At 40.1% G+C, this 71292-nt stretch overlaps 4 protein-coding genes across 5 annotated transcripts in view; 3 read left to right on the top strand and 1 right to left on the bottom strand.

The window, feature by feature from the left end:
• The window catches only part of igf2r (insulin like growth factor 2 receptor), a 46397-nt gene extending 36498 nt beyond the window's left edge, over positions 1–9899 (top strand). The window contains exons 34-50 of the mRNA XM_022764933.1: positions 186–345; positions 801–909; positions 1832–1913; positions 2055–2188; positions 2485–2634; positions 2727–2882; positions 3047–3257; positions 4068–4302; positions 4670–4806; positions 5101–5218; positions 6016–6162; positions 6298–6482; positions 6591–6777; positions 6896–7045; positions 7174–7243; positions 7345–7629; positions 8502–9899. Coding sequence (XP_022620654.1) covers positions 186–345; positions 801–909; positions 1832–1913; positions 2055–2188; positions 2485–2634; positions 2727–2882; positions 3047–3257; positions 4068–4302; positions 4670–4806; positions 5101–5218; positions 6016–6162; positions 6298–6482; positions 6591–6777; positions 6896–7045; positions 7174–7243; positions 7345–7629; positions 8502–8660 — 2675 coding nt within the window. The 3' untranslated portion in view covers positions 8661–9899. The remainder of the gene's footprint in view (positions 1–185; positions 346–800; positions 910–1831; positions 1914–2054; positions 2189–2484; positions 2635–2726; positions 2883–3046; positions 3258–4067; positions 4303–4669; positions 4807–5100; positions 5219–6015; positions 6163–6297; positions 6483–6590; positions 6778–6895; positions 7046–7173; positions 7244–7344; positions 7630–8501) is intronic.
• A 4005-nt stretch (positions 9900–13904) lies between these two features.
• LOC111239501 (solute carrier family 22 member 2-like) lies at positions 13905–20672 on the top strand. The gene is made up of 11 exons (XM_022769395.1): positions 13905–14474; positions 15424–15527; positions 15719–15873; positions 15982–16150; positions 17087–17201; positions 17664–17764; positions 17868–18082; positions 18191–18299; positions 18538–18650; positions 19469–19568; positions 20359–20672. Exons 1-11 carry the CDS (start codon positions 14073–14075, stop codon positions 20450–20452), a joined length of 1677 nt encoding a protein of 558 aa, XP_022625116.1. The 5' UTR covers positions 13905–14072; the 3' UTR covers positions 20453–20672.
• Positions 20673–25327: 4655 nt separating this feature from the next.
• On the top strand, positions 25328–32577 carry LOC111237015 (solute carrier family 22 member 2-like). Its single transcript, XM_022765958.1, has 12 exons — positions 25328–25828; positions 26397–26444; positions 26656–26759; positions 27506–27660; positions 28764–28932; positions 30050–30164; positions 30285–30385; positions 30469–30683; positions 31168–31276; positions 31378–31490; positions 31610–31709; positions 32394–32577. The coding sequence occupies exons 1-12, from the start codon at positions 25475–25477 to the stop codon at positions 32479–32481; spliced, it is 1671 nt and encodes a 556-aa protein (XP_022621679.1). The 5' UTR covers positions 25328–25474; the 3' UTR covers positions 32482–32577.
• Positions 32577–48290, bottom strand: plg (plasminogen). Of its 2 annotated transcripts, XM_022765936.1 has the most exons (19): positions 48179–48290; positions 44968–45103; positions 44744–44850; positions 44188–44302; positions 43949–44088; positions 43238–43358; positions 42990–43108; positions 41914–42076; positions 41607–41731; positions 40887–41046; positions 37636–37823; positions 37383–37531; positions 37147–37240; positions 36436–36550; positions 35486–35560; positions 35244–35384; positions 34149–34255; positions 33241–33386; positions 32577–32999 (listed from the first exon to the last, which is right to left on the bottom strand). In XM_022765936.1, the coding sequence occupies exons 1-19, from the start codon at positions 48225–48227 to the stop codon at positions 32838–32840; spliced, it is 2412 nt and encodes an 803-aa protein (XP_022621657.1). In that variant the 5' UTR covers positions 48228–48290; the 3' UTR covers positions 32577–32837. The 2 variants fall into 2 exon arrangements, with proteins under 2 accessions (XP_022621657.1, XP_022621664.1); XM_022765943.1 differs by lacking the exons at positions 44968–45103; positions 48179–48290 and having other exon boundaries at positions 44188–44304; positions 44745–44837.
• Between the last annotated feature and the right edge of the window lie 23002 nt (positions 48291–71292).

A 71292-nucleotide genomic window follows, 5' to 3' on the forward strand; every position in this document is an offset into this window, starting at 1 on the left:
GAGATATGTCATACAGACAAACGAACAGGTCCAGGGAGGTGAATATAATCACTTGTATGTGTTTGTTTTTTATTTAATTCGAGCGAGCAGTAAGTGGACGTACAGCTGTTGACCATGAATGTAGATCATAAATGTGCTGTAAACCTTTTGCATTCTCCAACATCCATATGCATATTGTGTTATAGCTGTGTGCATTGAGGATGCCACCACAGCGGTGAGCGGTGGTCAGGTGAGCAGGAAACTCTCATACAAGGATCATGTTGTGGAGCTGATGTATGAAGGAGGAAATCCCTGCCCGGCGAACCCCAGCCTCAAACACAGCACCATCATCCAGTTTATCTGCAGGTACCTCTCCTCCTCCTTATCTTAAAAGATGCAGATTACTTAATTCAAATCGATGTTTTGACAACAGTGAAAATCCTCATTAGGTTTTTCAGATTTATGAGTTTCTTGTGTGAAGGCAACAAAATCTTGACGTTAGCTCTGTGTGCTTAGCTTTGGATATATGCATCCTGCAAATTTCATATACTATACACTCAGTTGGCAGTTTATTAGGTACACCCAGCTAAAACTAATGGAGTTTTGATGTATTGATGCACACTGAAGGACTTGGCACCATTTGGGAGAAATCAGCCAAATACTTTTCTTTGAACTTTTTTCCAGTAATCTTTTGACATTTGTTTCATCTTTCAGCTATTTGAAACGTACAGTATGCTGATATTTTGCAGAAACACCAGTAATATAATTGTCTTGTTAACACTGCACTGTCAATAACTAATAGTTACAATATGTTCCTGTAGGCCATCTAACATGGGCTCAGCCCCCGCAGAGCCAGTCCTCATCGACTCCGAAACTGAAACCTGCACACACTTCTTCTCCTTCCACACACACCTGGTCTGTGAACAGCCTGTAAGTATCTTTGTGTATTTGTCAGTGCATTACGTCAGATTACACTCACTCTAAAAAGTAAATTTTTTTTATCAAGGCTTACCCATCCAACACAGTTCAGAAATAACTGAAAAGGAATATGTTGTCATCAGTGAATTAATGTGCAGAATGACACTAAACCTGATTTCAGCCTGTGTTTGCATGTGTGTGCAGGGATAGGTTCTGTAACCATCAGCTGAACACATACAAATGTTTTAGTCACTCACAGTCATACAGATGTTACTATCACTCAGTCATACAGATGTTACTATCACTCAGTCATACAGATATTACTATCACTCAGTCGGACAGATGTTACTATCACTCAGTCATACAGATATTACTATCACTCAGTCGGACAGATGTTATAATCACTCACAGGCATACAGATGTTCTTGTTAACACACACAGGATGCTGTGACTTGGTGCAGCTTTTATCTTAAGAAGTTATTTCCACATCTTCAAGTGTAGAATAGATGGACAGAGGCTTTATTGATCTTAAAGGAATTTAAAGGTGCATTCTTTTTCAAATTAGCACTGAATTGACCATTTCACAGAGCAAATTGAATTTCAGCTGCGTCTAGCCTGCAGGTCGACTATAATCAGCTTCTATAGACTTGTCAAGGATAATCAGAGGAGGCAGGAATGCAGAATTACATTTCTTTGGTGCAGTAGAAGCGTGGGTTTGTCTCTGACTCACTTGTTCCAAAATACTTCTTAAAAGTCAGGAGCATTTAGAAGAGCAAATATTAGGAGAAAACGATGCACAGTCATTGTGTAGTCGATAAAAGAGTAATAACATTACAGTAGAAAATGTCTGAATTCCTTTACTTTGGGTTTGGCTTTCTGAAGCCTGAAAACTCTTATTGTTCAGGGTTCAGTTCCTTTTTCCTTTTTCCCTCAGGTAAAATGCTCAGTGGAAAACGGCTCCTCTCTTATAGACCTGACTCCTCTGATTCATGTCAATGGGTACTACACAGCAACAGGTCAGTGAGCCAAGGTCTCACATCTAACCACTTAAATACAGATATCACATGCCTTTCATGCAGTAATGGAGCTCTAAATGTGAAACAATATGCATCATGTCAGTGTGCTTCCCTTTCTCTCCTCCACTGTTGTCCCTTCAGACGAAGCAGTAGACCAAAGTGATGGATCTTCAGACTTCTACATCAACATCTGTCTGCCCCTGAACCCCATCCCTGGGGTCAACTGCCCCCCTGGAGCTGCTGTCTGTATGGATCCTGATAGTGGACCACCAGTGGTGAGACACACTGACTAATGTTGTCCTTTATACTGTTTTCAGACCAGGTAGATGTGGTTTGATGTCAAAGTTGTAAGTTCAGACATCTCTAGATTTTGTGAGTGACTGTTTGTTATCCAGTCAGCAACACGTGACCCATTCAGAGAAAATTGGAGGCAAATCATGGTGAAAGAAGACGTGGGAAAATGTGTTTCTGTTTCCTTTTTTTTTTTGATGATGATCCTTCTTTCCCTTTTGTCTGAAAATCTTTTTTCCTCTAATCTCTTTCTCCTTCTCTCTCCTTCTGTCTCTTCAAGGATATTGGACGGACGACCAGCGGCCCTGAGATCGACAGCGCAACAGGAGAGGTGTCCATCACTTATTACAGCTCCACCAAGTGTGCAGAGGACCCTGCACAGAACTACTCCTCCACCATTATCTTCACCTGCCAGAGAGGCCTGGAGCTGGTCAGTCAGCACTTTCTATGTCCCTCACATGCACCGGCACTGTTGTTTTTATTTGTGAACAAATTAGTGACTAATTACATGTCTGTATCCAGGGCTCTCCACGAATGGTGAGGCTGGAATGTATCTATTTGTTTGAGTGGGCGACTCCTGTAGTCTGTTCAGATGACACCCACATCAGCGGCTGCCAGCTCACTGACACCCAGCTCCAGTTCACCTTTGACCTTTCACCACTTAAAAGTGAAGTCCAGGTGAGATTACGTCCCAGTAACTCGTGACTCTAGGTGAACCTGGATATTCCCTTCATCTTGTTAAATACATTCTGTCAAGGTGTAGGTTAGAAAATATGGTGAATCCAGTTATTTGGGTATTTTTCGTCTGGTGGTCTAGACTGTGTGTGTTTCTATGTTATCAGGTACCAGGACCGTCCAGCATGTACCACATCAGCGTGTGCGGCTCAGTGTCGGAGCCGGCCTGTAAGAAGAGTGCAGTTTGCCGGGTGTCTGGTTCCGGTGCAGACAAGTCGGCTTCGTCATTTGGCATCTCCAAGTTCATGACTATGAACTACAGACATGAAGAGCAGGCCGTACTGATGCAGTATGGTGAGGGAGATCCCTGCCCACCAGGTGAGTCTGCTGCGCTCGCCTCGTTTACAAAAAGGCTCACGATGAAACGCTCATTTCCAACGTGGTCACAGGATGTTATAAGTCAAAACACAAGACATGCTATGTAAAACTACCTAATGATATCCTGAAATCCAACATTACATTGCCACAATTTAAATAAGAAATGCCCACTTCAGAACACCTTAGTACAACAAGGACTATTTAATAGTCAAGAGTAAGAGGAAGAGTCAAAAGTAAAAATGAGGAGGAACAGGGCCGTGTCCTTGAATAACTGAAGTTAGCTTTGATTTATGATGAAATGACAAAAACATAGATTTTTAAGTTCTTTAAAGCTTAAAAATGATCTTGAGCTGTCGGAGCAAAACCTGCAGAAGCTAGTGCATTAACCAAGATTGTTTTGGGTGAACCCCTTTAAACTCCTTATTGAACCTCATTAAGTTTAGTTTTCATCGTCTGCAGGTTATTAAAGTTATTATTAACTGAACTCAAAGATTCAGTTTGGATCAATAACATTGATTAAACGAAAATAATGAATTTTCACAACCTGCTGCTCCAAAATGAAAATGAGCTGAGCAGCACAAGATCTGAAATGTTGATACAATGAAACATCTGATATTTCACAAACTACTTGATCCGAACAACGGAGGTATAAATGAGCTGCTAACGTTACCTGCCTATTTTTAACATTGGGTCTTTCCTAATAAACAAAAACATGTAGAGATAAAAGGTTTGGTAAGAGAGTCATGTATGATCACCAGTTCCTTTTCTCTCTACTGAAAACCCCCCCTGCCTTTGCTCTCTCTCCTCCAGCCTCTGGTAAACGTCAGTCCTCCATATTGTTCACCTGCGACCAGTCTGCGGGCAGCGGCTCTCCACAGCTGCTCTCAGAGACGGCAGGTTGTTCGGCCACTTTCCAGTGGAAGACCAGTGCCGTTTGCCCCCCAAGGAAGATGGAGTGTAAGCTGGTCAGCCAGCATCAGACTTTCGACCTTCGAGCGCTGTCCTCCCTCACCGAGCCATGGAAGTTTAGCCACAGCGGAGATTCGTAAGTTTAGCTAAGTTTCCATTGTAACTCTTTCTTTTAATCATAGGTTTAGTCTTAAATATATTAATGCATGCTCTTCTTTTATCTTCATTCCAGAAAGAATTGAGTTAGAAACGAAGTAAATGAAGCTGTTTATGCATCAAAATCTAAAATACAGTATAAAATGAAATAAATACAGAGGATATTTCAGCAATAATAACTTTCCCTGCTTCACAACAGAATAGATACCAGACAAAGAATAAAAGGTCATATTGGAGAAAACATTGTGAATTAGAAATATTCTGTACCTAAAGCTTGATCTTGATGCTTCATTTCTAGTCCTGAGTTTATTTCAATATGACACCCTGTCCTGTTTTTACATCCTCAGGTATTTCATCAACCTGTGTCAGGGTATCCACGGCGGACTGCCAGGTTGTCCAGAGGGAGCAACTGTGTGTCAACACTCAGCAGCAGGACAGACTCACACCCTGGGCCGAGTTTACACCCAGAAAATGAGCTTGACTGGTGGGTGATCAAGTCGAACACACCCCAGGAAGCTTAATGTTCAATAGGATTTTTAAAAGGGCCAATAATGATATAAATGTTTGGTGCTGAAATTCATATCAATTTTAACCTTTTTCTCAAAGGAATTTAACAAATGTTATTGATGAGGCATTTTTTCTCAATGGGATATTTCACAACTCAGACTTAAACTGACAGCAGTGCAGCCATTGAGGTAAACAGTCAAATATAAATCGATAATTAGATGAATATATTGAATGGTATTTTTTCCTTCTTTCTTCTTTCCCCTCTCTACAGATGGAAAGATCTCCGTCAGTTATTCAGCCGGAGATGACGTCTGCGGTAACGGAGTGAAGGCGAAGACTGTGATCCAGCTGAGCTGTGGCTCCACTGTTGGACACCCAGCGCTCATCAGGTAACACGCACACACAGTTTTGTATTTTCAGCCTGACTAGCCAGAGATCGAATTTGTTAGGATAAAAGCTTTGAGATATTATTTACAGCCAATTTGAATAATAAAGTAAATATCAAATAAGGACGCGAAAGAAATTGAATGAAGCACAACAGGATTTTTTTTTCTCTGGGTCAAAATCTGCATCATTACCTACAGATCTGGTATCTTGACAACTACATGTGATGCTCAGACAGACAGACAAAGCACATTCCACAGTAACATTCATTGACTCTGTGGTTCAGCTTCTCTAACTGCCAGTTAACAGCAGAACTGTTTCGTCTTTAAAAGTTAAACCTCTTCTGGTTAAAGTTTCATTTGAGCTGCTTTGCCAAACATTTGTTATTTCTCAGCAGACGTCATGTCGTTCACAGCCATGAGTCTGTTAGATTGAATACAAGTGATTCACACTGACAAAGTGTTAAAATTGTCGTTTTTCCAGCTCCGTTGTTTGTTAATGTTTTTCTTTGTATCTCCTCGTTTACATTGATCAAAAGTAGTTTCAATAAAAATTATACATTAAAAAGTTTATGTACTTTACTGCCACAATAAACTCCCTCATGTTTTATTTGTTTAGTTTTTTTTCATCCACTGCCACAGTTAGTCGTGCTCTTTGGTTATGGTTTTAAATTCACTCCAGCAGTTAGATTGGACCTAGAAATATCAAATCTAGAAATCTAGTTTTCTAAAGTGTGCAGTCTGCAGCGGCGCTAAGAGTATGTCATCTGTGTGTGTGCATGTGTCTGTGTGTCTGTGAACAGTGTTGATAAGGCATCGTGCGAGTTTGTGATTGGGTGGGAGACTCGGTCGGCGTGCGCGGTGAAGCAGCGTGAGGTGGAGATGGTGAATGGGACGATACAGGTTCCTGACACTGGGGCCAGACTCAGCCTGGGAGCGCTCTACTTCAGGTACCGTGAGCACACACTCCACCTGTCCAGCTCTGTCTCACTCTCCAGGTCAAATGAACATGTCATTTTTAGTTTAGTAAAGGGAAGGGGAAATACTTATCTGTGAACTCTTTTTTACCCTCCTTCTCCTCTCAGCCACCATCAGGCATCTGGAGACATCCGTCCCAACGGCGACCGCTATATCTACCACATCCAGTTGTCTGGCATCACCAACAACTCCTTGTCCAGCTGTATTGGTGCCAACATCTGCCAGGTGAAGCTCAACGGTCCGTACAGACGCAGGATCGGCTCCTCCAGCAAAGCCAAGTACTACATTAAAGGTCAGTTACTGCACAGTATAGCATCACGTTTCCCCAACTGGCCCCTGTCTCTCCATCTGTACTTATTAATGACGTGGTATTTCATCGACCCCTCTGCTTCTCCATCAGGAGGAAACCTGGATGTGATGGTGCCCTCTGAGTCTGAGTGTGGCCGGGAGAAAACCAAAATGGTGTCATCCACCATCATGTTCCACTGCAACCCCTTGGCAGGCGTCGGCATCCCTGAGTTCATGCTGGAGACGGATGAATGCCAGTATCTGTTTGTGTGGCACACGAACGCCGTGTGTGGTCTGACGTGAGTGAACACTCACCTGTACCGGACATAAAACATCTGGAATATAAATTTTACTCCATACAACACAATTTAAGATGGAAGAAATGGCAAATATATATGATATGTTTCTGTCCTGCAGAGCTGTTGATGCGCGGTCATACGACGACGACGGCAGCGACACTCCAGCTCTTTCCAGGCGGAGCCAGGCGATGGGGGTGGTGCTGAGCCTCCTGATGGTGGGTCTGTCTGTCTGTCTGCTGGGGCTTTTGCTCCACAAGAGAGAGAGAAGGTGAGGCCACAAGTCTCCATTGGCTGGATTGTGTTTATTTATTAATTTATTTTGATTGAAATTAGTAGAATTTAGAATTAGAATTTAGTTTTGCTGAATGTTTTTATACATTTCTTGTGTCTTTCCAGGGAGCTCGTGATCCAGAAGGTCGCTGGCTGCTGCAGGAGAGGAAACCAAGTCTCCTATAAATATGCCAAGGCAGGTTGATCAAATGAATGAATGAATGAATGAATGAATGAATCTGCCTCTGAGTCAGCCCTATATTTTGCTTCATGCACTAACTTGCCTTTAAATCTCAGGTCAACATGGATGACGAAGGGGGCGAGGAGGAGATGGAGTGGCTGATGGAAGAGCTCGAAGCCCCTCCCACGTCCTCCTCCTCATCGTCTCACCGGGGCAGGAGTAACCATGGCAACGGTCACATCAGGACCAAGCCGGTGAACACAGACGGTCTGCGCTCGTTCACGCTGGACGACCAGGACGACGACAGCGAGGATGAGGTGCTGAGCGTCCCGGGGGTGCAGGTGGTCAAGTCGTCCGGACTGTCGAGGCACTCCGTTGCTCATCGCAGCGCCTTCCTACAGGTGAGCGTCATCTCCGCATCAGTCCAGGTGTTACTGTGTCTCAGCTCGATGCTCAAAACCAGAGATGTCCTGTTCAAGTCCTTTAATGTCGTGCATCCAATCCGATACTTATATTTACCTAAATGTTGAATGAATATGTGTCATACCTGAGAACAACCAAGTTCACCCGTGGCTACTCACAGAATTAATGTTAATTACCAACAGCTTATGTGACCTTTTCCAGAGAATTGAGTTGTCTGAACAGCTGATAGCATTGGTCAGCGCAAGCTTAAAACAAGAAGCTGCTACTTGAATGTTTGTATATCAATCTTTGCTGATTAGAAAGCAAGAAAATGCATGTACTTGCATGGACACAAATGCAGAGTAGTGGTCTTTGAGGGGTCCAAAATTTCAACCCAATCTGAAATGGACCTGTAGAAAAAAAACCCAGACCCAACATGCACAAATTCATTTTCATAAAAGTGAGACCTGATCCGAGGTGGGCCTGAGAAAAGCCAGACCCAGTTCATTTGACCAATTGACAAGGAGCTGTGGTAGAAAAGAGCAGCAATATAATAATTCATCAGAACAAAGCTCCAGCGAGCTGTGAGGATCAAGGTTCTCGTTCAGGCCTCGAAACACACCTGAAACCACGTACCTTTTGGATCCACTCATGTACTGGACTTGTTGAGACACAGACCTGAGACCCTGCCCGAGCCGATCAGACTGAGTGCTATCTGGTTCCACTCATGAAGACCTCCACTGCAGAGCGCTGCTGTCTTGAACCAGCAGCAGAGATAATAAAGGATCAGATTCTGATCAGGTGTATTTTAGCTGATACTGATCTTTAGGATCAGCTCTACTGAAAACCTCACGGAAGTCTTTCTTTTCAGGAGGAGAGTGACGAGGACCTGGTCGGCCTCCTGGACGACTCGGACCGGAAGCGGAAGAGCAGCAAACCTCGCTCCTCAGCCTTTAACCTCGGTAACAACACGGCAGCCAACAGGAAACGGGACGAGGATGACAGTGACGAGGACCTCCTTAGGGTGTGATGTCACTTCCTCCCTCTCACTACCCACCTCCCATCCTATCTGAACTCTTTTTCTCTCAGTGAATGTCTCCATAATAGCAACAACAACAACAGTGAAATACCAACAACACAATGAAAGCAGAAACCTTTCCTCTTTTTTTGGGATTTTTTTTGTTTTTTTGTTTTGGGACTGCACCTTTACTCGGCCTACTCAGACTCTATCCAGTCCACTGTCTACAGACTGTCGATGTTAGCACATGGTGGTATCTTATTTATTGATAGCTGATTATTTAAAGTGTTCTTCAGGCCATTTTTTGACCTGCACCCTATTTTTCTCATATTTTCTTCTTTAATTCTGAACTGAAATAATTTGCTTCACTATAGCTACTTCAGTTACGCCACATTTATCTAATCAACATCCGACAGGCCAGTTGAGACTTTAGGAATGAACCCTGACGTATTGACTCTGCAACGAGACGTGTCAGTGAAAAAGATGTAAATGAAAATGATATCCATCTTTTCCTCTAGTGTTTGGAAATGAAGCTGTGCCATTGCTTTAGCACTTTATTGTAGCACTGATTAGCTGAAAATGACACGTTTCATTGCAGAAGGCGACAGCTACTTTTGGGGTCGTTCTTTTTATTATTATGTCCATCGGCCTGGACGTTAAAGGACAGTATTAGAAAACTGTGGTGAAGTGTACAGTTGAATAGTGGAACAATGAAGCAGGTTTTGGGAGAAAAACAATAGCTATCAAAGGAAGCTCTCAGCTCCCAGGACGTAGGCAGAGAAGGTGTCGGCTTGTGTTGTTTCTAAAGGGAATGAAGACACCCGTTTGTCTTTTCTTGCTGTTTACAGTTGCTATAATAGCAGATCTTTTCTCTTTCTTTCCCCTCGAAAAGAAAAGAAAGCACGATGCCTTCCTGATGATGAATTTACTTTGCATTTTCATCAATGAATCATGTCCGGCGACAGATTGATTTTTTTTTTTTGTCTTGTGTTGATCAGAGACATTGTACATAGATGATAATGTTCTATAATATGGATGTTTTTGTTTGTTTGTTTGTTGTCTTCACTGGTGAACTGCTCACACGTTTGTTTTCAAGATTATTTAAATGGTTGTCTGAGCTGATTATCTGTATGTCTCTGTGTTTTGTGTGGAAATAGAGATGGCCTTATGTGTGAATGGACGGTGGACGGAGGCGAAGAGTGAAGCTTGAGATGTTAGTTTAGGTTGTGTTGGTTTTGAAGCACCCCACCCCCCACCTCCTCCCTCCCGCTAAAGCCATATTTCCTCAGCCACCACTGGCACTAATGACTGGGAAGTTGGGAATTTTTTTCTCTGCTTGCACGCTCTTGTACATTACAGGCTGGTTTGTTTTGGTCTGTGACGGCGGATGTTGCTGTGTCAAAAGTGAGATTTTAACTCGGTAAAGCCAAGTTTTTGTAGTGCCGAAATCAGCCCCTTTTTAGCCAAATGCATGTGACGATAAGACAGAAGAAAGACATGAAGCATTGATATATGAAAAATGCAGGCGATTGACTTACATTTAACACATTTTCTGCTTAATAATCAAACTAGCGCTGCCACAAAGGATGTCAGGAACGATGGAAGACCCATGGCTCAGCTGTGTGGGTAGAGTTTGTGATTTTATTGCTTTCTAAAAATGGAATCAAACTGACTGCGGTGTTCTCACATCAGAGTGGTGAGGAAGCCTACACAGTATAAGCACACACAGTATTTGGGCGCCGTCTCACTTGGTGGGTGGTTTTCATTTATTCCCACCCCAAACGATTGTTTTAAAGGTCATTAAAAATTAGGTTACAGACAAACACAAACTCGACTTTTACCCCAGTGCAGCTTTTGTAGAAATGTTTAGAAGTGTAGCGGAGCAGCTTCAAAACGAATCAAACTCAAGCTCCTGTCATTTTGAGTCTGTGCTGTGCGCAGTGTTTGATCTCCTCTGGTGCGCATACCAGTGAAGAACATATTAAGAAATAGTGTTTTCCAAGGTTGTAACTAGCAACTATTTTCATTATTGATTAAACAGTTGATTATTTTTTCAATTAATAGACTATAAAATGTAGTAATAGCGAAAAACGCTCTGTTTACTCTGACGGTTTCAAATGTTTTTTTCCCCCAAGCATCAGTCCTATAAATGAAGAAAACAACCTTGGGAGAGCAGCCATTGATCCGTAGACACCAAAAGTAGGGCACTTACAACAGACTCTGTATGTTTATTATTACATGATGATTACATGAGGGTGAATTCGCTTCTCTCAGTATTCAGTCCACATAAACTAGAGTTAGTAACAGACGTGATGTCATTGCTAAAAATCTCTTAACCAATCAACAAGGAAAGTTCACCATTCAGGGTATTTCTAAAGCTTTTTACACAAATTTGCTAATCAAGTTTTTTGTAAGATGCCACTTGTCCAATACACAGACAAAATGACAAAAAAAAAAATCTAAAACTGGCATTTGCATTGGAAACATCAGTGTTTTATATGGAGGAGATGGGTTGTGCCATTAAAGTGAAATTAAACACCAACGAATACAAAACATCATCATTATTCTGGTCCCTCTGCTAAAGGTTTCAGTCACTGAGATCACAAACTAAACTGGATCTTTTTGACTCCACAAAGATCATGAAAAACTGAAGCTTTGTTTACATCTTGCTCTAAAATCTAACTTCTCATGTTATAAGTTAATGATTCGAGCTCTTCATAGAATAACCATGTCATTAAGCTGCTGATCTGAAATTATGACGTGCTTTACCCAAAGTAAAATCACCGATGGGTTTCCAAAGAAAGGTAAAATAACTGCAACGAAATGTCAACAATCCATAACTGAAATATGATTAAAAGTTCAAATTGAGCCTGCTGACGTGACGGACATTTTTGTTTTAAAATTTTAAACATTTTCATTTATTCAAGCATGTGGAGTTTCCGATAAAATAAAACCTCAGCAGTCTTTCTGAAATCACTTCACAATCTCGACCTGATCAGGAGGAGGTTTGAACTAGGATGAAAAGCGTCTACCTGTGTTTGACACTTTGTGACTCATCTCTCCTGAGGAGACGTCGTAGCACTCCTCATTACAGAGAAGCAGATGGTACCGTGAAGTCGTTTTTTTTTTCCATCGTTGCATAACGTCTGTTTTCTTCTGTATTTAGCACCAAAGTTTGTGTGGCTCATCTGCATGGTACTGTACTGAACCACCTCTTTCCCATGAAGATATGAATGGACATTCTTGTGCTTTTTTCTGTCATCACTCGAGCAGAGAACTGTTTTGGGTTAGGTGAAACTAATTCCATTTCTGAGAGCGAGGTTGAGAGCTACATTCTCAAGCCGACAAACAAGCTGCCAGAATACAGTGACTTGAAAAAAAAAAAAAAAAAAAAAGCACAAGAAATTTTCTGTGATGATTCGGTACTATGGGAGATCATTATGTTTTAGTTGGTGTAAGTTATGTTGTCTGATATGTTTTTCAGCTCTTTGCCTGTTTTCCTATTTAAAAAAACATTGATGTAAAAAATATTACATTATTTGAATAAATAAGAGATCCGCTGTTTATCACTGGTGTGGTTTCATTACATTCTGTCACTAATAAGAAAGAAAGGAAGCAAAGAAAATAGACATGTCCTGTTCCCAGATAGCAAAAGGAAACTTCTGGCCCAACATGTGTCTGCGTCCCGGCCCAAGTCTGGCCCATATACTTCCACATCTGGGCAGATCTCCAGCTGTTACCCTTCTGTATTGTCTGACAGCCAAAAGATTTTCTGTGTGTGTGCGCCAGAATTGGTCCAGATGTGGAAGTATCATCTGACAATCAGTCTGTGTATGGGCCAGATTCGGGCCGTGGAACCGGGAGTGAACTGGCCCAAGTATGGGCCGGATTTATTTTGCTACCTGGACTTGACTTATCTGGAATGGCTTCAGGTTTAACTTGGACTTGTCTCAGTGGATCTGAGATTTGACTTGGACCTGACTCAGAGGACTTAGATTTGTCTTGAATTACTTGTGACTTAACTTAAACGTATCCGGATGGACTTGACTTGCACTTGTCTCAAAGATCATTCTCAGCGCTTAAATCTGCTGCTTTTCTCGTTAGAAGCTGTCTCTGTGTCTGCAAAATGACAGGTTTCACTTTAAGTGTGATTTCTTCAGAGGACAATTAAGGATAAGTTTTCCTGTCTATTCTAGTGCCATCCATGAAGAATATGATGTATTTCATGCTTACATGTCCTAAAGTTATCAGTTACACCTGAGCATGCAGTTATGTTATGGTGAGTCTTAAAACATTGATTTGTCATGAAGGACTCGATACTTGACTTGGATTTGTCTCAAATAACGCAACATTTGATTTAGTCCAGTCTCAAGACACTTTAGATTTTACTCTAACTTGTCTTGAATAACTTGACACTTGACATGCACTTTCTTAAACGCTTTACACTCGACTTAAACTTACCGTGAAGCACTAGAGATGTGACTTGGACTTGTCTTGAATGACTTCACCTCAACGTTTCTCAAAGAAGTTGAGACTTGACTCGCACTTGTTTGGAATTACTTAAGACTTGACCTGGTCTTGTTGTGAAGATTAGACTCAACTTGTCTGTAATGCCTTGAAGCTTGACTTGGACTTGCCCCAAAGACATAAAGACAGCTCTGTCAGCTATTGCTGAATAAGTTAAATCAAAGAAATCATTTTATAAAAACTGTACTGTTTCATTCTTCTCAGACTGGACAGACCAGTTCACCCTCTACTTGTAAATATTGTCTCTTCATCTGGGGCTGCTTCTTCCAACAAAACTGCAGGGACTTTGAAAGAGAAGGTGTAACACAAGCACCATACCCTTCAAAACCATTGCACCAGCTAAATTGATATAGCAGCAACTTGTGATGGTGATGGTGTCTCTCCCTCCACTCAAGAGCAACTTTTTGAGGCCTTTCCTGAGCTCCAGAAGAAGCAGCTTTGCAAAAAAAAAAGAGATTTGGCAGTTGCATCATATTTCAGTCAGATTAATGCTTAACAGATTCCCACAAACCACATTTAAATGTTGACTGATTGACAGCATCACTGACTGTGTGCACATGTGCATGGGATGCAAGAGACAAGCTGCACAAGCCATGTTGTGTGCGTTTATGTTAATGAATCCCTGGGCATGCGGTGGTGGAGGCTTTTCTTCCACGCAGTCTGACGTCTGAAAAAAGTGATAGGAAACTTGTTTTTAATGCCCCACTGCTCTGCAGGTTCAGTGACAACGTCTGTCAGTGGACCTTTGCTCCTGCTGGTCCTGTTTAAAACTGTAGAGGGATGCTCAACATGCTGTCCACTCTGGCAAGGCTGTAGACACTTTGACACTGTGATAGAAACTGGTCAGAGTTGTTTCTTGCAGTTGTTTAGAGAGAACAAACCAACATTTCTGCAACCATGACCACTTTTGACGACATATTGGAGGAAGCTGGGAAGTTCGGCCGCTGTCAGAAGCGGATCTTCGCCCTGCTGTGTATGGTGTCCATGCCTTGGGCCGGTGTGTACGTCGGCATCGTCTTCCAGGGTTTCACCCCGGATCACTGGTGTCGGGACTCTGCGGTGGTGGAGAGGAGGCAGGCGTGCGGCTGGAGCCTGGAAGACAGTCGCAGGCTGACGGTGCCTCTGGTCAACAGCTCTGGGGTGCTGCAGCAGAGCAGCTGTGAGCAGTACAAGGTGGACTGGAACAGCACAGGACTCACCTGTGACACCCAGGAACTGGACCTCAGCAAAACTCCCACAACAGCCTGCAAAGAGGGCTGGGAGTACGACTACGAGGGCAGACAGTCCTTTGTTACTGAGGTAAGTAAGATGTGACAGAATAAAAGTGAAGCAAATAAAACCAAACTATTTTAGGATAAGTCCCTTTCAGTCTCTGATTAAAACGTACTTTTATCATTGAGCTTCTCCTGGTTTCACCTTCCCCTGAAGAGTTTTATTTCTCTTAAAATCACTCTGCTGTTTTTTATGCTCTTGGTTGTTTTAATTGTTCTATCTGTTCATTGCTTTGAAATATATTGATTTGATCGATTCTGTTTTATTTCTACCGTTGCTGAGCACTTTGTAGTTACGTTTTGAAGGTGCTCTATAAAAAAAGAACATAATGTTATTATGATTAGGATAATAGAAACCTATGAAGTCAACAATACAGTGCATATTATGCAGCTAGGAATATAGCATGATTCCCACTAAAGGATCATTTAACATTTAAAGCTAATATGTACATAATTTGTACAATGGTAGCATTTTTTTTAAATCATATTGATGACAAACGTTTTGAATGAACATGTATCTCATTCATTGAATCCAGAATTATCAAAACAACAGTTCATGGTTTCAGGGGAAGCTGGGAGTTGGTCCTGACAGGCGTTTAAACTTTGGATAGAGGCAGGCTAGTTGTTTGCCTGCGCTCGCAGTGTTAAGTGTTAAGCTAAGATCATCACTGCTATAGCTTTGTATTTAATGTACAGGCAGGGAATTTCCTAAAATGTAAGCCCATTCATCTCATTGTGACTGGGTTGGCAAGGTTACAGGCAAAGATTACGGAAATCTTAAAGACAGTGCTGATTTTCATTAGTGAGGAGGAAGCCAGTGAAGTGAATATAAGATCCTCAAACAAGAATGAAAAACAAGAAATAAAAGTCACGAACACAAAAACAATTTTCCAGCTTCTGACCCTCAAAGACTTTGAGGCAAAATCAAAGCAGTGAGGTCACTGACCTGTGTGTGTGTATGTGTGTGTGTGTCCCAGTTTGACTTGGTGTGTTCAGATGGATGGTTGGTGGACATGTACCAGGCCACTCTCAATGTGGGATTCCTGGTCGGAAGCATTGCTATTGGTTACCTGGCCGACAGGTAAGTCTGTGATTGGTTTGTCTGTTTTTAATGTTGCAGTGATGAGTACAGAACAGTTTCACTCAAAAGCACTGAATCTTCTTGAGTTTAACTTCATTATTATTTTCTTAAGGACGTATATTATTTCATTAAACTGATGACTGATGGTGTCGTGCCGTCACTGTCTGCCTTGTTTGTGTCTTTGCCTCCAGGTTTGGCAGGAAAATGAGCTTCCTGATGTCCAACCTGTTGAATGGGATCGCAGGGATCCTGGTTGCCGTGGCTCCGGACTACGTGTCTTTACTGATTTTCAGAACGCTTTACGGGTTTGGAGTGAAAGGAGGCTGGGTGGCTGGATACGTACTGAGTAAGAGCAACGTTTAACCATATAGCGTTTATCTCACCATGACAGTGTCAAATGTTATTTGATATGTGAAACCTTTCTTCTTCTTCTTCTTCTCCTTTTCTCTCACAGTCACAGAGATTGTGGGAGTGGAGTTCAGACGTACGGTGGGAGTCCTTTACCAGATGTTCTTCAGCGTCGGCATCCTCCTCCTCCCTCTGCTCGCCTACTTCATCACCGACTGGCGCTGGCTGCAGGTCGTCATCACCGTCCCCTACATCCTCTTCCTGTCCTACTACTGGTGAGACACACACCCTTCTGATTTCTTTGTTTTGTTCTTCACGCAGTCTGAAGTCTTTAAATTACTCCATGTTTAGTTTTTTTGAGAAGATTTTAAAAAACATACAATAATATGTACACTATGTAATAATGATAATAATAATAATAATAATAATATCGCCAATTATAATTTTATTCATAGAGCACCTTTCAAAAGACTGTTACAAAGTGCTTCACTGTAAAAATAAAAGTAGTAAATCAAAAACAAATATCAAAACAATTACAACAAACACCACCAGTGAGGAAAAAGCCATAAGATGAAGGTGAGTTTTAAAGAGAACACAAAGGCCTGCTCACCTTGACAAGTTGAGATTTGGGAACCGTTAGTCAAGCATTGACAGAGGATCTTAAGCAGAGACCAGGCTCATAGGGAGGTAATAAATCACAGATAAAGAGGCCACCTGATAGGTGAATGGTTAGAGAGCACAAGGGCCCAAATGCCCTGAGCAGTGAGTCCCCTGTTTGAGACCCTTTGCTGAGTGGGATTCCCCTACTCTCTCTCTCCTCACATTTCCTGTCTGTCTCCACTGCTGCTCTCCAATAAAGGCATAATTTCCCCCCAAAAAATTTAAAAAAGCAGTAAAATCTTAAATTTGACTCTAAAATGAACAAGTAACCAGTGAAGGGCAGCGAGGACTGTGATGTGTGATGCGGAACATGTTAACAGCAGCATTATGTATCAGCTGTCGTGTTTGGACGTTTCGGATTCTGCTGAATAAAGGGCGTCGCAGTGGGTCAGTCTGGAGGAGATAAAAACATGGATGATCTTCTCTAGGTCTGCAGATGAGAGGGCCTGAGCTGGGCCTGAGCTGGGCCTGAGCTGGGCCTGAACTGGGCTGAATATCTCCGTCGGACAAAGCAGAATTACACACGCTTCATGAAAGTTTTGTGTTTGCAGGTTCATCCCTGAATCTCCAAGATGGCTTCTCTCTCAGAACAAAAAGGCCCAAGCTGTGAAGATCACAGAGGACATGGCCAAAGAAAACAAGATGACTCTCTCCAAAAACATCGAGGTAGCTGACACCAGATCAGTCCAGACCAGAGTCCAGTTCATCAAGTCAGTTGTAGAGAGGCGAGATCTGTGCGTCTGGGGCCCCAAATACAGTTTAGAATAAGACACATACTTCGTTATCGCAGCTGCGAGTGCAAAGACTGTGTTTCATGCTGTTAACACGGCTCATTCCATTCAGTTTTTGTGCTTTATTATTAACTACAACTTACTATTCTCTCTTCTTTTTTTTTTCCTCAAGACTCTTGTTATTTAGGATCATTTTATAGTGTTCTAGTTTTAGTTTAGTTGTAGTTAGTTGCTTGAATTTCCCTGTGTGTGTGATCAGGAAAGTTTGTTTTTATCTCATCTTGAAAACTGAAGTGATTTACTCTTTGCTTATATAATGACTTGTCAGATCATCAGGGTGCAGTAGGGGTTGAAGCAGCTCTCTGTAAAATCGTCATGTATTTTCTTGATGCCACAGACTCTGAAAGATGATAACGCTGACTCCTCTACCGCCTCCTTCATGGACCTTATCAGGACTCCGAAAATGAGAAAACACACTTTCATCCTCAGCTACAACTGGTGGGTTTTTAGTTAGATAATGTTTTTTTTTTTTGTTTTGGTACAGAAACAATTTCCAAGCTGTAAATAATAAAAAAAAACACACCACCACTGCCTCTTCCAGGTTCACCAGTGCTGTGGTCTACCAGGGCCTCATCATGAGGCTGGGTATCCTGGGAGGAGACGTCTACATCGACTTCCTCATCTCTGGCCTGGTGGAGTTCCCCGCCGCCTTCCTCATCCTCTTCACCATTGAACGTATCGGCCGGCGTCTCCCCTTCGCCTCCGCCAACATCGTCGCCGGAGCCTCCTGCTTCATCACTGCCTTCATCCCTGACAGTGAGTATGAGGGGAGGTTGGGACTTCACACACTCATGGGATTATAACGTCTCAGTTCAGTAAAAGTTGTTTAATTCAAAAAAAATTTGTCTATTTCTTTTCATGCAGGTATGTTCTGGTTTAAGACGGTGGTGGCCTGCATCGGTCGGCTGGGTATCACCATGGCCTTCGAGATGGTGGTGTTTGTTAACACTGAGCTCTACCCGACGTTTGTCAGGTAAAGTCTTACCTGAGCACCGTCAGTGCAGGTGCTAACGTTAGTTTGTCAAAGCCCACAATGAATAGCAAAGGTTCCATAATGTTGAAAGCAATAATCAGGTAAATGGATATTACATCTTCATTGGGCCACTAATGAAAATTACATACAGTATACTGTATGAGCAAATGTGCATATTGTCACTTTGAGATGAAGTATATAAAACTATACAACTGACCTGTTGTGCTTGTGTCTGCAGGAACCTGGGAGTGTCAGTTTGTTCCACTCTGTGTGACGTTGGAGGCATCGTCGCTCCGTTCCTGCTCTACAGACTGGCTGTCATCTGGCTGGAGCTGCCACTCATCATCTTTGGTGTGTTTTCTATTATTATGGAGTGAGAACATTTGCTGCAGTCTGTCTAAAATAATACACGTTCATTCTGGGAGAAAAAAAGATGTTCGTCCCTAATATGTAAGACAGACGGATACTTTAATTCTCTTTACGCTGGCACTTTGTAATTAATGTACTTGAGTAGCTCCCAACCTCCGAACAAATTTCTGATAAAAGGCTGCATTATTCTGCCACAACAGAGGCTCCACCCTCCAGCCTGCCAAACACACACTGTCTGTTTCTTTTTGATTTCAGAGTTCAGCATGTTGATGAAACTAAACTGCAAGAGGAACTTTTTTCTCTTTTCCTAATTACTAATTTAAAGGTTCTATATGTAACGTGTAAGAAAACCCTTGTTATCAATGACACCGGCGGCCGTTAGGTGAACTACAGTCAGCATCCTGTTGCCTGGTGACATGGGGCTTGGGTAGAGTCAATTTAAGGATTAACGGGAGAAGAGGAAGGAGCAGTCTACCCTTCTGGAGAGTTTTGAATGGGATTAATTAGGACTGCAGACAATAGACCGGCGGCCAAGTGAAGTAACTTCTTCAAGAATAGCCTTGGGCACCCAACACCCTGTCCCCAGTTCTTGGTCTCTCCCTCCTCAAACGTTCGACTCTGTGCTCACCATTGCTTAGTGTGTTTATCCACTTTTACCTCATTTTACATAATATTAAGAAACCAGTTCGGCTGCTATGGGAGTGAAGGGAGTGAAGGGAAAGGAAACAGAGGTAATTAAACAGCTGTTAAAAAGCTGATGTGTTATTAAAGCTAGGAATACGTTGCACTGTGTTGTGCAGGGTCTCTGGCTTTCCTGGCTGGTGGTTTGGTGCTGCTGCTCCCTGAGACCAGAGGCGTGCCGCTGCCCGACACCATCGATGACATCGAATTCCCCGACAGGTGAGTATCCACGAGATAAAAAAGCTGTCTATCACCCAAGTGCTTTTTTTTTTTTTTTTTTTTACAAATGAATATATGTCTGTGTATTTGTGGGAACTGTATGTACAATCGCTGCTCACTTCATTATGTACATCTGTGCTATCTAACGCAGTGCAGTTCAATGCAAAAGCTCTGCCATGAATTGTATTTTTACAAAGGCACAGAGAGGCGAAAATACACACAAAAAACTAAAGTACTGTTTGATTTGAAATACAAAGGATATTTAAGTGGAATCTATTGGTATCTATAAAGATTAAAAGTCAATGGAAAAATGCCAATGTAACAATCTATATAACAATAATACATACGTAATATCACATTAAGCACAGTCACACACAGGATGGCAAAACTGCATGTTTTTATTTTGGATTTCTGAGAAGAACAAAACATTGACAGGTTTATTCCATTTAATAGAGTTGACAAAATAGCCGTACACACCTATCAATATAATGTGGTGTTCCAGTGTAACATTACCAGCCAATACCCTCTCATTAATAAACATAAAGAGGAAGAATTATGTTTTTGACAGTGTTAACAAAAACTGAAAATGTATAACCTTCATAAATGCAGAATTCATGACTTAGCTGTTATATTGGATTGCATTAGATTGTATAGATGTACCTCTATGTACATGTACACACTCTGGACGCAGTTATATTGAAGCTGTTGTCATATTCCTTTCAAGGATATACACTGTATTAGATACAAGTTTGTACTTGTTGCACAGAATGTGGTTGTTCTTTGTGTGCAGGGTGAAGGAGAAAGTTGAGCTGAAGAACCAGCAGATGACCAACTTGTTGCCCAACAACAACGTAACGACCAACAAAGATCCAGCAACTGTCTAACCTCTTCCTGAGACCAAAGTATTTATTTATGTTGTTTAACAGTGAATAAATCTGCTCATATGTTTCTTTGTTAAGCCTTGGGGTCGAGTGATGTTGGGTGTTATATTAATATGTGAGTATTTTTATTAAGAGTCAATGGACTAGGGTCAGAATTATTATATTGTAAGAATTATTACAGAACTGCATTATTAAATTATTAAAGAATTTTCTTTTAACACAACTCAAGACTCAGTGTTTTCATAAAGAAAGAGGCCATGCAAAAGACATTTGTCCTGACTTAAATCCTGGAGAGTTCAGTTGTGTGTTTTACATAGTGCAACTAAACCAACTCATATTGTTTTAATTAGAAAAAGTCAGTCAATAACACTCGCAAACACAGTCTGGTTGCATGCTGCACTCAACAGTTGGAGGTGTGGAGCCTGTTGTGTGCAACTCCTCATCTAACAGTTCACTGTGGCTGCTCCTTTTCGTCCTGTTTGTGTTTTGTGTGACTGCATCACAATAAAATCCACCACGTTTCGTCAGATGAGTGCTTTTAATGTGAAGCAGCAGGCTCCCTGGGAATCCTACGTAGGCAATCTGAATCCCATGCCATATTGAATGGCAATTGAAATTGAAAGCTTGGGGTGAGAGAGAGAGAGGGCCATATGGATTCGAAGTCCTAATGGTACACAGTCTACCAGGTGAGCCACTGAAGCGCCCGCAGATTCCTTCATCTATATGTATTATTTATCTATTAATATTTTCCAATATGTACTTGTATATGTTATAGATACAGAACAAGTAGGAACATTTTCCAGATCATTTCAGGTCTTATTTTGAAACAGATTCCCTCATACAGGTCTCAGCCTTCAACCTTCATCTTCCAAAGCAGTTCTACAGAGCATATTTAAAATCTGTTTTATTATCTTTTTCTCATGGCATATTATATTTATTTTAACATTGGGTCATTTGGGCTTTTCTCTCTTCTCCCAGCACAATATTTCAATATTTTTGTATGCCATTTATTTGCTCTCTTAATTTTTTTAAATCTCTTTTTATTCAGAATGATATTCACATGTCACATCATTACAGCATCTCTTATTACATTTTCCTGCATACCTATTAAACATTAAACTGAAACCCACACCTGTGGCCAATTAAACAAAGAAAAGAAAGGGGAAAAAAAGAACAACTACCCACTTCACTCATATATATTCATCTGTATACCACTCTCCATTTTCCCCCCTGTATACATGTAGACAAATACTTGTTTACCTTCCATACCTTTTCAGTCTCTTTGTTAATCAAAATATTAAAAATTCATAACAATCATAATACTAATAATATATAAACTAATAATAAAGAATATTACAATAACATTAATTAAATAAACAAATAAGCAATTTAGTAAAGAGGGAAATAATAGTTACAAAATTAAGTATTTATAATAATAATTATAATAACAACAACAATAGTAATAAAATGATGAAAAAAAATAATTAATTAAAAAATAATTAATATCAAATAAAATAAAAAGGGGGAAAGAAAATTTTATTCATCTTATACATGAATAAACCATAATCACAGGAAATAACATCCTTTGTGACTGTTACTATAGCTGAGTAAATTGTGATAAACCAAAGGAAAAACAAGTTTTTGTCCTCCCATAGAATTTATTTTAAATTAGACAGTGGATAACACCATGATAACAATGGTTCCATGCACTTTCATTCAGCAACTTCATGACTACAACTTTAACAATGTAGGCAGAGATACCACAAAGCACACAAATTCTACAAAGGTTTTAGTAGAGATGGAGCCAGGTGGACTCTCCACACTTGGATAGCCAAGGTACCCAAAGTGTGCCAAAGGGGTTTTTTCCTTTTGAAAGGGAATTTGGCAACTAAATACTAATGATTTCCACTACAGGAGGCTATGTGCACACAATACAACCCTTAGCCACTTCATTTACACTGTGCATCATCAGATTCTACCATTGTTCACAACCATTGTGTGTAAAAAAAAACCAACTATAATTCTGTCTCCATTTTGCCTCTGAATCTCTTCCAGGTCATCTAAATTGCTATATTATGTTGATTCTACATCGTAGACAAAATAAACATAAAACTTACTATATACAAAGTTCAAACTACAGTAAAAGTTGAATCGGCCGTGCGTCATGCGTAAAATCTCAACTGTAGTGAAACTCTCTTGTACTTACGCACGGGGGTAGTATCGCGAGGAAGCAAGTTTCATAGGAGTGTGACATACCGTTCGAAACCTCGCGAGATGTAGAAAACGATAGCGCTGTGTTTTTACACAGCAGTACCACAAAACGCACGCTAGATGGCAACAAAAGACCGTATGAGATTCAGGCTTGGGGCTCAGTCTCTGCTATCCAGGCCCCCATCTCGGCCAACTTGTCTGGAAAATCGTATGGATAGACTTAAAATGACCATGAAAGGCTAAGAAAACAATATTCGTTGCTTTTGATTAGAACTGCTTTGAGATATGATGGAATATTTAGTCATAAATGCAAAATGTGACATGTGGACTGTAAAATGAGACGTTTGGCCCCTTGTTTGCTTTTGGGCTGACAAGGGCTGGTCAGCTCAGGCTACACTGTGCTTGCTATCAATGGAAAGAGTAAAGGGTAGCTTCCTTTCATTTCGACTGTCCGTTTACATTGATAGGGGTCTTATTTTGAAACAGAGATAGTGAAATATTCTTTGGACTAGATACACTTGGACTGTAGTTTTGAAATTATGAGTTATAAAAAACATAAGAACAAATATGTATATATGTGTATATATTCATAAAATGCTGCCTTTATAACTCGGCTTGACCTGAGCCTTTCCACCGCATTATTGCTTCTTAATAAAAGTATCCATATCAGCGCATATCAGAGAATATATGAGCCAATACCGATATATCTGTGATAGGCCAATATCGCCCAATAAAATCAGCCGACCGATAACTCGGGTAGGGCTCTACTTAATACCTCCAGTGCATAATCGTGGCCCAGAAATACTCTCCTCCCCTTGTACATGAAGCCTTTAGCTCTGAAACTTAAGAGTTTCATGACTATAGATCTCGGTGATGAATCTCTCAGGGGACATGAAACCAGAACGCAATGCACTCTTTCAGTCCTAAATTCAAATGACGAAGGCAGTTCCAGTTTCTCCCTGTTGAGATTCTCAACAAAAATAATCACTGACTCCGTGTTTTCCTCCGTTCCTTCTTTCACCCTGTGAATCCTGTTGTTCTCCCTTCTTGAGCATCCTTCCTGGTCCGTCATTCTGGTTTCAAACTGCTTTTGAACCAACAAAAGCTCCAAAGTTGCGTCCACCACGTTTTGGTTACATTCCTCGGCTTCCTCAATCCATTTCTCAGCTTCATCTATTATACTGTTTGCCTTACTGATATCATCCTAAAGTTCCTTGAGGGCTTCTGAATTTTTGTGGCAAAAGTCCCATAGCTCCAATGGATTGTTTCCAAGTCTGCCATGATTTCGGCAGTCTGTTCACCTTCCTTACTTGGGTCACTCTGGCTCGTCCCTCCCACTGACTCAGCTGTCTCCTTGTTTAGCTTAGTCGGTATGCCAGTTTGCGTAGATGGCTCTCCCGCTAATTCAGCTAGCTTTGTTGCTATCTTAGTTTGAGCTGAGTCTTCCTCGGTATCTAACTTCACTTTTCCCGACAGTTTCCTTTCTCTTCCTCTAGTCATAATCAAACATCCTTTTAGATAAAATTTAACATTGTCTCTCACGTTATAAACTCTCTGTTATACAGGGCTTTTTAATCTCGACGTCTGGGATCTCACTTTTTACACTGTTGCCATGTTACCATGCTAGTTTTGTTATTGCTACATAGCCAACGTTAGCATTAGCAACTGTTTTCGTACCCGTGTAGACAAAGCAATGTGAGTTCAGTGTCAAACTTTATTCCTTTTCTTGCCAAGAGGAGTATCCAGCGTTGGAAAGCACTACCAGTGTTGATTCTTGTTTTGCTTGTGTTGTGTGTCTATCACTTCTTTTCTTCTACTGAAGTTAGCATGCTAACTAGCTAGCTCCAGCTCAGTCAGCCCTTCTTGTCACTTTCCTGTTGCACCATAGTAGCATCCAGTCTGCGAAGTCTACAGCTGCGCAGGTGGCGTAATATGACCTCTTGTCTTGTAAATGCAAAATGGCTGAAGCTCTTACCAAACTGGTAGCTAAACAGCCGTTAATACTAACGTTGGCTATGTAGCAATAGCATAACTTAGCAAAATCTGTGCAAATAAATAAGACACAGACATACAGCATGGGGGATTTTGCGAAAGTCACAGACGAGGACAGATAACATATAGAGAAGATAAGCTCGATAACGAAAAAAATGGCGCTCAAAATCATAACAATTCTGACAAAATGGCCAAAGTTTACTGAGCTGTCGAATAACTATGTAACTCACTATTTAATGTACAATTACTTAAATTCACCATTTTAAATTTGCTTAATCCTCCTGCGTAAATATAATATTTATTGCATATGATTCTGATTTAATACATTTATATTTGTAATAAATAAAAATAAAAATTAGACCATCCTTGTACTATGCTGTTTACCATACAGGGCCATTTTTGATGCAGCCTCTAGGAGTCATAAAAGGCCGACATTTTCAAGTGTTATCCACTTTTGACTTTTCAGCATTCAAAAACATCTTTGTCCTGTGACACCATCATGATGCGTAACTTAAACCTGAGAATTTGTTTTGGCTTCAGTTCAGGTTCATTCAATGATTGCATAATTCTTCTGCCATTCTCTGTTTAACTAAACAGTAACATGTTGTTTCCACTGCAGCTTTAACCATTTTTGACGGGTTTTTTTTGGACTTTAGCTCAAAGATCACCCTGGTTAGTGAGGTGCACTGTGAAGTCTGTCAAAATCTTTAAAGCAGATCCCTAGCCTTTTCCTCTAGGCTACAATGCACTGAGAACAAAACTTCATCCATAGTGTAAAACCTTAGATACCAAAAAAAATTTAAGTCTTGGATCTCAGCGATAATGACAACCTTTGATGACCTCCTGGAGGAGGCTGGGACTTTTGGCCAGTGTCAGAGGCGTATCTTTGCCCTGCTCTGTCTGCTGTCATTGCCTTTTGCAGGTGTGTACGTCGGCATCGTCTTCCAGGGTTTCACCCCGGATCACTGGTGTCGGGACTCTGCGGTGGTGGAGAGGAGGCAGGCGTGCGGCTGGAGCCTGGAAGACAGTCGCAGGCTGACGGTGCCTCTGGTCAACAGCTCTGGGGTGCTGCAGCAGAGCAGCTGTGAGCAGTACAAGGTGGACTGGAACAGCACAGGACTCACCTGTGACACCCAGGAACTGGACCTCAGTGGAGTCCCAGTCTCTATGTGCAAGGTGAGATCTTAGATATTAGTTGCTCTTGGATTATTTGGTTCTGCAGTAAAAATGTCTCAAACTCAAATTGCCTTGAGTCTTAATTTGTGTGTGTTCAAGGACAGATTCAAATACCATACACAGTACTGTCCAAAATTTAAGGCACTTTATTACATTACAGTGACCCCAAACATTTATCCATAGTTAAAAATCTTTTAAGGTTTTGTTTTTCTCTCCATTTCTTTCAAAGTAATGTCTGCACCTGTGACCCTGAGGTTGTAAAAGTGCTCTTTTAAATATAACTAAAAATTTCAATGCAAAAAAAAAAAAACAGAGCACTTTCATGGCACTTTCTCAGCCTTGTGGACAGTGGTGTGCACAGATTCCTAAGAGTTTAAGGGCAGAAATTAACAGTGGGCCCCTCTTTGGTTTAAGGTTCATTTTTAAGCCAAAGTCACACCAGGGAAGGAGAATTACTTCTAATTAGTTGGTTTCCTTTTTAATTCTGATGTGTTTTGATGATAACATTTTAGAGTAAGAGTAACATTACTATCTGTATTAAAAGCAATGTTTTATTTTTGTCTTTAAGGACGGCTGGGAGTATCAGAATGAAGGGAGGAAGTCCTTTGTCACAGAGGTGAGAAAAGAAATTTGACGCATTTGTTCTTCAGAGTAGGACTGATTTCATTCATTACAAACCTGAAACAACATAATCCACTCAATATTCTAAATAATGCTTCTCAATTAAATCAAATAATCAAGTTGTGCAATGTAATATGTATTTTATTGTACAAAAATAAGGATATCCTGTATGTAGACATATGTAGCCTTCTTCCTTTTGGTCTCAGTTTGACCTGGTGTGTTCAGATGGATGGTTGGTCGACATGTACCAGTCCACTCTCAACGTGGGCTTCCTCGCCGGCAGCTTTGCCTTCGGCTACCTTGCCGACAGGTGAGGTCTTACACTGGCTTATAATCAGCTATGTAATTCATCAGAACTGCTTATTGGTTAAACACCTTCAGAAGCCCCCTTCTCCCACACCTGTTCGACATCAGATTAGATCCAACATTTGCACCCACCTCACGTCATCATCAGTCAGCTCAGCAGAGAGGAAGCCAACACTATGAATGTCTTCCAGAAGAGTTATCCCCGAATTGAAATGATCTTTTTCCCCACTTTCAGTGTGGACATTCGGAATAACTATTAACACTTTTGATTTCTGACGTGGTCGGGCAACACGTCATGCAAACTAGTTGTTTTTGAAAGTAACCCCAACTCTTAGCCAAATACACCTTCATCAGGCTATAGCAGTACTTTGGAGAGAGATAAACCTCAGTCACTGACTGTCAGTTTGTTAGAACAGAAGGTGACAAATTATTTTTAGCTATTAGGATTTTAACTATTAATAAATGGCATTTCCAAAAATACCAAGTTTTATCTGTTATGTAAAATTTACAATAATGCATCTGGTCAGATATTCTGTATCCTTGGTTTTAAAAAGGTCCACATTTGTCTAGTTAATTGTTCTAGTTCTTTGTAAACCTCACCTAATTTAACCAACACAATCAGTGATACCTTCAAAAATGTTTGCCAAAAATACAATAAAAGATCTAAAGCTTACTCTTTATACTTGTCTCAACCCTCTCTTATTTTGAAAGGAATCACCTCTTGCTGCTTGTTTTTCCATCTGTCTGCAGGTTTGGCAGGAAGATCAGTTTCCTGATGTCATTCATACTGAATGCGATCTCTGGGTTTGCGCTGGCTGTGGCTCCAAACTACATCTCCCTCCTGGTGTTCAGGACCATCTTTGGCTTCGGAGTCAAAGGAGGCTGGATGACTTCCTACATGCTGCGTAATGATGATTTCAGTGTTTGACGTAGAATTTTTTCATCTCACTAATTATATATTCATTAACTACCTACAGTAGCTAAATCAGATAAACATTATAAACAGACTGCTGTTATATGTGCAAGTTATAACTTATATATATATATAAGTTTCAGTTAGAGGGATAGTTGCATGGTCAAAGATTTATGGTTCTCACAATTCACCTTCAACCTCATACTCAAACACTCCAAGGGTTGACTCTGACCTACATCAAACTAATAGTTAAGTTACGTCTAAATTCTTTTGTCGCACAAAGCTGTCCAGTTATTGACTATGTTATGTAGGATTTCTTTGCCAGTATTTCTGTGTGAATTATGACTTTTTTAACTAAAAACCTGGCTGACCAAGCAAGCATGCTAAATTTGCTCAGCTGGAAACATTTGCGTTCAGGAAAAGCTGAACAGTTAAAAGGAAATTTTGATGAAAAATTCAGCCAAGAGTGTGAAAATACAGAAACAAACTGTAACAGATAATCTCAGCTCAGTCTAGACCTGTAGCAGAGCTGAGACACTCTGTCTTCCTCTGCTAATTCATCAGTAGGACTCAGGATAGTTTCCATGGACAAATGAGAACAACAGACCATGTCTTCACTGCTGTATATTTACAACCTGTTACTGTGGTCTCTAAAACCTCTTTCCCTGCTCTTTGCTCGTTCCACAACTTTGTTAGAGAACCACAGATTATGATTTGCTGTTATTGCCGCAGGTCAGCAGGTGTCACTGACTGGCTGGGTTCAGAGGGAGCCTGGGGGGTAGGCTGCCCAGCGGTCAGTCAGTCTTTATTTTTATGAAAGCATCTGACTTGCATTTGACTGCAAATGAAGACTGGCGTCACAATGCAGATCAGTCGAGAAAATCTCTGTCAAACTGGCCACATGTTTTAATCAAACTTCACTTGGTGCATGTGAATAAATATATGAATAACCGCCTGAAAAATGATTGTTTAGTGGACAATTTACAGATAGGTTCAACTACCACATACAGTAACAAAATTAGTCATTTCTTCATGTCCCTCTTGCAGCAGTCTCACTTCGTTCATTTTGTTCTAGTGAAATACACTTTCTCTCAGTGACAGAGATAGTTGGAGTGGAGTACAGACGAACAGTGGGCATATTGTACCAGATGTTCTTCAGTGTCGGCGTCCTCATCCTCCCTCTGCTCGCCTACTTCATCACTGACTGGCGCTGGCTGCAGGTCACCATCACTGCCCCCTACATCCTCTTCCTGTCCTACTACTGGTGAGAGACTTTATATTCTTGGCTGTAGATTTGGTTGCAGTCATCGTCTGGTCCCTCGTGGCATTTTATATCTGTCTTTAAGTACTTTTCCATAAAACAAGCCAGGTCATGAAGGAAGAGCACATGCTCTCTGTCACATGCACTGAGACGTGATCTCAGTGTTTTTGAATTGCAGTGAACATCTCTCCTTCCGTTTGTTTATACATTATGAGACCACCACCCTTGGTTTTGATGTAAATGCAAGCTGTATCCTCCAACATCAGAGATTTTTCAGGCTGCAATTGGCATTTATTGTGGATTACTGCTCATTATTAAATAGGTTGGCAGCTCAGAGGTGAACCACGAACGCTAACCATTAATGACAATGTCTCCTGTCCCACATCCAGTCAGAGACTTTTGTCGCATGTCGTTCCCGAACTCTCTCATTTCTTGTCATTTCTGCTGTAGCATGTTTTGTCATTCTTTTAACATGTATAACATGTCAGAGAAGTATGAAATATTGGCCCATTAAGACTACTTGTTAACCAGCAGTCACTCCCAAGCCATTTCCGAGCTGCTGATCTGCTGCTGCTAAAATCCTGATTTTATAACTGCGATGTCATCTGACATGATCACCAATCACATAAGTGAATGACAAAGACTGTGCTGCGATTTCAGCTGTATTTACTGTAAAATTGTCCCTCAGAGAGAAAGTCAGGAGCTCATTCACATCAGCTGCCATGTGGCCAGCACAGAGAGGTGTGCGGAGGGAAAGCCCGACCTCATGCTTGAGGGGAAATACTGATCAACTCTTCTATGGAAATTAGCTTAGGTTTGTCCAAGAATTCACTAAATTTGTTGCTAGGTGCTTTTTGGAAAAAAAGATGCTAAAAATGCTGTAACCTTATCACTATGTCAGACCAATGGTTTAACTTCATCACTCAGTCAGTCAGTGAGAGATCTGTTTACAGGGCTGGTCCAGCCAAAGAAAGCAGTTTGTCACCTTTGATTTTCACTTCAGCTATGATTCACCTCAAGAAACACATTAAACCAAGAAACAGACAGAGGCCAGATTGTCCATTACCAGCAGACGTGTGGGTGAATGAGATTTTTGTGTCTGGGTGGTTTTGTCTGCCAGGTTAATCCCAGAATCTCCAAGGTGGCTCATCTCCCAGAACAATTCCTCCAGAGCAATGGAGATCACTGAATCTATGGCAAAGGAGAACAAGAAGAAACTCACTAGGAACTTGGAGGTAGATCGATTCAACAGTTTACTTAACATCATAATTCTGCTAAAATATCAAATCAAGGTGTCAAATCCGTTCCTACATTACTGTCACGATCCTCAACTGGATCATAATTTCTTCTTTCAGACACTCACTGATGAGGAGGGTGACTCCCCCTCTGCCTCCTTGCTGGACCTGATCAGAACCCCAAATATGAGGAAACACACTTTCATCCTCATGTTCAACTGGTGAGAAGATCACCGATTTGTCGGCCAACCCTTAGTCTAAAAGTAGACTAAGAGAGACACTGAGTCTGATTGTACCTCTGTAGGTTCACCAGCGGTGTGGTTTATCAGGGCCTCATTATGAGGGTGGGGATAGCAGGAGGAGACGTCTACATTGACTTCCTCATCTCTGGCCTGGTGGAGTTCCCTGCTGCCTTCCTCATCCTCTTCACTATTGAGCGTATCGGCCGGCGTCTCCCCTTCGCCTCCGCCAACATCGTCGCCGGAGCCTCCTGCCTCGTCACCGCCGTCATCCCTGACAGTGAGAAGAACTTCTTATTCTTAGATTGTTTTACTCCGTCTTTCGCTTGCTTCTTAGGGAGACTGCTTTTGGAAATAATTACAGGCGTAATTATTCCTACTTACTTACATAGGTACTTAATTTTTGAAATAAGTTCACTCATGAGACATTTTGCATTGTTTCACCATATTTATTTGTCATAATTTCAACAATTTGTACGTCTACTGCACCTGGATTGGTTATAGCTTTGAACAAACAAGTGGCCCAAACAGAGGGTGACTTTCCTGACAAAGTATTTCCCAGTATTTTCCCAGAAAAAGCATAAAAGTCCAAAATTCCACTGATAAAATTCAGCTAATTATTACTATTAATTGTGTCCCTCTAAGATTTGACCTGTGTCATTGTATCCCTAGTAAAATGTATGATTACATTAAGTCTAAACGTTGTGTTTTTTTAAGAGAGAGTCTAGACACACCTGTAATGCAACTCTGTCTCTGTGCTGCAGGTATGTTCTGGTTTAAGACGGTGGTGGCCTGCATCGGTCGGCTGGGTATCACCATGGCCTTCGAGATGGTGGTGTTTGTTAACACTGAGCTCTACCCGACGTTTGTCAGGTGAGGTCAGTTTGATCATCTCTACTTTCACATTCACAGTACAGTGAACAGTGTATACAGTAAATATGCAGTGTGTTTATACGGTGTTTAACTGGATACAGGAACCTGGGAGTGTCAGTTTGTTCCACTCTGTGTGACGTTGGAGGCATCGTCGCTCCGTTCCTGCTCTACAGACTGGCTGTCATCTGGCTGGAGCTGCCACTCATCATCTTCGGTGTGTTTTCTACCTGTTATTGATGATTTTTATGACGAGTGAAGGGTTGAGTATCTGAGGCACTTTTCTGAATGTTACTTCACTCAGGGTTTTAAATCTTCACATTGTATGTCACACAGGAGTGGTAGCGCTCATAGCTGGAGGTTTGGTGCTGTTGCTGCCTGAAACCAGAGGAGTTCCTCTCCCCGAGACTATTGATGATATCGAATTTCCTAATAGGTGAAACATTTCCCAAAACATTTGATAAAATTTATCACACAGTATTATTTATTCTCATTGTTCCTCATCAGTGGTGAATGAAGTATTCAGATTCAGTTTTTATTAAAGCAACAAAAGGAAGAATGCTCCATTACCAGTAAAAGCAGATGCAGATGCAAATGCAGAATGGCCCTTAATCATTATATGTACTATATTATTAGATTATGAATTATGCTTTTGTACTAGTATAGTGTTGGATAGTCACCTCTGTAGCAACACATTATATAAGCTGATTATATTTTTTTTTAGTAAGATGTTAAATCTTGTAAAACAGCACAAGATTTTTCTCCGAAGTTAAGAGCAGAAGGAGTAGCGGAAAATACAAATACTCAAAGAATGACAATAATTGTACTGAAGTATGTGTATGAGCAAGTTACTTTCCACTACTGGTAAAAAATATTATGGCAATACATTATTATTATTATTAGGTTTCATTTAATAAAATAATTTAAATGAAACTAATTTTGGAGTGAAATTACACATCATATGTCAATTTATTTCTTTGTTAACAAGGTATAAGTGTAAGAAAGATTATGTCAATATAACAAAATCTTAATGATTGATTCACCACTATCATCTAAAGAAATTGATGCAGGAAGCTTTTTCTATTTAATATTAACAGAATATGTTTGTTTCTGCTCCCAGGAAAAAGGAGAATCCACTGGAGAACCAACAAATGAAGAAACTTTTAAAATCAAAGCTGACAAGCAATAAGGAAACAAGAAGTGTGTGATGCATGTGTTTGTAGATAGAGTTCTACTCGTGATACAATATGTTGCCCTCTTCTAAAAACAATTTTTACATTTTCTATAAAGCATGACTTCCCCATTTCCTTTGTATCAAGTTTTATTCTTCAGCTCTTACAGAAAACACACTTTTACATCCTGAAACCAGGAATATGCTCGGCTCATCGTGCTCTGAATTCACTGTTTTACAGAGGAGCACATCGTTAACATCAGATAACGGCAGACAGCAAACTTAAGTAGTGACGTTGGAACAGTATATACATGTTAATATATCTAAAGCAAAATGAACCACTTTCCGTGACTTGTCACGTTTGAAGCTGTTTGTTTTCGAGGCGGATCGTTTTTAATTGGCTTTAATGGTTTTCTCGATCCAGTCGACAAACTTGGAGACTCGAGCGTAGACGCCAGGTTTCATGGCATTGGCGCATCCCAAACCCCAGGACGTGACGCCCTGCAGGATATACCTGTTCTGAGCATTACACACCAGAGGACCACCGCTGTCACCCTGCAGGGAGAAACAAACACAAACACACAGTACAGTAGCAGAATGTATTTCCAACTTGTTTCACACATTTGGTGCATCAGATGGTTTTCAATCCGAGAAAGGTTTAAGGGTGGTTTATACTTGTTGTTTGTAGTGTTATAGCCAATATGAGGGGCCACTGGGGGACCCAAACTAACCGCTGGTGTTAAAGACATTGTGTCAGAAAACAATGCAGTTCCCATAGTTTGTGAGTTTTGAATACCTGGCAGCTGTCTGTTCCTCCCTCGATGTTTCCAGCGCACATCTCGTGGTCTCTCACTCTGCCGTTCAGATAGGACGGACGGTTACAGATCTTGTTCTCGATCACAGGGAAACCAGCTTCCTTCAGGGTGCCGTCACCTCCCGTACCTGCAACACACCTTCCTGCAGTTAGCCACCTATCCTCCTCCTCATCCTCATCATTCACACACGATCGTGATCATTATCATCACGGGGTTCCCTTCAGCTGGGAGCCTTTGAGAGGTCTTTGTATTACAATTCACATTCACTGTATTTGATCACGTGTTTTAGTGTGTTTCAAATATACTGTTACACTGAAAGATATTTAACTAATCTCATTTAAAGGTGCACTCTCAGCCTGTTAAACCACCCAGCTCGCTGTTACATTTTTTAAACTTGCACCTGAGTGTCAGAGTATTTGCTGTCTCTTTAATTTGAATCAACAGATGGGATTTGGTATATTTTTGTCACCAACTGGCACTTTATAATCCACTATAGGTTCAATTATATAGCTGGAAAAAGATCTGATCTAATAGCTGTTGATGCCATAAAAAATCTGTAGAGCAATCTAAAGATGAATTTTTTGCCCTTATTTTGATTTTGATGTTTTTATCATAGCAGGGAAAAATCCTGCTGTTAGACAATAAAAGTCATTATAAGGTAAATATGGAATAAAGCTCCAGTTTTAACACTAAATGAGGACCTCATACATAACCTCTGAAGAAATGAGGACCATCCAAAAATGACCTCATTTTCTAAAAATGACCTCACAGTCAGAGTTTAAAACTCAAATTAGTCCCCTTTAAGATAGCAGCACAAGAGCAAACACACACACACACACACACACACACACACACACACACACACACACATACACATGACATACTGTACCTTGCGTTTCTCCCCATCCGGTAACATAACACTCTGTTCCACTGGCAACAATAAAGTCCCTCTCTGGCAGACAAGCTGGCAGGACTTTGTCATTTATCAGTGCAGGGCTGAAAACACATGAATCCCACACACACACACACACACACACACACACACACACACACATCCACAGGAATACCAGTTTCAGTCACTGTAGAAAGACTGCTACTAATGATGATTATTTTATATACTGGTGAATAACTCAATCTATAAAACATCATAAAACAATAACAACTCCACATCACAAGCTCAAACTGATGTCCTCAAACTGCTAAGTTTAACAGTCCAAAGATACAAAGATATTTAATTTACAGTGACATAAAAGCAAAAAAACGAAGTCTGAAAAAGCTGTGACCAGCAAATAAATCTTAGGTTTACTTAACGAATGACACATTATTAATACCTTAAACCCGTAGCCACTCTTTCTACACCTGTCTTCTCTTCATCACACTGCACTGTTGCAGTAAACTGTAATGGAGGAGGATTTACCACTCAAAGTCGGTCACGTAAGGGGAGATGTCATGATTTATCAGGTGAATGCATGATTAATAGTGTGTAGTATTCGTGTGTGGTGTGATTTCGCTTTTTTCGGTAGTATCTTTACTGTGGGGATTGATTCAGCTACCTCTAGTTACCAGTTGGTTTTTGAGGGTAGGTCAGTAGGTAAGACATGCTAACAAAATTGTATCTCACATCAAAACAAATGAACACACTGTTCACACAGTGTTCGCACATTTCCTTACGCTTTTACTCATGTGTTAATGGTTTTGAAAAGGAAATTAGAAACAAGACACTATAGACTCTTTAAATGCCAAGTATCCACAGTTTGACCAGCCTGCCTAGATGCTAAGCTAAGATTGGCTTATCGCTGATCATGGGGAGACGCTTAGCGAATGGTCAGTTGTTTCAGCCCTAAACAGTATAATCTGTAAAATTCCAAATATTAGTAGTGCCGTATATGCAGAAGTAATAAAGGAGGGGTAGCTGCACTAATAGTATCATTGTATTAGTATTTGACCTTAGAAGTGGTGGGGGAATGATCTGTCCAGATCTCACCTCTCCAGTTTGAGCAGAGCGATGTCAGCCCTGTTGGGTCCCAGCACCAGTTTTTCCAGTCTCCTTTCCTGCTTGGACATCTCAGTGGCTCTCTCTGTGTGGATGCCCAGCAGAATCTGGTAGGCTGAGGGCCGCTTAGACCTACAGAACATAACATTTATAAACATACACACCAGTTATCCGGAGGTGGTGCTATTGCAGGATTTGGTCTTTAGATGTTTTTTGTTTATAGTCTCCCTGACCTCTCCAGGCAGTGTGCAGCAGTGAGGACCCACTGAGGGTGAATGAGAGTTCCTCCACAGAAATGGACTCCCGTACTGGTGGACAGAGACAGGCAGAAATGTATGTAAGTAGGACAGAATAAACACACCAGCTTTTTAGAGTCAAATATTCATTTCAAAAGTAAGAATAAACTAAATATGCTGATTAAACCCCATGAGATGCAGCATCTTGGTTTAAAAAACATGCAAATTAATAGACAATGTTTAGTACAATTGTCTGTATAGTCTTCATTTTTATAACTTGGTGGATCAGCTGGTGGATCAACCTCCCTTTGAGAGATGGAACAATTTCACAAGTCTATGTTTCAGTAAAGACTTTTAGTGATAGTCAAATTGTGTTTTTTCACCCTGAATAAAACAATGAAAAAACACAAAACTGCAAAATTAGAATGATCATTTTGTCATTTTGGTTCATGTCTTACACTGATAACAAAAGAGGTTTGTGCTCTGTGAAACATGGCTTTCATTTTGAAGATTAAAATCGATGTCTAAATATCTAATATCCACTTCTTTTACCAAAATATTGGTCATTTTTAGCCCCAGTTTCCATGTATTAGCATACATCCAGGTCACAGAAGTAACAGTCAGTAGCTGTAAAAGATAATTGAAAGACATGCTGAAGGTTTTTCAGAATCCACAAACACTTCAAACCATCTGGATGAAAAAATATTCCATCTGCTGAATCATAGAAAAATATTTTGAACCTGTTTCCCAAGTTATGACTTTCCTATCCAGCTAGCCTCCAGGTAGCCATCTTTGTTTTGATTCTCTAACAGAGGTAAACCTTTGGAAACAGGTTAAAAAAATTTTTTTTTATCATTTAGTTGAGGGGTTGTTTTTCATCCAGATGAGGATGAAAAACCCAATATCACTTTAACCTTTACATCCTATTTTAGTATTGTTGTACTCACTTAGTCCGGAGGCTGATTTGCCAGGGCCATGAGTGAGCTTTGGACACGCAGCCTCCAACAATACGACCGAAACAACGCTTTGGTTTGGTAACCGGCGTCCCACAATTCAATCCCGCTACAAAGAAAAGTCCAGTCATGAATTCTCACAAGGGAATGACACTGAATTTGCTTAATTTAGTAAAAATGTACCTGTGTCAGGTTATGGATCAGAAAACGTATGTGTTGGATGAACAATAAATTGATAATTTCATATTAAATCCTTATAATTAGTTGGAAGGGAATTGTAAAGTTTGACCTGAGGGTGGTGCCAAAAAGGCCTTGTTAAATCAAAATGGTTTATCCTCTGTACAGTAGCTAGTTTAACACGTCAGACTCGGCAGCTCCACATTGTCACAGTTGAATCAGCTTTCGTCAGTATAAGTTGTAGTTTCCAGGCCATGGTGTACTTAGACTCAGCTGTGCTTGGAGCTGAATAAATTCTAGATTCGGGCTGTAACTAACAATTATATCCATTATCTACTAACCAAAGTCAGTAGGATTCATCCGCTGGGGACCATGAACCAATATTCTAAATTTCATGGATATTCATAGATTAGTTTTTGAGATATTTCACATTTAACCGAAAAACGGACCTAGAGACAATGCAGTTAGAGTGGTTAAAAAGTTAAATAAGGAATTGTAATGAGCTGCACATTAATAATGTTCACATACCACAGTCAGGGATCTGACAGTAGTCCCATTTCTTGTTCCTGTCAGTAGTGTAGCACCACGGTCCGTTCACATCGTTATCTGGGTTTCTGCAGCTCTGACAGTCACAGACGGAGAAAATGAATGAACCAGAAGATAATGTTATGACTCTGCCAGCTTTTAACATTAAATTGTTTATTATATCAAGAGCTAATAGTCCAAACTCCAGAAGTCTACAAGTTAAAATGGATCACACTTACATTTCCATCCAGGCCCTTGGTAGGGTGAGTTTGTGGGGTAAAGCTGTTGTGCTGGTGAGGATTCTGAGCGCTCCAGGCCTGGCAGGTCACACCCAGAATGGTGATGGAGGTTGGACCCCGGTATGTTTCTCCATTTCCAACTTTGCAGTCTAACACAGCAACACAAAAAGAAACAAGTGGGTGAATAAAAGATTTTAAAACATCAAAACTGATCTTAAAATCTGACAAATACACATTTAGAAAGTTGATTTACCTTTCACTGGTGGGGTCTGGGTGGCGGTGGAGGGGGGCCTGGGGTTTGGTACAGCAGATGGTATTCCTGAAGCATTGGTGGGGCATTTCTCCAAGTTGCAGTACTCCCAGCGGACGCTGGGATCTGTAGTGTAACACCAGGGAGCTCGGTCTCCATCTGGGTTCCTGCAAAGATTCCTCCTGAGGTCCCTGTTGAAAGAGAAGATCTGGAGCGTCAGGGCAGCAGGTACCAACAACCTTTGTTTATTATTCCTATAGTCAAACCAGGAAAGGTTTCTGTTATATACAAAACCACAGTTACCACCAGGGGACAGGATTTGCCTCTGACTTTTAAGTAGCTGTAAGAAGTGGAGAAGTAGATGCTGTGTAACCAGATGTAATGTTGGGCTTATCCTGACAAAATATTCTACAGGTAATGTCAATTTTGAGAGAATGTTATGCTAAATATGCCATGTTGATCTACAAACAAATTTATTCCGTTTCTACGCAACTAGACACTTTCTTGATGATTGCAGAATTGAAGCATCGTAGCATTTGTTTTGGTCTGACATCCTGGTGGTCTATTGTCAGTGACGATGGCCTACAGAACCTTTAATTGTTGGTTTTAGTCTTCTCATTGGATTTGTTGTCAATAACAAAAATATAGACTATAACCCTAACTTATCTTTAATATAATATAACAGATAGTTCTGACCAAGTAATTTGACTTGACGAGAGGCATGTATATGTATATACATGTATATATTCCAGATATAAGTGTAGCGTACATTCCTGGCCTGGCATCAGTCACAAGCCATTAAGGAAGTTCATTATAAGGACATGCAGAGTTACGGACCCACAATTGACACTTTGCGACTCTTCCCATCATCAAACTATCAAATTGATAGGAAACAGAGACAAAGGACCCCTCTTCTACAAACAGACCATGCTTTTAGCATGTCCGAACGACACAGAACCAGAACCAAAGGTCAAAGGGTCAGCTCCAGAGGATTAACCAATGGACACCAGGCAACTCGAGAATATAGGCAAAATCTCCAGTTTGTAACAATAAGACTTTGTCTAATGATATTTGATTGTTTCTTGTATAGAGCAAGTAACAACAAAAGGACTGATTAACACTAAGGTGTGAATCCTGGCCTCTCTGTGCCATGCATGAACACACACACCAACCTCCCTTCCTCTGTCCCTCTCTAGATAAGAGTCATAAACTACAACCCACATTCCAATCCTGGGTAGTGACCAGCAGAACTCTCTTCACAGACACAGATCTGAGGAAGAATGTAAAATTAAATATCTAGCTGTTCTGTAACTCATGAGATGTTCCTATGCAATAGGTTAATCCCAAACTTCTATCCCATAGAATGTTTGAAATGTAACATGTAGATTTTAAGACAATGTCCTTCATGTGACCATACTGTCAGCATCCTTCACACAAGGTAACACACACTACATGACATCCAGCATGTCCATATTATTATTATTACAGTCAAAGAACTGCTGTGTAATCCACATTTATAGACTATTAGCTTTGGGAAATGTTTATATTGTTGTTTGATCAATTAACCACTTGTATCATGATTAATTCCAGGTTTGAAGGATGTAATATGAAATCAACACTCCTATTACTCCTCTCTGCCATTATTAGTGCAAGTAGTTTTATATGTTATTTCACTTAATGTTTTGTGGTCATGGTGGAAGACGGATGTGCGAGTTTATAAGTTTTTATAAGTAAACTATAGAATTAAATTATTCCAAAGTTCAGTGGAAAATTACTCTCTTCTCCAAGTGGAAACACGGGAGAAGACAGGTGACAACCCTGAAACATACATCGGCCCCCAGAGGATAAAACAGTCGTGATCAATTCACACATGGGTCACAAAAGTCAGAGAAGTGCAGAAAAGCCTGAAAGGGTCAGAGGTCAGATGTTCAGTTTGAGAAAAAGTCAGAGAAACCCAGATGACAAGAAGATGTGAGAAACGAAGCTAAAAGCTAGAGGCTGAAAAGCTGAAGCTAGAACTTTGCTCAAAGCTCAGAGTCCCGGCTCAAAGCCCGGCTCTGTAGCCATGTAAACTCTTAGCTCTAAGCTGCTAGCCACAAACTCATGGCTCTTAGTCATTTTTGCACTTTTCGCGTCTTTTATTTTTCTTTGCCACAAGCTACAAGTAACATGATTTTTGTCTACATGCGCGATCTTTTATTTTTATAAGCCAAGTCAAGACCAACTGAACCAAAGCAACAGAAGTGCCTCAGAGTAATTTTGTAACTTTTAATCATCATCAAGTTTTCCTTTTTGAAGATTTTGACAACTTTAGAGTCATCTGGTCAACGCCAGTCTCCTCTAAAGTTATCCAGCCAAAGTGAAGAGCATTAGAGTTTATTTCGCATCAACCCGCAAGAGACGCCGGCAGATAACATCTGCACGACCGCCTGCAGAGAAGCCGAGCAGAAATCAAGAGTGCCCGAGACAGAAAGTCTCCTGGCAAACTCCACCAGAGCTGAACCGCTGAGACACCGGCAGAATCCGTCATCGTGATAACGGGACACGGCCTCCAGGAGAATCCATCTAGATCCCGCATCTCCAGGGTTACCACGGCAACCACAGCCACCTGGCTTCCAGCTGAGGGTCTTCAGCTACAGCGCAACTCACAGTAGGCCGGTCTTAACACTCTGCTCATGACTGGGTTGATGTCGAAATATAGCAATATTTAATCATCAAACCTAATTCGTAGATGTAGTATCATTAGCTGTATAGTCATAGTGTATAGCCATAACATATTCTCTCCCACCATTGCCAACTCATCACACTGCTCATTTCATTATTATTTTCATCTTTATGATTATTACACCTTGCATTTACTCTGTAGATAGTAGTTTAGTTAATAAACTCCTTTATTTACACCCAGTCTTTGTCCTGTTGTATTCTTTTGACGTAGAGACTGGAGATCCATTGAATCGAGAAGTCATGGCTTCCGATATGAGATTGATAAATTTGGCAATGAAGTAATTCATTGTTGTCCTCCTAGAGGACTGGTGCCCCATTTCAACGAGAGTAAATTCTAAAATATGGCGTTAACACTACATAACATTTGAATGAAATGATGTATGGTCGTCAGAAGAGGATGAAGGGAAGGAAGGAAGTCTGGATACTTGGGTTGAGGATCAGCTAAAATGTCCTGTAAGCTTGAATTGAAAACCAAGGTTCAAATCTGCATTTGTTAATATAAACTGTATTAGGAGACAGTTGATGCTCACGCTGTGGGGTGGTTCTGTGGAGTTTTTCGATGGCTATGAGGACTCATGGAGCTCCAGATTTGACATTTTTTCCCGCTGATGGTCACTGATGTTATGCCACGGTAGTTTGACCCATCCCCCTCATAACAGTCTTCCTCTTCTGGGGGGATCATAGGATCATCTGTAGCAAGACACAAAAATATAGGCTAATTTGTTGATGCTACAGCTACAGCTGCAGCAAATGTCTCATCTCACTGCGCTGCAGAACAGAGAGGTTCAGGAGATCCTTTGTTCACACTGCCATCAGGCTATACAACACCTCAGCAGGAAGTGGACTAATCTAATTATTATTGTTTATTTATTATTAACTGTTTTTATTATCATCAACAATGAGCTAATGGACACATGAATTTCCCCCTCTATTTATCTTCACTTGAAGCAGAAAGAAAGGATATATGTTACTTCTGTGAGTCATTATTTCAAACGCAAGTCTTTGTTGAAGCCTCATCCTCTTTTCTAGTCTACCTCCATTACCACTGGCATTAACATTATTGTAACTGAGTAAGAAAAGGAGTTTTCATTTACTCATTTACTTCAATTAATCATTGCTTTGCCTAGTATTTTATCCCTTCTTTGTAAATTAGTTCGGTCTTCAAAGTGTATGAAGGAATCAGAAAACAACTGTAAATCTCATGTAGCAGTTTCAAAAGTGTACAACACCATCATTAACCACTGCTTTACCTGGTCTAGGTGCATTCCCACAGCTCGGCACCGTGCAGTACTCCCAGCGAGTTTCAGGGTCAGTGGTGTAACACCAGGGCATCCGCTCGTTGTCAGGGTTACGACAGTAGTTGTTATCTAGGCCTCTGACAAATAAATACACCGTCATAATGAAGGACACAAACAGAGATGAGGCCAGCATACTGTATTTGCTTGGGATAATGTTTCTGGTTCCCTCAAAGTTTTTTTGTATTTGCAGCACTGTTTATTGTTTTGTTTGTGTCGCTCTGTGTGAGTAGACATCTTTCCCAGGTACAGGAGCTCTTACTTGCAGGGGTAGTTATCTGGGGTGCGGTTGTGTTTGTGAGGTGTCTGAGCCGACCAGCTCTGGCAAGTTTTGCCAGTCTCTGTCACAGCAACTGTTCCTCGGTACGCACCGCCTTCACCAGTGGCACAGGTCAGCTCTGGGACGATGGTGGGAGGCTCGGATGCTGAGGGCAGAGGACGAGATGGCTTGGTTGTAGAACTCACAGTGAACATGTGGGCAACATGTCAGTTATATTCTTCTGGAAATTATGACAAAGTTTCTTGTATTTATTTGATTAGATCCTCTAAAATATATATATTAAACAAAAAAGTGGCAAACAAAGCAATTAATTCTTTACTGTCGTCTCACAACAGCAACAGAAAGACCTGAACAGCCGTATTATGTATGGAGGCTCCGCCATTTTCTTAAACTTTTCTTAAGTCATGCAATGAATGATTCTTTTCATTTATCAATTAATAGTTAACCCCCCAGTTTTTGCCTGATAAGTGATTTAATAAGTTATCAAAATTGTTGTAGATTTTTTTTTTTTAAATTACTTATCAATGTGTCTAATAATTATTCCAGCTCTATTTGTAATCAACAGTTTGTTGTAATTATAGCAACTCATAAAAAATATTCAGGAAAAAGTGGAAAAATTAGCTTCAATTTCAGTTTCTGTATTTTTAATAATATTCTCAATAATCTTGTCAAATGAATAAATAAATGATGTTAATGTGTTTTTGTCTTTTGTCCCACAGGTTGTGATCCAGGATCAGCTTGCCTGTTCAATGTTATCCTGTTGCAGGAAGGGGTTCGACGTCTTGCTCAAAGGTATTTCAGCAGGTATGAACACATTAGAAACTGAGTGCACACCTTTTGGCATACACACATTTTCCTTCATTCTCAAAAGCAGCAACCATATTTGCTGTATTGTTTGAAAATGCATGAATAAATTCTATTATTGCATGGCAAGGTATATTTTCATATTAAATAAAATTCCAATTCTATTACTTGCAGTAGAGGGAGCTTGGGCTGATATAAGGTTTTACAGTAATGAAATAGAAATAAAGTAAACATATTTAAACAGGAGGACTTACTGCAGCGTGGAATGGAGCAGAAGTCCCATCTTTTGGATGGGCTGGTGGTGAAGCACCAAGGTCGGGGGTCTCCATCAGGGTTTCTGCAGTAGTTCTCTTCAAGATACTTCTCCGGGAGACTAGGGTAAACATTGAATAGAACTCTTGTAGCTTTAGTTTAGCTTCTAGAAACAAGTTGTATGTGTTAAAATCATGAAACCCTCCTTATGGTTGGTCTATGAATTCAAGTGTAGCTCATGTAGTCTTACGCGCTGGGGATGTAGCCGTGGTTGTGAGGTTTCTGGGAGTCCCAGCGTTGGCAGGTGAAGCCGCTTTCAGTGGTGAAGATTTTTCCTCTGTAGTTCTCACCACTGCAGTGTATACACTCCTCTGTAAAGGAACAAGTACCGACATCAAACTGTTATCTGCTTTGTAATTAGTCTGCCTTGGCATCGTGCATGCATGTCGGTATTTATGTGACTAGAATGTCTGGTGTATATGCGTACAGAAATGTAAAATATCTAGGGTTGGAAATTACATTTCTCTATCCACCTCCTGCAACAGAAACAGCTTACAAGAAAATACAATATCCAATATAACACCACAATCTACACCATGCAACAGATTTCACATTGCTACCTTTTTCAAAGATAGTGTTTATTGCACAACTGTTTCTGCATTGCATTATATTGTCTGATGCTCCTGCAATTTTGTCCACCCATGTATTTTCCCATGCGCCAGCCATTTACTATACAGAGCTCTCCCAAGTCATGGGATTTCTGGAACATACATACATAGAGGATTTTACAGGCCTACAGCAGCAGGTTCTACCCAAAACTCCTCAAGACCTCAGGACTTGAGGGTAAAAATAGAAGAAATCTGGAAACTTTAAAGGAAGCTGTATTGTGCAGAAGAATAGGGAGTAATTTCAGATATACAGTAGTTTTTATATGAGCCTTAGCATTATTGTGGAATCATACCAGTGCAGCTGGGTACATTACAGTGTTCCCAGCGGGTGTTGGGGTCGGTGGTGTAGCACCAGGGTCCCCCACTGTCTCCATCAGGGTTCCTGCAGAAGTTTGAGTCCAGGTCTGCTAGGGGGTGGGACTGCGGTGTGATACTGCAGGCAGACACATTTAGGAAAAATGATATGAAAAGATATGAAAAGATATGAAAGGATATGACGTCATGTAAAATAACATGAGATGTGAATACGTACTTTGGCCTGTGTGGGTATTTTGATTCCCAGCTCTGACATGTCTTTCCTGTTTTTGTTTTGGACTTTGTCCCTCTGTAATCTGTTCCTAATCCATGCACACACTCCAGGAGGTATTCTGGACAAGACAAAGGACACTATCAGCATTACATGTTTGATCATTCACTAAAATCAGCCTGCTAATTAGGTTGAATATTTGCTTACAAAGTACAGTAATGTAATTATCATCTGTTAATCAAATTTATCAGACAATTCCCTGAGTGAATCATTTATCTGATTCCACTGAAGTGTTGTATCATCCCCAAAATCTGAGCGACAGTGGTGTTTAACTTGCAGTCCCTCTCTACTGTGTTTGCAGACACAGTCCAAACACCACGATCATGCAACATAGGCTAAACATTAACCACAGTGTGATGAAAACAAAAAGTATCATGTAAAATCTAAAGTGGAGCAGGTAACAAGTCTGTAACAAGTCTGTAACAGGTCTGTAACAGGTCTTTAACAGGACTTTAACAGGTGTCAAAATTGACAATAAATTAAAAAAAAAAAAAAAACATACCTTTTTTTTCATATAAACCTGCGCTGGTTCTGCGCAGCATCGTCTCTGTTTTAGAGTTTGCTGCTGCTGTCCAACACTCTTGATCCTTTTCAATATACATGAATGACCTGTGAGAACAGAACACAGCCAATGCAAGGCTTAAATGCTGAGCGCTAAATGTAGAAGAAGTTAAATTGTGACGTAGGTGTAAATGTAAAGTTAGTATTTCAAAAGGGTGAACTTGCTTGCATGTGAAAGATGTTTCACTGTTACATTTTTCGGCACACTGGGCCGCAGTGTTTACTGAATACTGGCGTTTGTTCAGCGAGAGGATCCATGCCCCTTCAGTTTTGGCGTAGCCATCCACCTCAGTACCACTCACTACAATCAGACACAAAAGAATTGTCATTGTCAAATATACGGTACATAGAAAATAAACATTTTCAAATGCTAAAATAATTAAAGTAATACAACAATGTATCAAGTAATAAATGGGAAACAAAATCATTACAACTTGTAACAAATATGTGTAAATGAAAGTATATCAGAATAGTAATGGAAGGTTACATGTGTAACTATAGTTCTCTGAGTTGAGCGTCTCGACACAATAGAGAACAAAAGCTATTGACAGGACAGTCAACCTTTTAAAATAAAAAAAACTCAAAAGAGTTGAGTAGTAAAGAAGAAAATACAATATGTTTACACACTGTATAATACATATACACAAACGTACATATATTTACAGTTTACATGTATGCTTCCTTGAGGAATTTTAAAATGAAATAAATACCAATTAAGATGTTTTATAGTCTTTACGATGTTTAAATCACAACTGTATTGATGCTCTAGAATCAGAAACTGTTGCTTTGATAATTTTCTAAAAACTGAATTTTGCCAGGGAGAATTGGATATTATTTATGAGACCCTCTACGAGTAGGAATTGAGAAACAGTTAAGAACTGTGCCACTTAAATTTTAACAGTGATGTAATAGTGTGCTGGGAAGCCCGCGATTTCAACCCTGAACTTCCCACCCATAGGTGAATCACAGATATTTAGATTAGGTCTCTGGGATTAAGTCTGTGCTCTGAGTCCTGTGGACTTTGAATAGCGTCAGAGGATTTGATGAAAATCCTATGACTTTTAAAACCACCACAGAAGAAGGGAATAGTGTGTTGAGATGAAGAAGAAAATTGGTAAATTGGCACACAAAACTAAATCTTTGTCCATGGACTAGTCCAGCATAAAAAAGTCAAAAGAGAACAGTAAGAATTAATGCAGAGCACCTCAAGGAGTATTTAAACATTTTAGGAAATACACTTATTAGCTTCCTTGTTGACAGCAATAAATCTGAAGCTGCAAATAGCAGTTTGATAGGAGGAAACAGTTAGTTAGCCTGACTCTATCTAAAAGGTTAAAGGTCCCATATTTTATACTTTTGCTGTGTTTTATTTGAAGGTTTTGATATCCATAAGAAGATATATGTGTTCTTATTTTGCAAATACAGTTTTAGTTTTACATTTCCTCTCTCATGCTTCTTTCTGGAGCTCTAGCAAGAGCAGTTCATTTTGTGTTGGTGTAACAGGTACTGGACTGCGGCAACCGTAAACAGCTATAAATATCCTGAAATACAGGGAAAAGAGAATAACACATGGAGACGTGGCTCGATTTAGTTGAGTCTTCCGCAGTTATGAGGAAAACCAGCAGGACATGCGCCCTCGCTACAGTCTCTGTGGCGAACCCTTATCTCACACTGCCCCCTACTATCACAAAAGAAAACCCTGCTACTGCAGTTACATCTCTTGGTTAACAAACCCTAAATGCAGACATAATATTAAATTATGGAGCACATTCAAATATTTACTTTCACAAATGTGGGCACACATTGGTGGACATCACATTGGCCTCTATTCTGATGATGATCATGTTTTCTGAGTGATGCACCGCATAGGTAACGGACTGTAGCCTACAGCTATAGGCAGTGTTGTGCTGTGAACGCCGTTCATTGAACGCGCTCATATTTTTTGTGAACGCTGAACTGAATGAATCAGTTTACAAATGGTGAATGTGAACATGAGAATGAGAGTGAACGCCACTCACGTTTTACGACAGTTTTACGGCATGCTGCATGACATCTCCATAGCATGGCTGGTGCTAGCGGTACAGTCGGTTTTGAATGTAACTCACATCTATGATCCTTCAGTGGTATACAATAATTCATTTAGTGTAGGAGTGGCAATGATTTGGGGCTGGTGATTGATGGATAGAAGGAGGTTCTATTGAAAAAAAAGTAGCAGCCGATTTATTTTAAAAAAATGGAACAAATGAACGTGAACTAGTTCATTTTTGGAACTGTGATTTATGGCACTTCATTTTCATCTGTATGAACTGAACTTTGAACTAGTTCATTTTAAGTGTGAACTGGCACAACATTGGCTATAGCTTAAAACTCATCAGTAAATGCAAATGTCGATGGTCCAGCAGACAGTCAAATTTGGACTGAAATGCTCAAGTATTTCTGAAAAAAATTACTTTAGCCACTGGTCTCTAATATTACTATAATCATATGGCTGTGCAATGACATATTGGCTTTCTGACATCCAATGATTGCGCAGCGTTTCACATGGAAATCTATTGTTTTACAATATGGGACCTTTAACAAATCTGCTTTCCAGCACCTGTAATGGTCACTAATTAAAATGTTGCATCTTATTTGTTTAATCAATATAAAACGTGAAGTGCAACAGGCTAGTTGTTTCTCCATGCTTCCAGTCTTCATGCTAAGCTAAGCTAACCATGTCCTCATCTAACTCATTTCACATATGCTTGATTATTCCTTTAATATTTGATATCAAGCCCCAATTTTTTTCAGGAAATATAAAGATGGCTCAAGTGGACCAACAGAACCATGTTGGACTTGCTTTTATAAACTTTTTTGCCATCCAGTACAGAGGTTTAGACATGCCAGGTCACTACCATTCAGCCCCATAAGTAGGTCAAATTGTTTATGAAGTAATGATACATCTCTTTTCCTTATTGTAGAGTGAAGTGAAGGCATAAACACGACACAAAAAAAGAATACTGTATGACCCGGGATTGAACCCTGGGGTACACCATAGGTGATATTTTCAGACAAAGATGTAAATTGAGAAATTTTATCCTGATGAAGCAAATTGGATTTGGAACCTTTAAGTCCAGACTGTTGCAACCCTAGATTGTCAGGCAGTTCAATTAGATTTATGTTTTCTTCAATCTATGTCTCAACAGCAACAAGAACAAAATCTATTTTTAGGTGCATGTGGACTTGTCTCTTAATATATCCTGACAGAGTTGTCCTAATGAACTACTTTCACAATGAAATGAAGCCAATCACTGTTACAATTTTTTCATATTTTATGGCAATTATATAATTACAGATTTATTCATAAGTATCACTCAAAGATGTCATTATGTCTTACCAGTGCAGATCAGGGCTCCCAGGAGGAAAGCTGCTTTGTGCAGGTCCATGGTGAGGCCCCTATACTAGCAGCTAATAGTCAGCTAAGTTACAGAGGTACCTCCTGTTATATTATTGGGCTCCTTTGGACGCGTTGGGAAGACAAATAGGACAGTTCAATCATTAGTCAATCATTGGCTGGACAAGGACGGCAAAAGAGCAACAGGTCAAAATCCTTGTTTATGGGAGATTCTGGGACACAAAGTGTTGCACTGCAAAGTCACAGAGTGTCATCCTTTCTGTTATGTGTTGAATATTATTAAATATTTTCTTCAGACTATGTACCGAGATGCACCCACTGACTTCTTTAGCTCTTCTGTTGCTTTTCTGCAGTTACAATAGATTTATGAAACTGATCATGAGCTTTGACCCCTTTCTGATATCATGTGACCTTTTCTGTTTTCTTATCAACAAGCCAGTTCTTTGCACATCCTTCTTCAGTATGCATGCATGTGCTGTGTGGTGTTAAAAATGTAATTATAGTAGGAGTGACAGGGTGCGTAATGAGGGGCATCTTTAATGGTAATGTGTGTCCGTGTTTAATAACGTCATTAATGTATTACAGACCCGAATTTCCTTCTGCTGGTGAATACTATGTGATCTAGAGCAAATTAGATCAATATATACAGTTAATCTTCAGCTAAAAGGGACCCATGTCCTGAACTGCAAATATATGATTACAAAATAACCTACTTTAGACTGCTCAGTGTGTGGTGGGGCAGAGTAACTACTGTTCAATTGTGTCACTTTCTATTAAAAAAAACTTCAACTTTAAGGCAGTTTTCAGTCAAATTTTCACCTGAGCTAATGATGAGATGAAGGTTTAACAGAGGAAGCTACAATGCAAAACCTATTCATTCACAGATTTGTAATCACGTACACCTGTTATCATACACTGTGTGCTTGAATTCCTACTGTATGACAGTTACAGAGGGCTTTACTTGAATGAGGAATAGTGTCACACTATAGTGTAACATCAGCATATTTATGAAAGCATTTAGAGAGAAGAGTTGAAATTTAAAGATCCCCCTCCAGACAAAAACCTTTGCTTTGAATAATAATTTAAGTGCAGTGATTTAGAAAAAATGAATTACTCATTAAAGAATCCAACATTTCTGAATATGCAAATATTGTTCACGTTGTTTGTTTGTGTTTGAGTGTTTTTGTACCAGAGGCTTTAAATTTCATCACGTTTGTTTGCATACCGCAACACGATTGGCTTCCAAAACAGTTGTCATCTTCAACTCACATTTACAATGAGCAAAAAAATGTTTGTTGCAGCTCCTCAAACGTGAGGATTTATGGCATTTCATTGGATTTCTAATATCACAGTAATCTGGATATCTTTGGGTTTTGGACTGTCGGTTGGACAAAATAAGAAGTTTGAAGACACCACTTTGGGTTCACTTAAGACATATTTTTAACCAAACAGATAATCGATTAATTGGTAAAATAACAAATTCATTGCTAAATAAAATAATTATTAGTTGCAGCCCTGGTCCAGTAAGTGTATCTTCTCAATTACCAAGTGCAGTTTTGACATTCTTCCATAAATTTGCATTGTTTTATATTTCTACACATATACATATCAGACTGAAATATTATACTTTTTACTCGACTACATTTATCTGACATTTATATCATATAATCTAATCCACCCAGTAGAACTTTAAGTAAATAAAATTCGTTCTATATTGACAAACAATATTAAAATGCTTTTACATGTATTTGTTAATGATAAAAAGTTGCTGTTATATTCTATAACACTTTGGAAAGAGGCATTCTGCATAATTAGTGCTGTTCATTCAGGTATGTTTAATCACCTGTTAAATTTTTCCTTGCTGCAACAATAAATTAACAGTCTGCCCATGTTGGTCCCCTCCCCCTGGAACTTAATCTGAACAAATGAGACTTTCTAATACCACGCAATGGCCTGCAGAGGGTGCTGTTGATCATCAACTTTAAGTAGATAAAAAAAATATTCCAGCACCTCTCTAAGTTAACCTGAAGTAACAATGAGACAGAGGTGGATGATACTGACAAAAAGACACCTCGCCATTGCTCCACACGAAAAGAAAGTGAAGACAAAATAATTACATTATAGTCCTTAATGGAAGATAAAATGATACATCCCAAAACTTCAATTGAGGGCTTACAGGATACAGTATAAGGCACTTTAAGACACTGTGCCTGTAAACTGCGGGTGTGATTGGCTTGTGATTGGAGGGACCTGTGATGTTCAGCTGCTCTTTTTCAATGATACACCCCGTTTCAACCAGGAAGATAAATATGAAACTTATATGGTTTAAATTATTAATGAACTTATTTAAGTGAGCACTCCTAGCAGAGGGATTCTCGACCTGACCTCTTTTTTTAAAAACAGTTATCTCTCTGCCATACGGAGCCACCAGCATAAAAATTGCTGAAAGCAGCTTTAAAGGAACATTTCGCCATTTTAACATTAACTTACAGGAGAGACGTTAATAACCTCAATTTAGGTTTGAAGATCACACATTTTTAATGCGAAGGTTATATAACAAACGGATGGGGTGATATTTTACAGACATGGATGTTTATCATTCAGGAACCAAGTAAAAAAGATATACTTTTGGAATTGCATTATGGGAAGTGTGCAATAGGATCCATTGGTTTTGACGTTTTGCCCTTAGGGATTAAAAAGTAAAGTTCCCCAACTCCATGGAAATGCAATATAAAATGGAAATAGTCACACAGAATAATATACCAATAACAAAGGTTTTCAAACTTAAAATACATATTTTTTCTGCTTTTATCAGAGACAAAAAGAGAGAGAAATATGCAGCACAGTCTCCATCAGTTAATTATATTTTTAAACATAATGCATGAATCTAAGCTATAGAAGAAAGTGCTGACAGATTCTCATGCAAATCATGTGGTTGTTAATACCGCTTTGCAAGGAGGAGGAAAGGTTATGATGCCATTTAAAATGTTATTTATCTTTTTTGAATGTTGTGTTTGTAGGTCTGTCAAAACTGGATTTTAGTCACCATAAAAATCTGGAATTAAATATGATTGGCTGATTGGCTGGCAGAACATTTTTAATCATGAAGCTGACAAAAACCAACAACCTATAAGGACACATTATTGATTCAAGGTACACAGTAGAGTTTTTCATCAATAGTAGAGGTATGGAGCGATACTTTGATGATTGGTTCTCGTTAATGTCTCATGGACATACATGAGCACGGGGCTTGGCTTAGGACACATCGTCTTTTCTTTGAGTGGCCGTACAGGAAATGATATGTACTGGTCCCCTCACGTACATACACTCTCCTTTCACATACATGTATTGTCTCTCTGACATATGCATATATCTACATTCATATTCATGTGAAAGAGAATGTATGTATGTGAGAGCTTGCTATAAAAATTGTGTAGAGCTAGGACTAAAGCAGAACATGCCTGGCCCAACTATTATATAGAAAAGCTGATGCTACAAAATCATTTTCTTTATTTTATCGTATTTGTGTGTGAATCCGTGTGCTTGAATCTGTGGCCCTACCTTGGCCTCCTTGTTTGAAATGGTCTGCAAAAATAGATTTAGTTCAAAAGGGTCTTATAACTCAGCTTCGACCATTTTACTGAATGTAAAATCCTACAAATGGACTTTTAATGGACTCTTCTTTTTAAATAACATTCAAGTTACAATTTTACCTCACATTTCCTTGTCCTTTCTCTAAACAAAAGCAGATGGATTCTTTGAAATATAATTGTCCATTTTTTCCAGCTATAGTAACACAACTCGTTGTTTCACCGAGAGACAAAGTGTATCGGTTTTGTTCTATGGTCTTGCAAGTTGAAGGTCAGTCTCCTCCGTAAAGTGGGACCACAACAATACATCACACAGAGATGGCGAGCGAGAAGTGTAGGGTCTTTGGCGTCCAAGGTTCGCTGCACAATCAATATCCCACTGTCAGACCTTAATTTAGAAATGTCCCTTTCTCCTTAAAAAGCGAAGAATGGCTGCTTTCTGCGGCTGCTTCGCTCAGTGTTTCATGTCATTTTTCGTTGTGCAACTAAAAAGAAAATCAAATAAATGCTTAATTCCTATTGTACACAATATACACTATATTTCAGCTGGATGTGTCTCTAATGTCTTTAAACCTCTTTTGTGTTCTTCTTCCTTTTTCTTTACTTATCTTTTGTGTAATTACGGCAGATTTGGACTTCACACAGATTTTGTTTTTTAAAGAAAGGTCAAACAAAAACTCAACATCCACTCAGTGTATTGTTAATTGTAGTAATACAGACTGCACATGGAAAAGATTAACTGGTGACCACATATAAATTCTCCACTCCGAGTGTTATTCATTAGAGGATTGAATGTTTTTTTTTAAAGGCTTTGCTCTTCTTTCCTTTTCACTAGCAGGCATGAAAAGACAGTCAAATCAATTAATATCCATTTTTTAAGTTTTACTGACAGGACATGCAAATCAATGTTTTATCGCTCAAACACTGTTGAGAGCTTGAAACCAGAATGAAAGCTTCATATAAAAAAAGTAAAACCTTGAAATTATATCAAAAAAACTGTTGATATCAAAGCTAACAATGTCCCCTGAAATCACAATGAGTCTTAATTCAAATCTGAGAAAAGAAAACTCAGGTTTCAAGTTTCTGTCACAGTAAAATTTAACTCAACTTAACATTATGAAGTTAATTATAATATGGGCTCCACTTACAGTGCACAGAATATATAGATGTTATACATGTATTTGTAGAAAGACCGTCATGCGGAACAACATGTGTTGTAATATGCACACTAATTAAAAAATCGAGCTGTATAACGAGCATGGAGGTTCATTCCTCACTTTGGAAACACATTCAGACAGGTGACTGAAGGAAAAACCAACATAAAGGCCCAATTCCAAATCCGGCCCCTGTGCCCTCCTTACCCATTCTCACTCTATTTGCGTGTTCACATGGAGGGTCCGCCACATCAAGTGTCATTCAAACCCAATTACCCTAAAGGGAGGGTGGGTTATAAAGCCCTCCAACACCGAGTGCATCGATACAGGCATAGAAACCACACTCCCAGAGAAGTGCAGCAGTACTTTGAGTCCACCTTGGATGAAATGCCACATATCTACAAATGTGAGATCTGCTCAATTACTTCCGACAATAAGTCATAAGTTGCCTCACCTCAAACAGGTATTTGATAGACAGCTTCAGCGCTCCTTGACATTAATTTTACAAGTCTCTGGACTCAACTGCAGGGATGAACACCATTCTTCCAAAAGATATTCCCTCCTTTGCTGTTTTGATGATGGTGCTGTCACATGTAAACACATCCATCCAAAATCGGTGTTCAGTTGGGTTGAGATCTGGTGACTGGATGGGGACACTGTTATCCTGGGCGGAGACCACTCCTCTCAGGTAAAGGAAATGTTTCATCACAGGATAAAGTGACCACTCAGGACAACTTTGTATTCATTTGCAGTGAGTCTTCCCACTAAGGGCACAAGTGTACTCAAACCACGCCAGCAAAATGCCCCCACAGCACAACAAGGCCACCAGATCCCCTCACTGGAGTCAAGCATTCAGGCCTGTATCATTCTCTTGGTGTTTGCCACACATGCAACTTGCCCACTTGTGGAGAACATGGTGTAGGATGAGTCAGGGAGGACACCAGTACCTCTGGTTTTTGCACCACTGAACTCTGAAATGTTCATCCATCTTTGTAATGAGGGGTTCATCCCCTTCAGCCCTGCTATAACGTCCCTGACTGTGGACGGACTGTTGTTGTTGACACAGTCTGATCACATCTTGCAATGACATTCTCAGTCACCTGATGAAGAGCTGCTCTTCTGTTTCCTTACATATACATAGACAAATTTGACACAAATGTCCTGATACTAGGAGTAAGACGTTTCTGGAAAGAGGTTCATGATACAATTGGACTGTGGTTTTAATATAATCTCCCTTTGAACCTACCTGGATATTTTTTATCATGAATTTATAAATTAGGATCTTAATATAAAAAAGGACCAATAGTGCTATATTTATTATGAAATATCTGTTCTAATTTTAGACTGTTTTCACTCATTTTGTGTCTCTCTGGTAGTTGATCACTTTCTGGTAGGAGCTTTCAGTATTAACTGTTAATGTGCTATCAGTTGCCAATACTTTGATATTGTTTTTGCTCAGAGGAGTTGGAGGGGAGGGGTTGGTGTGTGGGGGGGTAAGAATATGACGTGATGTACTCTTTTTTTTTTAGTTTTTTTTTATAATTCTTCCTTTTTCTATAGTATAATTGTATATTTGAGCTTCAAAATACAGGAAAAGAAAGGGTTAAAAAGCACAGTTTTCCAGTTTTACAGCACATAGGTGGCATAAAGAAATGTGAAAGAAAAGACAAGCAAATGCATTAGCACTGCAAAGTCTTTCCAGGTCATTAAACATAAATAAACAATTCCTTATGTGTTGTGTGAGAGCAGCAGCATTTCTGTGTTTACGTCTTCCGTTTATGCTGTATGTCATTTTTCATATGCTTATGCATTCCTAAGTTGTGCTCACTCTGCCACAGTCCAATGAAAGATACAATAATAATAATTTCCAAGATATTAGACTATGTTCAAGTACAGCAGGCTTTACAACAGGATGGCAGAGGCTAGAAATAGGCATTATGGCAGGGTGCACGATTTCTCCATTGGCATTCACAATGGCGATGGAGGTAATCATTAGAGCTTCTAAGTGGGTTGTAGGTGGAGAGAGGCGGCAGGATGGGATGCGCCTTACACCAATTAGGGCCTACATGGATGACATGACGTTGATAACTACAACGGTGCCATGTATGAAAAGAGTACTTGAGAGACTTAATAAAAACTTAAAGTGGGCTAGTATGAAAATCAAGCCTAGTAAGTGTAGAAGTATCTCAATAAGTAGAGTGAAGTTAAGTGATAGGAAGTTTGTAATAGACGAAGAGGAAATTCCAATAATTAGGGAAAGATCGGTAAAGAGTCTAGGTAGGTGGTACAAGGCAGACTTGAATGACGGAGAACAGGTAGTGCAGTTTCGGAAAGATGTTGCTGAGGGACTGGATAGAATAGATAAATCAGGGCTTCCAGGAAAGTTGAAGTTGTGGTGTCTGCAGTTCGGGTTATTTCCCAGGCTGATGTGGCCACTGTCTGTATATGAGATTCCATTATCTGCTGCAGAAAAAATGGAAAGATTAGTTAGCTTTTACATTAGGAAGTGGCTAGGTGTTCCTAGATGTTTAAGTACGGTGGCACTGTATGGGAAAGGCATACTTCAGCTCCCAGTAACTAGTCTAGTGGAGGAGTTTAAATGTACTAAGGTTAGGACAGAGCTCCTGTTATCTGGGAGTAAAGATGTGGTAGTCAGTAAGGTGGTTCCAAACCCAATCAAGGGGAGAAAGTGGAATCCAAGAATGGCAGTGCAGGAGGCAGAAGCAACGCTCAGGCATACAGAGATTGTGGGTAATGTCCAAATAGGCCGGGGAGGCTTGGGGCTTGGCCCAGGCAAACCGGTGTGGAGTAGAGCAGGTCCCAAGGAAAAGAGAAAGCTAGTTGTGGAGCAGGTTCGTAGACAGGAGGAAATATTAAGGGGTGCAAAGGCAGTGGCCCAGGCTAAGCAGGGACAGTGGTTGAATTGGGAAGGTGTAGACAAGAAAAAGCTTAGCTGGAAAGAGCTGTGGAGTATGGAGGAAAGTAGTATTAGATTTTTGATAGGGGCAACATATGATGTATTGCCAACTCCCCAGAACCTAAAACTCTGGGTAAATGGAGACCCGTTATGTTCATTGTGTTCAGGTACTGCAACTTTAAAGCACATTTTGTCAGGCTGTAAGGTTAGTCTGTCGCAAGGCCGGTATACGTGGCGACATAACCAGGTTTTAAAAAGCTTAGCTGCAGGAATTGAAGATTTACGGAGGCAGGCAAATTTAGGAGGGTCTAAAATAAAGAGAGTTGCAATCAAGTTTGTTCAAGAGGGAGAGAAAGTTGGTAAGACAGCAAGGAGGCAAGGCAGCTTAGAGGATGCTTGTGATTGGGAAATGCAGGTAGATTTAGGAGGAAAGCTTGTTGTTCCCCAGGAAATAGCCAGTACAAAGCTAAGGCCTGACATAGTCTTGTGGTCTAGGAGTAGAATGAAAGTATATTTCATAGAGCTGACTGTTCCGTGGGAGGCTTCAGTTGAAGAAGCATATGAAAGGAAAAAGCTCAGGTATGTAGAGTTAGGGGCAGAAGCAGAGCAGCGAGGATGGAAAGTTAGGATTTGTCCAGTGGAAGTAGGATGTAGAGGATTTGTAGCAAGGTCTGTTGTTTCTTTGGTGAGGGAGTTAGGAGGAAGTGGACAGAGTGTGAGGAAAATAGTAAAGGACATGTCAGATGAGGCAGCAAGATCCAGTCAGTGGATTTGGATGAGAAGAAATAATGGTAGCTGGGGGCCCAGCAGGGGGAGCATGCGGTTAGTCCAGGTGAGGTGGCCTGTATTGTTTGGTTGCATTGTTTGAATTGGTCTGTAGTGTGTCTTTGACTGTCTAGGTGAGTTTGTTTGTTTTAGGTGAGTTGTTGGAGAGTGGGGGAGTAGGGGGAGGTAGAGCACAGCCTAATCCGGCGGGGGAGAGTTTAGCTTAAAAAAAGGCATCTCTCCTTGACTCTACCTCCCTCATTCAAAATGGCCGCCACTTTCTCCAACTGGTTAGGGGAGTTTGTTTGCTGAATCTGCTGGTGTGTTTTGTCCGAGTTGATGATGTTGTTTGTGGTAGCATAGGCAAGATAAAGGAGAAAATAGTTGTGGTGTGAGGAGCAGTGATGGCTGGCATTAGGGGAGTGACTCTGGGACGCCAGTGATCACTGTCTAGCCTCCTGGAGGTGTCGTGGGACCAACTGGACGAAACACTGGTGAAAGGAGGTTCCCACCTGATGACCCCAAAGACATGTTAGTTATCACTGCTCATTAGTCTGTGTAGCCAAATTAATACTTATCATAGGACTTAGGATGTTAAGCTTAGGGAGCTATTCACTGAGTCTGGTCCATTTTCTGTAGCACAAGTTTCTTGTGTTTACCTTAAATTAAATGATAATAATAATAATAATGATAATAGTTCATTATAGTCTGAGAACAAGAACTCTCACCATATGGCCATGTAATCAGTTTGGGTTTTTCTTCAGACCAACAACCTGATCAAGCAAAAACATATCATGGTCATTTTTTATTATGGACAAGAAAAACCTAATTTATTGCTCCTTCAAAATGCCACCTCTTTGTGTGTTTTCAATTACAGCAACACTGGACAGAAGGTCCCGTCAGATGGACACAAAGCAAGGTGTTATTGTGATGGTGTATTAGAGGTGCACTGTCATAAACTGTGCAACACTTAAAAAAAAAATAAAAAAAAAACATTGTTCCCTAAATTGAGTGCATTTTTCCTTTGATTAAAGCATTGCTTAAGTGACTTGTCCTTGACTGGGCCATTGTACAGCACTGTGGTTTTGAAGGATGTGTGATTAAACACACTACACACAATACAGGTATTTTGTGCTTTGTGTACTCTTGGATATTACAACTGCTGCACACAGACATGACAAATAGAGTGAAACCGCGCTTTCGACCCTGCACGTCCCACATCTGGTTCACAGTTTCACTGCTTAAAAAAAAAGTGAAACGAATGGATAAAAATGCTAAACAGGTTAGCATCATTGTGTCATTGTATTATCAGATACGAGTGGCAGCCCTAATCCTCTTGACTGAAAATGAAAATATTTCCTCTTTGGGTGAGTGCTTGTCACAGACCTCTTTGTCAGTGTTGGTCGTCATGCCAGAGAATCAAGATATTTCCTGTTTCACAGCTTCAGATGGCTTAAAAAGCAGTTGCAAAGGGAGAAAATAGGCTAAATGATACAAAATTACAGCGGAAACTCATAATGTGCAGTTTTTACTTAAAAAATGCCTCAGTTCAAACTGCTGTGTTTAAAAGAGGAATGTTGGCACTGCTTTGAGGGGATAAGATTTGACACCTCTGTGGTTAAGGTTTGGGAAAAGATTGTAGTTGTAACAAACACTTTGTGTGTGTTTTTTTTAAAGCATGACTACAATGGTCCCTGAACTTTAACAAACACTGACTCACAACCCAAACACAAAGACAAACAATGATCTCCTGTGTTAAAGTCCAACATTTTGTTGACCCATCCATCCACCTCAGCCTCATCCCTCTGTGGACGCACTGTCATCAGACTTCCTCCTTTGCTCTGTCTGTTTTTTTAACTACAGTTGCTTCTGGGGAGGACAGACTCCAGAATATGTCTCCATTCATAGACAATGACAAAGAAATGCAGAGAAAAGGCCATATAATAATTAAATTAAATAAGTAAAACATCATTATGTTTGTGCTTAATGCTTAATTTTTATCATTATTGCTTTCCATGAGCTCCTAAAAGATATCTAAGTTCTCAAATACAATTATTAATATATATGTGACTTGGGGGCTTCATAGTTTTTTTCATTTACCATATATTGTAAATACAGATAAATATAAAGATTAAGCAACAACAGAAAGGCAAAAAAAAACAAACAGTTTCAACAAATCAAATCACTGTGTAACAAGGTCACAGATCTCAACTTTAACATGTACATGTAAAAACAGTAGCATTTTATTCTCTCTTCTATACTGAAAGAACATCAGCTGACTCTGCAATGTCAAATTTCAATATTAGAATCCAACTGTGATTGATGTGTTTGATTTGCTAATTCTAAAATTAATATTAATAATATTGAGCTGTTTATTGATTGTCAGATTTGTATATATGTTGGTTGCATAGACAACTTATTTAAAACATTACCACCAATGGCCTCAAGAGGTCGCCAAAGTCATCAGATCGTTGTCTTAAGACTGCAGAAAGAAAGAGGTCTGACAGAAAATTAAGACATTGATTAAATATCAAAAATCTAACTATTTAACATTGTTCACTGGCTTAATATCCACAGTTGGTGAAATATTTGTGTGTACTTAATGTTTGGTATTTTCTTCCTTTTGGAACCTGCCATAATGAAATAAACATTTTTTTTAAAAAAGAAGAAAAATTTTGCCAAAAATACTGAGTTCACAAGAATGAATGTTTCAGATATACATGAAAACATTGTAAGTTGACACTATCCTTCAGTTCACTCAGCTTCAGCTGACCACCTCCTCATTGCTTCATATCTTCTGTTGTTTCAGGAAGAACACAATGCATCTCCATATAGACAAGCACATATACAGAGCTGCCACAAATATGCACATATGCACACATGCACACACAGAGTCCAATGTGCTGAGTCCAGCTGTCTCTGTCTCTGCCATTACTGTAAGAGAATACCCCCGGCCGCTGCTCTAACCCACTCCATCAATCTCTCTCTGTTTGACAGAAACTATGCCCACCTGTTCTCCCACAGTCCACATGCAGAGACTCAGAGACTCAGAGGCCGGAGCCCAACGCGCGACTTACTTCAGGTCTGGGTTGATGGAGGCAGAATGTGGTTGGTGCGTTCAGACTCACATGGTCATAATGTCTCAAATCAAAAAACATCAGCTACACAGTTTCAGATTTTACCCATTTCCATTGCTGTGACTCTGTAGACTTGGCTCTTAAATACATTAGTATTTAGAAGCCTACTCCTACTTTACAAGGATATTTCCAATTTGGAAGACTTTCCATTGGTGCTTTATACTACAGTGCATTCAGAAAGTGTTCAGACCCCTTCACTTTTTGTTACGTTGAAGCCTTATGCTAAAATCACTTTCATTCATTTTGTCCCTCATCAATCTGCATTCAATATCCCATAATGACAAAGCAAAAACAGGATTTTAGAAATTTCTGCAAATTAATTACAACTTAAATCCCACATTGACAGAAGTATTCAGACACCTTTCTATGACACTTGAAATTTAGCTCACCTGCCTCCCATTTCTCTTGATCATCTTTGAGGTGTTTCTACACCTTGATTGGAGTCCACCTGCAGTAAATTTACCCAATTTGGACATGATTTGGGAAGACACACCTGTCTATATCAGGTCTCATAGCTGACAATCACATCAGAGCAAAAACCAAGCGATAAGGAGGAAGGAGCTGCCTGCAGAGCTCAGAGACGGGATTGTGTCAAGGCACGGATCTAGGGAAGGATGCAAAAACATTTCTGCTGCTTTGAAGGTTCCCAAGAGCACAGTGACCCCAATCATTCTTAAATGTGAGAGGTTTGGAACAACTAGGACTCTTCCTATGGCTGGCTGCCCAGCCAAACTGAGCAATCAATGGAGAAGGGCCTTGGTAAGAGAGGTGACCAAGAACCTGATGGCTGAGCTCCATAGGTGTGGAGATGAAAGGAGGAATGACAACCATCAATGCAGCACTCCATCGATCTGGGCTTAATGTCAGAGTGGTCAGAAGAAGCCTCTTCTCTAAAGCACATAAAGGATTCTCAAGATTGTCTGGCCTGATGAAACTAAGATTGAACTGTTTGGCCTCAGTTCACACAACATGTCTGGAGGAAACCTGGTAAAGTTCATCAGCTGCCCAACACCATCCAGGACAATGACCCTAAACACACAGCCAAGACAACGCAGGAATGGCTCTGGGACAACTCTGTGAATGTCAGAGCTGTTACTGGAACCCAACTGAACATCACTGGAGAGACCTGAAGATGGCGGTCCACTGACGGTCCACTGACGGTCCACTGACAGTCCACTGACGGTCCCCACCAAACCCTGACAGAGCTTGAGATGATCCGCAGAGAAGAAAGGCAGAAAACCCCTGAATCCAGGTGTGCAAAGCTTGTTGCGTCTTACCCAAGAAGACTCGAGGCTGTAATCGCTGCCAAAGGTGCTTCAACTAAGTACTGAGTAAAGTGTCTGAACACTTATCTCAATGTGATATTTCAGTTTTTATTTTCAGAGCATATTGAGTGTAGATTGAAATGATTTGAGCATAAAGCTGCAACATGACAAAATGTGAAGAAGGTGAAGGGGTCTGAAGACTTTCTGAATGCACTGTATCTAAATCAAGTGTGTCCCTGCTGCATCTCCACTGTTGCAGTGTTTTCAGACAGAAGGTGTCAGGTTACTGTGCTCAGGCTCTCAGTTTGTTTTGTCACGGCAAAGAGATGCCATACAAAACGTTCTTAAGGCCAGCATGGTGAGAACTGGTAAACACATTAAGAAAAGACCCCATATGTAACATTGTGCAAACACACTAAAAGTATGTTTCTTCATGTACCTCATGCACAACACCAGGACCCTGAAACTCAAGCAGGTAAATGGAATTCAGCCATTATTAATGTTATATTTTCACCTGTACTTTTCCTAATCTAACATGTCAAAATGTCTTTTATTCAAAAAAATTCAGGAACTACAGGTGAAGGAGATCCAGTGTGGATGCTTTTACATAATCAGTTCACATTTAAACTCATATACCATGATCTTCCTCTAAACTTAAGCAAAGTGCTTATGTGTCGTGAACCCAATCATGGACAGGACTCTGGATGCAAACCCCGGTGTCGTACGCCCACCAACCACGCCAACCACGTCCTGGTTAATCTGCTGTCATTAATAAATTTAGTGTTTCACGAATACAAAAAAAAAAGTTTCCTGTGACCATAATCCAGGCAGCTATTACATTTCCTACTAGATGTATTCAAAGGCAATTTTGTATTTAGGCGTACCCATGTTCACTGGCTGAATTCTAGCTCAAAAATGGAAACAATTTCTTGTCCAAAAACACAGGCTTTAATGTGAATATCAGTCTAACTGTGTGAGCCTTGTAATTCAGTAGCGATCTCTGCAGGATGTGCCCCGCCTCTTGCCCAGTGTGAGCATGCATTCAGACGCCTGCGAGCCTGTAGGATAAGTGGAAAGATACTGGAGGACTGGATGAATGGGAAACACAGCTAAGGTGGACAAGGTGAATCTGCTGATTATACAGCAGTGTTTAAATGAAGGAGGTCATTTCAGTCATGCACCAGTAAAAACAAAGAAGCGTCTACAGCAAGTGCTACAGCGTTTTCTCTTTTTTTATTTTCTTCTTGCTCCTGTGACGTGCTGAAAGTCCAGTTGAGCTGATGCAGAGCGCTTTTTTAAGTCGAACTCTAATGTGTTTCAAAAGGTGGAATTACCAAAATCTTTATTTCCAAAATCTTTTTACATTTAAAACCTTGACTAGTTCTCCTTTTTTTTTTTTTTTTTTTTTTTTTTTTTTTTAAATCTACAATTTACGCAGCTGTAATTTCTTTTAAGATTAAAGTTTTTAATTCCTAACTCAAACATTCTTTGCAGTTTGTGGGATTTGTGGGATTTGAACCAATGATCCTCTGATCTCTAACCTTTAGGCTGCTCCTGCCCCCATCTAAGTTAAAAATCCTTTTAAACTCTTTTACTCAAGGTTTTTTTTTTCCTCTTTTCACTGTGGCTATAGATCACCTGTCCAACCAGATTCACACCTCACCAATCACTCTTCATCCCCTCCTCTTTCCCTCCTTCCCACTCTACCTGTTTGGTCCTCAGCTCCATTAAGAACACACACACACACACACACACACACACACACACACACACACACACACACACACACACACACACACACACACACACACACACCCCCCCACCCACACACACACACACACACACACACACACACACACACACACACACACACACACACACACACACACACACACACACCCTGAGGCCCAGTGGTGCTTGCTAATGCTTGTGGGACTCAGGCAGGAAATGGGGTGGTGGTGAGGGTGGAGGGTTATGGAGGAAAGGGGGTTCAAGGTGGATCTCCTCTCAGGTTACCTGTCCAGGTAAGTCTGTGTTTGTTTTGCGTTACCTCCCAGTAGTCCGGAGGTCCAGGCTGAGACACGGAGAGCTCTCTGTTCAAGTGTGTGTGTGCGTGTGTGTGAGGTGCTGTTGACATTTGAAAGAGGTGATACTTAATCCGACTATTGTAGAAGACTCTGTATATCCTCCACACACACACACACACACACACACACATTCCTTTGAGCAGCAGTGGACTCGACAGTCCGGCTTGTATCTGTGTTTGTGTTGTCTTCTCTCAGCTCAGAAAATAACCTGCAGACCAGGCGTCTGTCCTCTTAAAAATAAAATCACAGCAATTGATGGGATACATCTATCGTCCCAGATAAGACTTGTCAATGCAACGTTGGCACAGTTTCAGGCAGAGCAGAGGCCAAGCTTTCACTGCCTCTGAGAAATATACAGACAGCTGAGCCGGGAGACGACGGGCTGGCCGCCTTCATGTCGAGATGAAGTTGGAAAGACTTGAGAGAAAACACTTGTCTGTTTTGCTACTGTCCAACATTCATTTAGGAATTCAGGAAATATTGTAGTTGCTCTTCTTAACAGTTGGTATCTATTCAGTAAAATGCATTGCTGCACCAAAACTGATGGGCTTAGGTGTCTTCGTAGTGAAGGGAACAACAACTTGGAGATTAGTGATGAACACCATCTCAACCTCCAGAAAAAGATACAGTACTGGATAAATGATTTAACTGACATGAGAGCTTAAAGGATGATTCAAGTTAATTACATATCTTGTCAGTATCATATTACTTTCTGTGCAGGGTTTTGTTTACAATAATTAAAGCTCATTTATATGGATGCTGGGAGGTGCTGCTGGCCCCTTCTGAGTGGTGTTTGTTTGTTTTTTTTGTGACACCAGTGCTGTTTGCGGTGAAAGTGTTTTTTTTTATTCCTTCACCGTCAGAGGTCGGGAGCCTTGAATGTCAATGGAGATGCGTCTGACGTTGGCCTGTCCTGCTGCAGCATTAAGTCATGGGGAGCAGTGACAGATGAACTGCAAGGCACAGTTGGCACGTTGATGTTAAATGTGAAGTGTGGGAGACTTAGCATGCATTATGAGTGACACTTACACTAGAAAATATGTTAAGTCACTCGCTGACTTAGCAGAAGCGGTAAAACTATTCCTTCCTCGTTAGATTTCAGATTGAGGAGGCCCACCGGTCCCATAAAGATCCACCAGAATCAGATATCTTCATCCATTCAAGCTCGTCCGCTTCACCCTACTTTCCTTCCTCATCTCAGGCCAGTTTGGTTTCCTGTGACTTTTTATGGTTTTCTATCTCAACTTGCAACTTCAGTCCAGCAGGAAATTAAATACGATCCTAAACCTTGCGTAGTATGTGAAAACAGTGTAATAAACATTGTAATAACCTCCAAATCAGTATGCATTCATATACGTGCAACTAAACAGAAAAGACAAAGTTGTTGCTGTATGTTTCGTTGTTGGTGACATTATTGACACATATATCAGTAAAAGGCAGATGTCTATTTTGAAGCTTTATGCTAATCAACAACAATAAAGTAGGTCTCTTTCTCTAATATGCATATTTATTGATGCTGTGTGAATGTTATTAATGCTTCAGAGCAGTAATGAGCCATTTAAAAATGATAAGTTTGGTTTCTGAGGTTGTGAAAACTGGATTTCCAACATAAATAGCTTTGTTTTTAAGATCAAGATCAAATTAAATTTAACTTTACTTCACACAAAAATCAAAACACACAACAATAAAGTGACGGGGACAAAAGCTCTTAAACTCATCACGAACACAATTTGACCGTCATAATATATCCTGGAAAATAGTTAGGGAGGGGGTGACTTGGCTCACCTGGTAGAGCGCGTACAGTTTAGTCTTGGTCCTTCCCAGCAGCGGCCTTGGTTTGAATCTGACCTTTGGCCCTTTGCTGTGTGTCAACCCCAACAGTGCAGTTAACCCCAACCTTTTCCAAGTCATGGCCCACTTCAAAATCTCAGAACTGTTCCCGGCCCACTTCTGACCCCATAACAATATGGAGGCTAAATAAAGTCTTCTCAGAGAACTTTTTCCTTTATTATAATGATAATGATCAAACATTCAGGACTGAACTGAAAGCAGGAGAATCTCAGTCTCTCTTTTTTGTTTGACAGAGGAGAGATCTCTTGCTGATTCACCATCTGTCTCTTGACCCTGTCCCTTTAATTATTCCTGTTGCTAACAAACTATCCATTTTAGTATTCCAGTTTTTGTCGTGGATGTGAGCTTTTATCGTGCAATCAGGCTGTGATAGCAAACAGGTATATCCGACAACAGCATAAAGTTCCTGTCATTGGCTGATCACAGTGAGAGGCCTTAATACGAGACACAAAACTATGAAAGCAGGTTTTTTTTTTAACTATTTTAAGGTTTTTAAAGATGATTTTGTTTTAAAACATTTACAAACATTTTTTAATATTTCAATTTTTTTTTATAATTTCATATTTTCACCAAAAGTGGACTGTTTTGCAAATGATTTGTCTGCCCACTTGCAAGACCTTCCCAACTCACAAGTGCGACATGGCCCACAGTTCATCGTTCACATACCGTGTGCAACCGTAACCACGTGTTTATCATTGTAACCATGACAACGAAGGTCCTCCAACCTTTAAGGAAGCACATATTTCAACAAAATCATAATCTTTCCCTAAACCTAACCAAACCGTGTCCGTCCCACAGCCTTAACCTTGTGTTTATTATTGTAACCGTGACGATGAAGGTCTAATGCGCATGCTGCTGTATGGGTGCTATTTCATTAGATGCCCGTATGGGTGGTGCCCTGTGCTGGAAAGGAGTCATATATTCTCCTTCTCTATACATACACATAAAGACCTTGCAGTTGACATCAGTAATGAAGTGATCGCTGATGGACGTGACGTGAGCCAGCCCTCACCAGAGAGATGATGACGTGAAACTATAGGTGTTTTAAGTGCCAAAGAAAAGAGCAGTGTGATAGACAGTGATAAAAGACAACCACCACCTCTGTCTCTACCTTTTATCGTTTAAATCCCTCAATCAGTTCATTTTAAAACTGTATGAAATGAAACTAATGTGGAGCATAGGGAGCTTTTACCATTTATGGATCTGTCCACACTGTTACAGTTTCCACTTCTCCCCCATTTGAAATTAATGGGAATCAAGTGTGTGGGAGGTAAACAAACCTCAGACCCACGATTTGTTTTACCCCACAGCTGACAGTTCTGGCAGCGGAAGCCTGGATAATAAGAACCACAGCTGTGTTTCCACCCGACTCTGTACCTCCACCTAAACGCAGCACACATTTGGTTGGTCCATTGTGGGCTCTGACAAGCAGATCAACTATTTTAATGATTTATTTAATGTAGCCTGTCACTGGGTTTGTTGATGCAAGTTTTGGTCCAAAGTGTTTGTGTTGTCATCTGGCATTTTGAGACTGAAACAGACAGAAAGACAGAAGTGAATGTCACTGACATTTGGTTTAGGTTTTCTTCATAATGGCAATCCAACATGCACACAATGAAAATATATGAATGCCAGTGCTGGAGTGATATTGTGTTTTTGAGGCTGATATCAGTATTTTTGGATTAAAGCTGCTCAGAGTTTAATTTCTTTGTGGATACTGGGTGAATTTTTCACCTAAAACGTTTTAATCATTTCTTTAGAAAGCCACTGAAACTCATAATAAATAACACCACTGTTTGGAGAATGGTATATGGTGATCTATGATTTATGGTTTAATCAACAACAATAAAATATATCCATATTCTTTTTCTCTTCTGTGTAGAGTAGAATTGCACAAAGTAATGATCCTGTTTCTACCATTGTGTTTGTATGAAACTTTATCTTTAACTGGCAACAAACAGAACCAACCAAAGGGTCCGTGTTTGTCTTCAGTGTCAGTCAGAGGTGGAAGAAATACTCAGATCTTTTACTCAAGTAAAAGTTGTAATGCCACAGTGTTACAAGTATAGCTTTTACTTGTAAGAGTTAATACATATATGCAGAAGTACTTGTTATCCAGAATAGCCCATATAATTAGCCCGTATATTATATAATTGGATTATAATTACTGATGCACTGAGGATCAATCACTTAAAGGTGATGCTAATTTTAATGTACTATAAATGGCCTGCTGCGTAGCTTGTTCATTTCCCCCTTGGGATCAATAAAGCCTTATCTTAACCTGTAAGTAGAATTTATTTGTTGATCACATTTCGTATTATCAATCTGAATCTGCAAAGTAAACAGTGATTTAAGTGATCATAAATGTAGTGGAGTAAAAAGTAAGAAAAAAAAGTAGTGAAGCAGAAGTACGAAGTATCAGAAAATGTACAGTTGGGTCCAAAAGTCTGGTACCGCTTTCCCATTCACCTGAATGGGAATAAAGTAAGTAAATACTACTGGTGTGAGCACCCACGTCTTTTATTTATTTATTACCAAAGTAGCAACTACTCTTCCTGGGGTCCACTCAAGTTAACATTACATCATAATGCAAAACAATAATGTAAGTTAAAATCAAAGACAAAAGGGAACAAGACAATAACGACAAAAACAAACAACAGCACAACTGACATTAATAACAAATGCATTATCTGAACAGTCAGTCAAACATTTGATACAGCTCAAAAACAACAGCAGTACCACTAAAACATACAGTGACTGAAGAAAAGAACTGTGGCCTGTTGTGACGGGTCGCTGGAACTGGAACATCATGGGCACAGAAGCTGTTCATATTTGCTGTGCAGAAATTAAAATGTATATAGTACGAGTTAAAGCAACGTACAAGATTATGAAAAATGATTGTGTGGGCCCAGCTTTATAAGTTCAAGGTGACATAAGAAACAGAGACCTGAGGTACAACAAATGGCAGATTTAATTCATACCCTGATGGTTTATTGCAAATCAGCAGATTCAGCTAATAAAAATTATAATGATATTTCAGTTAACCTGGAATTTCACAGCAAGTGCAAAAAATATTTCAGTTGTTTGTTGTGATTGCCAAAGGCTTCATGGCGTAAATGGTCTTTATTCTGTGTAAGTGTGTTATCCTCTATTTCCCCCTCTCTCTCTCTCTCTCTCTCTGTTCATCACGCTTTCCCTCCTTCTCTCTTGTGTCTTTCTTCTCACCACAGGAACTGTAGCAAACCGTGGTGGAAATGCGGGGAATGCCGCAGAACAGTGAGGAGGATTCACTTTGCATTGTTAAAGGGCTGTTCCGCTCCGTCTCTCCTGTAAGCATCGTCCAGGGAGGAGAGAAACCCGATAGCCTCACTTAGCTCTGATCTGCTCTAACTGCAGAGATCATAGAGTGAAGGATGGAGGGATGAAGGGGCAAGAGGGACAGAGGAGGTACAGGTATATACACTGAGACTGAGGAGTAGAAATGGAGGCTTTTCTTTTACTGTGAAGAGATGTTAAACATTGTATGCTGTCATGTCGAGATAAAAATGAATGTCAGGCGCATACCAGACTTCCTGACAGTAGACAACATAAACTGCCTGTTAGTCGTCGCTTCAGTATTTTTCAAACTTGACATGATACTGGTAGATATAGAACGTAAAGTGGAAGTAAGACAAAAGCATTCGTTTAAGATTCCCTTTGAAAACTTGTTTTGGTTTTATTCCCTGTATATTACTTTTCATTTGTTTTCTCTATGTGTTCTCATTGATTTTATATTGCAAACAAAAATAAATAAACCCTTAAAATGATATCCTTGAACATATATATTTATTATCAACCTGTGATGTCTAAAGAAGAATTTTGTGTGATTTGATGTTTGTTGTATTGACTTTCCCTCCCTCAGGGCTCCTCAGAAGCGACACGCCTCAACTTGTCGCATCGAGCTACTGGTTTTCAGGACTAGAGGAGAGAAAGCAGCTGCTACTGAAAACAGGGTGGATGGTGAGAGGTGAGACTGATGCATATACTAAATGTGGCATAAAACCAAAACAATGAGCTAAAAGAAAAAAAAAAGTAAAAGCTGCAGGGTCAGTGATTATTCTTTGTCAGCCTGTTACTACAAGTGACCCCTTTCATGTTGAATGTAGTCATTTGATTGATTGTTAATACAAAAATATTGATTCATGCATTCATTTATTAGCACGATTCCTATATAAAATTACATCTTCTTGGTGTGTGAGCTGATGTAGCTCCAAAGCCCTGATAATGCGTGGATCTAGCCGAATTTATTTATATTTAAAAATACATGTTTCAGGAAATGTACTTGTGACTGGATTATACAATGAGTAAATGTTTAATTTATGTATTTGTCAGAAATGTAAAGTGTGCACTTGTGGTGACTCCAGCATTATTAATCTGTTTTATGGTTGTGTTTAGACTCTCACAGCACTTCAGGGTTCAGGTTAGGGAAAAGATCCTCCTCTGGTTTAATGCAGAAAAAGTTCACAGTGTAAAATTTTGTAAAATTGAATAAACCTGATAAAAACATGATGTCAAGAAGTGTTTGCAAAAATGAAATGAATCACAGAAACTTTCATGGCACTTTTTTTTTTTTGGCGCCACGAACAAATACACCCACCTTAGGTTCACCTCTGGTAGTCGTGACACTTTCCTTTAGTCATAAACCCACTTAAGTGAGGTTTCATGATGGAGAGGCCCGCTGCAGCTGCCTCATTTTCACCCATTTAGAGGTGAGGGTGCATCACTCTTCCTCCCTTCTTCCCCCCATTTACGCGTTCTCCTGTAAGCCTCTTGATCTTATCCACCGTTTCATTCATTCGTTTTTCGGACCAATTTTCTGCAACCTTTTATTTTCCTGCAACACAACAGGACAGGGCGAAGAAGAGATGTGTGTATGTGTGTGTGTGTGTGTGTGTGTGTGTGTGTGTGTGTGTGTGTGTGTGTACACATAAGAGCTGCTGTTTTGCTGTTTGTCAGCTTTCCTTCCTTTACAAATTTTTATTTTTCTCCTCTCTTTTTTTTTTTTATACCTTCTCTTACCACCTGAGCCTCTTGACAGGACAGCAGTTTTTAGCCAAAGTGAAACTAAATTGTTTCAGGGCAAGATTTTATGTTGTAAAGCTTTTGTCAAAACAACCCATGAGCACAAAACTTTCATCCATTCATTAATGACATTTTATGTATTAGTATAAAAAAATCTAGTGTAAAAATCTTGCAATATTGCAAAAACTAATGAACTCACATTTCTTTAATTTGTGCATAAAAAAACAGAGTAAAAAAAAGCTGTACACTCAAAACTAAATCTTGCAATATTGCAAAAACATTGATTATGCTTGACTGCTGTGGAAAATTCAATTAAAGGGACTATTAGTTTTCTCTTCCACCGGACGTGATTGTCCCTTGACAAGAGAGGATAGAATACACCCTCTGAGCAGCGCTGCTTCTTCAGGGCAGTTTAGAGGCTACAGTGAGTTGAGTGAGGAGATGGGTTCATAGACGTTGCTTTGAAGCGCAGAGTGAGCTGCTCCGCCGCCACCATCTTGGCGCTGCCTGACTTCGCTGAACTCCCGCCTAATACAAAAATGGGCAAAGAGGTAGGGCGCCTGTGGAGCTGAGACTTCAGTGCATGGTGGTTTGCGGCAAGCATACACTCACCCACCACCCACCCCACCCTTCAAAGAGGTCACGCCCTCAATTATGTATAACTTTAAGCCTTAATAAGATATAACCAAGTGAGTTATATAAACAGTTGCCATGAAGGAGGAAATTCACTCTAGAGACCAAAACTGTTTTTGTACCAGGCTGTAAACATGTTTATTTCTGCTGTAAAGTTGTACAATTTAACATGGGAGTCTATAGGGATCGACTCACTGTTGGAGCCAGATTCTAGTGGTCATTAGAGGAACTGTAGTGTTTGGTACTTCCATGTTGGCTTCATTTTTCAACCTCAGAGGTTGCTGATTGGACGGGCCATAGCCATCTGGTTAGCATGCTAACTTCCGTAAAAGAAGAGACGTGATAGAGGCAAGAGTTGGCATTGCTTTCCACCACTGGAGACAGCTCTTGGTGAATTAAAGATTGAAGTTTGAAGCTGAACTTTAAATTAGTATAAACGCACAACCATTTGATTCATTCAATTTTCAAACAATTATAATAAGACTACTATTAGGGGGTTGTAGGTCAACGGTCAATGTTGTAAACCTGTCAGTTCTTACGGCTGACTGAAGAACTGTCATATTATCTGCATCATCCCAGCCATCTGCAGGTCCAAATTCTATTTTTCCCCTTCCAGCTTTCCATCCAAAATAGAAT

This window comes from Seriola dumerili, unplaced genomic scaffold (assembly GCF_002260705.1).
Source record: "Seriola dumerili isolate Sdu_G_001 unplaced genomic scaffold, Sdu_1.0 BDQW01000025.1, whole genome shotgun sequence".
NCBI lineage: Eukaryota > Metazoa > Chordata > Actinopteri > Carangiformes > Carangidae > Seriola > Seriola dumerili.

Bases quoted from the DNA above. Each gene is read 5' to 3' on its own strand.
- LOC111239501 (XM_022769395.1), top strand. From the start codon at position 14,073: ATGACCACTTTTGACGACATATTGGAGGAAGCTGGGAAGTTCGGCCGC. The intron at 14,475-15,423 runs GTAAGTAAGATG...TGTGTGTCCCAG, and splicing joins GACAGTCCTTTGTTACTGAG to TTTGACTTGGTGTGTTCAGA. The intron at 18,300-18,537 runs GTAAAGTCTTAC...TTGTGTCTGCAG, and splicing joins CTCTACCCGACGTTTGTCAG to GAACCTGGGAGTGTCAGTTT.
- LOC111237015 (XM_022765958.1), top strand. From the start codon at position 25,475: ATGACAACCTTTGATGACCTCCTGGAGGAGGCTGGGACTTTTGGCCAG. The intron at 25,829-26,396 runs GTGAGATCTTAG...TTTGTCTTTAAG, and splicing joins TCCCAGTCTCTATGTGCAAG to GACGGCTGGGAGTATCAGAA. The intron at 26,760-27,505 runs GTGAGGTCTTAC...ATCTGTCTGCAG, and splicing joins TTCGGCTACCTTGCCGACAG to GTTTGGCAGGAAGATCAGTT.
- plg (XM_022765936.1), bottom strand. From the start codon at position 48,227: ATGGACCTGCACAAAGCAGCTTTCCTCCTGGGAGCCCTGATCTGCACT. The intron at 45,104-48,178 runs GTAAGACATAAT...GTCTGATTGTAG, and splicing joins GGGAGCCCTGATCTGCACTG to TGAGTGGTACTGAGGTGGAT. The intron at 35,561-36,435 runs GTGAGTACAACA...TCTGTCCACCAG, and splicing joins CAAATCAGCCTCCGGACTAA to TACGGGAGTCCATTTCTGTG.